At 57.9% G+C, this 66,742-nt stretch overlaps 3 protein-coding genes across 16 annotated transcripts; 2 read left to right on the top strand and 1 right to left on the bottom strand.

Annotated features, from left to right (window-relative positions):
* The first annotated feature begins 16,099 nt into the window (after positions 1-16,099).
* On the top strand, positions 16,100-22,000 carry LOC309602471 (uncharacterized protein). Of its 9 annotated transcripts, XR_014230665.1 has the most exons (11): positions 16,100-16,313; positions 17,581-17,709; positions 18,283-18,380; positions 18,640-18,766; positions 18,932-19,114; positions 19,791-19,988; positions 20,110-20,218; positions 20,624-20,670; positions 20,914-20,985; positions 21,124-21,317; positions 21,723-22,000. XR_014230665.1 is itself a non-coding variant. In XM_082336059.1 (9 exons), exons 5-9 carry the CDS (start codon positions 19,805-19,807, stop codon positions 21,192-21,194), a joined length of 483 nt encoding a protein of 160 aa, XP_082192185.1. In that variant the 5' UTR covers positions 16,100-16,313; positions 17,581-17,711; positions 18,283-18,380; positions 18,640-19,114; positions 19,791-19,804; the 3' UTR covers positions 21,195-22,000. The 9 variants fall into 8 exon arrangements, 4 of the variants coding, with proteins under 4 accessions (XP_082192185.1, XP_082192184.1, XP_082192183.1 ...); XR_014230666.1 differs by having other exon boundaries at positions 21,124-22,000; XR_014230667.1 differs by having other exon boundaries at positions 17,581-17,897; positions 21,124-22,000.
* A 1,250-nt stretch (positions 22,001-23,250) lies between these two features.
* LOC309602650 (uncharacterized protein) lies at positions 23,251-39,554 on the top strand. 4 transcript variants are annotated; one of them, XR_014230689.1, is made up of 14 exons: positions 23,251-23,464; positions 24,732-24,974; positions 25,438-25,680; positions 25,816-26,058; positions 33,344-33,634; positions 34,020-34,117; positions 35,469-35,661; positions 35,882-35,993; positions 36,118-36,364; positions 36,643-36,682; positions 36,967-37,072; positions 37,152-37,198; positions 37,778-37,992; positions 39,535-39,554. XR_014230689.1 is itself a non-coding variant. In XM_082336407.1 (13 exons), the coding sequence occupies exons 1-12, from the start codon at positions 23,353-23,355 to the stop codon at positions 37,192-37,194; spliced, it is 1,971 nt and encodes a 656-aa protein (XP_082192533.1). In that variant the 5' UTR covers positions 23,251-23,352; the 3' UTR covers positions 37,195-37,198; positions 37,778-38,290. The 4 variants fall into 4 exon arrangements, 3 of the variants coding, with proteins under 3 accessions (XP_082192533.1, XP_082192534.1, XP_082192535.1); XM_082336407.1 differs by lacking the exon at positions 39,535-39,554 and having other exon boundaries at positions 37,778-38,290; XM_082336408.1 differs by lacking the exons at positions 25,438-25,680; positions 25,816-26,058; positions 39,535-39,554 and adding an exon at positions 32,463-32,705 and having other exon boundaries at positions 37,778-38,290.
* LOC309602649 (receptor-type tyrosine-protein phosphatase U-like) lies at positions 38,405-64,343 on the bottom strand. 3 transcript variants are annotated; one of them, XM_082336405.1, is made up of 30 exons: positions 64,182-64,343; positions 55,875-56,057; positions 55,276-55,518; positions 53,999-54,241; positions 53,293-53,535; positions 52,584-52,826; positions 51,655-51,945; positions 51,307-51,404; positions 50,576-50,774; positions 50,244-50,355; positions 49,873-50,119; positions 49,555-49,594; positions 48,909-49,014; positions 48,659-48,726; positions 48,230-48,372; positions 48,002-48,089; positions 47,312-47,382; positions 46,850-46,886; positions 46,028-46,125; positions 45,722-45,838; positions 44,458-44,615; positions 44,243-44,378; positions 43,359-43,508; positions 43,083-43,182; positions 42,467-42,546; positions 41,922-42,056; positions 41,349-41,474; positions 40,616-40,773; positions 40,194-40,329; positions 38,405-38,653 (listed from the first exon to the last, which is right to left on the bottom strand). In XM_082336405.1, exons 1-30 carry the CDS (start codon positions 64,282-64,284, stop codon positions 38,648-38,650), a joined length of 4,158 nt encoding a protein of 1,385 aa, XP_082192531.1. In that variant the 5' UTR covers positions 64,285-64,343; the 3' UTR covers positions 38,405-38,647. The 3 variants fall into 3 exon arrangements, with proteins under 3 accessions (XP_082192531.1, XP_082192530.1, XP_082192532.1); XM_082336404.1 differs by lacking the exon at positions 38,405-38,653 and adding an exon at positions 38,756-39,590; XM_082336406.1 differs by lacking the exons at positions 38,405-38,653; positions 52,584-52,826 and adding an exon at positions 38,756-39,590.
* Between the last annotated feature and the right edge of the window lie 2,399 nt (positions 64,344-66,742).

Genomic DNA, 66,742 nt, shown 5'->3' with positions numbered 1-66,742 from the left:
TTCTGGGTAGCGGGGCACGGCAGGGGGGCACGCGCAGATGGGCTCAGAAAGGTGGGGAGATGCTGGCTGTGTAGAGCAGGCAGCAGGTCCTGCTCCCTCCCCTGCAAAGAGGTTGCTGTAGCAGTCAGAGCAGAGGGAAAGGAGGGATGGTTATCCAGCTCCCAGGGCCTGGCACAGCTCTGCCCAGCAAGCAGAAGTGCCCTCCTGGGACCCCTGCACCTTGCCAGGCTCTCCCCCGTCACTTCTCCGCTCTCAGTCCACCTGTCCTGAGGGAGGCCAGGCCATGGGCAGACCTGGCGGCCCCGTAAGCCACCTTGGGAGCAGAGATGGCAGCCTTGGGTGGGCAGTGCCATAAGAGGGAGTCCCTGCCCTGGCTGCTGCTGCCAACTGGGTGACGGCAAAGACGCCCCAATGCCACCCCTCTCCCAGGCCAGCACAGCTCCCTGCAGACCTTCCAGATGTTTTGCTGGGCCCAAGGCAGACTGTGATAACCCATCATGACCAGGCTGTCACCCTGGAGGGATGCCTCTGCACCCCACCGCTACTGGGGCTCCCCTTACCCTCCTTCTGCCCATAGGTCTGGGGTTCTCCTCCCTTGGGGAGTTGTGCTGTAGGGAACCGGGATGTCTGGGTTTTATCTTCACCCTGGGGAAGGGGCTGGAGAGTTCCTACGTTCAGAGTGGCACGGTGCACTGGCCTTTGTCCCCCTGATGGCACTGCAAGATCCCTGCGTGGAAGAAGGTTCAGGGCTGGTAGGGCTGGGCAAGTTGCTGAAGGAGTAACGAAGACCCCCCAGCAGGGCTCGGGGCTGGGCTCTAGCTGGGATCCCGTGGGCTTTTTCCAGCTCTCCCTGCCAGAATTACCTCTGGGCTCTGGCAGCGCAGGCTGCAGCCCTGACTGAGGCAGACGCTGCATCCTGGAGAGGAAGGAGCAGCATGTGGGGAGCCAGCCCCCCAGATCCCACAGGGTCATGCGCTAGTGCTGTGCAGGGAGGAGACCCCTGCCTGGCCATCCCGGGGCTGGATCTGACTGGGTTACCCTCCCCAGGCCTGATCCTGACCCACCACCTGCACAATAACCCTGCTCTCAGCCCACCTCCATCACCATGGCCGTGCCCGATGATTTGTAGGTATGCCCCACACTGGGGTCCCTCAAGGGAAGGTATAGGGTAGGGACAGGGATAAGCCCCAAATATATTTCTGTTATTTGTGAGGTCTGACATAGGAATGGACTTTACTGTAGGGGAATGTGGTGGGTATGTTAGCAGTGCTTTCCATAAGGCCTGATGCTCAAAAGCCACAGCTAGTTCTCCTTTCCTTGTGGTTTTGTGGATGGTTTTGAGCCCTCAATGTTCTTCTCTATTAGAAGTAAAACTGATTGTAAATTGCAGGTGATTTTGGTTTTTCTGTCTTCGGTTTGAAGGTCTGAGTCCTGTTAGTTCATTGATGATTGAACTGGACCTTCAGGAAACAGCCCATTAATCATGTTTACAGTGATCAAATGAACGGCCTTGGGGCCTCAGCCCCACTGAGAGGAAGGTATGTGGCTGGCTGGCTTTATTATGTGCAAAAATGTATACATCGGCTGTATGCTATAGCAGGAAATCTGTATTAGAAAGCACCTAAGATGCATTGAGACGGCTCTGTGAGACTTTGTCCTGCTGCAAAGGCTAGAGCAGCGTAGGCAGAATATGCACAGCCCCCACACGATGTGCTCTTGGAAGCGCCGTGAGTGGTTTCCCAGAGCTGTGTTATCCCAAAAGCAGGGTCGTTCGCCCGGTGTGCAGACGCCAATTAACACACAGAGCTGAGGTATTTTATTCCTTTCGTATTTGCGCAAAGATGGGTGCTAGGTGGCAGTTCCACAAATCTAGCACACCTTCGTACAACACTACAGCGCATTTATCCTGCTATGCGGTTAGTATAAACCTGCCCAAATTTACACTTATGGGTTAATGATTAACATTTCATACACTATTGGTTTACTGTATTTAAATCAGCCTCGCTTGCTGTGCAAATTAGCACGCACGCTCCTTTCAGGTGTGGGGGGACGAGTCTTTTTGGTCCTGAATTGAGTCGGTGGTCGCAATCTCCCCTCGCCGCATTTACCTTTCACCCAGTTACTGCAGTTTTATCAGACTTCATGTTTTTCTGGCCACCATCCAGTCTTTGGTGCCAAGATGTTCCCTTTTATCAGTCAAGTAGCTCTTCTTCAAGGGTATAGCTGTTAGTTTTCCCCAGTTCATTAATTAAACAAATACTTTTTTATCCTTTAGCTCCTTCCCAGATTCCTTTCTCAGAGCACAGGTGGTTCGTAGTATTGCTCAGTGGAAAATTTTCACTTTCTGCAGGATATCAGCTGGAGCTCATCACCTCCCGTTGATCATGCCATGCCGAGTTTGGATTCACGAGTTGCTGTGTGACTTGACAGTCCCTTGGAAACGTTCTCTCATTTGAACTCCGTTGTGTGGTTCCCAGTGAAGTAAGGCATCGTCAGTTGAACTAGCAGCGCTAATGTTAGGCTGTGTAAGAGCCTATAAGAGGCATATGCCTGAGGACGCTGGCTTTCAGTATTTCTTCAGCATTTTTCTAGTGCATGCTATACAGCAAGACAACAAATCTCAAAAAATGATGAATTTCTAAGGAGGAAAAGGCCAAACATAGGTTGCTAGGCTGGAGTGCATTTCAGGATAGGGAAAAAGAAAACAAATACATCAGCTGCAATAGGAAACCTCTTGCACTACATGGGCATTGTGGAAGCTTGGATGTTTTCTTTCACTGTTTTTGCTCCTTTCATATGGCAAAGAGAGGCAGTGAGAGTGTCTACATCTAACGCTGGGATTTTATGAGGACATTACCCAGTGAGTGCTGGCTGTGGCCATTCTCCTGGATGCTTGCAGCTTTGCTGGCTGCCCAGGGACAAAAAAGCCTGGTTCCCAAAGCCCAGGTAACTGCCAAGGAAACAGGGACAACATGATTTGTTGCTGCTGCTCCTCTTGCTGCAAGCTTGCTAGAAGGCTTTACCCCATTAATCTCACAGCAGCTGTATGTGAGACAGCTGGACTTCATGTGCTGATGCTCCTGAATGGATCTTAGGAGATACCTAGCTTCCAGAAACCCTTCAGTGTTGCTGCTCTACTGGGGTAATGCAGATACACCAAGCACTGTCCTGCGGTGCTGAGGATTGTGGTTCCTAAGAAAGGATCTGCCATGGAGCTCTGGGCCAACCGATCCCAGCTGAGTGGTGAAGAGCACCCTGGGTGACAGCACCCATTCCCAGAACACTGGTTGTGTTGGACCATAGAGCAACCATGCTCCTCTGTCCAGGGAAACAGAGAGAGAAAGGCTGTATAAACCACAGAGTTGAAAGAGGAGCTGCCCAGGAGAGCTGCAACAGCACAGGGAGCCAGGACTCATGGAAGCTTGAGGCCATGTAACAGTGTGTGAGCTGGAAAGGGGCTCAGAGAAGAGCTTGGTGGTGGTGTCTTCAGGGACAGGAGACTGGGGGAGCGTGAGGGAGTCAACCTTGGGGTTATGGCCCAAAACGATGAGTGCCCAGGGAATTCCCTCCCATACCCAAAGACCCCGTCTGGCCTAGCCAGGGACAGGAATAAGTCTTCTCCATCCAGTTCCAGGAAGACCCTTTCACCCCCAGTACTGTGTGTGCTGTCCATATCAAGGTGCTTCACATCCTAGAAGGCACCGAGAAAGTGGAGCTCAGAGCAGGGTAGGAGGAAAGGTTTGGAGGAGAAGGGAAACAAGCCTGATTCAGGAGCTTGTCAGATCTGGAAGGTCTATTGGTGGGGTTCAACAGCAAGATTGTTGCAGCTGGGTCGGTTCAAGGTAGTAAGTAGAGAGATTTCAAGGCAAAAGTGATGCATGATGAGAGCACCCTGGGATGGGCTTGGGAAGGTGAACCGGGCGTGTTTTCCTTAACATCCACCACTGGATCTGGAGGGAGAGAGGAGTGAGGCAGACCAGAGAAGGTTTTGGAGGTGTTTGTCGGAGCAGGGCTACGGGGGCCTGACGTTAGCCAGTGAAAAGGCTGGACCAAGGCACCCAGGAGACCCCATCGAGCCTGGGCCCACTGCCTGTGGGCAGATGGGTGAGGAGCAGCCCTGTGTCCGGTGGGATGCTCTCTTTGCATAGAGGAAGCTTTTTGCACCACATGTGATTTCCCTATGTGGCTGTTTCGTTTCTGTGTCTGCACCTCTCCTCCGCTGGGTTATACAGATACCTTTCGCGAGCAGCTCAGCCAGAGTCCTGCCTGGGGACTTTGTTCCAGCATGGCCCTGCGAGGGCTGGCTCAGGCCTTTCTGCCGGTCCTTGCCCCTCTGCTGCTTGCATGGGGACAGAAGCACCCTGGTCCAAAGAACCAGGGGGGAGCCAAGGAAGCAGGTAAGAGCAGGTTGCGCCTCTTACAGAAAAACTTTTGCTGCTCCTCTACCTGCATATTTGCTATGTGGCTTTACCCTGTTCAGCCCACAGCGGCTGTGATGGAGAGGGCTGAAGCTGGTGTCTGCATCAGTCCTGAGACACTCAGGCATCTGTTGGGTTGTGGTGGGGCAAAGCTCTGTTTGGGGCTGGAGGGCAGCAAGCCTTGGTGTGCTGGGAAAGCCTCCATGAGTGTGGGAGATGCAGTGTCCCTCCAGGGAATGGATAGTGTCCCTGGGAGCAGGAGGTGGCCGGTTGTTGTTGGACGGTGGACAGATGAAGCTGGGGCAATCAAAGCAGCGCTGGCCTTCCTGGGGCAATCTGGCCAGCATCCCTATCACACAGGAAGGCAGTGGTGGTGTTCAGCAAAGATGTGGGGAGCTGTGAGATAAATCCCTGTGTTAGCTGGGATGCCTGCTTTGTCCTGTAGTCCCCATGGTTGGGGGAGCTGTAGTTCAGTGGGATTGTTCTTTAACAGCATTGTTCTGTTCTTTCTCTGTGCCAGGGGGGCTAGGGGCACCTCCTGCGTCTCTGCTGGCCTCTTCCTACAGAGACTGCGGGCTTTCCTATGGAGACTGTGCTGTGCCCTGGTGTTGGCGGTACCTGTCAAGGTCCCCATGGGGCACAGCAGGACCCCGTGCTCTTTGCACCAGGGCCTAGGGGGCCTGAGGTGTGAGTCATTCTCTCTGTAGGGAAATGGGAGCAGAAGTGGCTTGCCAAGTCACCAGATGGGTCATGAGTCATGTTACCCATCGCTGGTGGCTGGAGGGATGCTGCCCTCCCAGCAATGGGCAGCCCTCAGCTATCCAGGGCAGGATGGACCCTGCTCCCCTTGACTCAGCAGCAGCTCCTGCCCCTTTCTCCTGTTGCCCACAGCCCGGACCTGAGAAGCCCTGTCAATAGTCATGGCTCTCCCCTCCTTGGCCTGAGGAGTCCCAGCTGGAGGAGGCTGTGATGGGCTCAGTAGAGGCATTGGCTCTGAGCAGCTGGGGGAGATTTCCTGGATCTGTGTCTGCAGAAGAGGCATGGGGCACCAAAGTGAGGTTCTGACCATTATCCTCTACTGTGCTGCTGGCATCTGCAGCACTGAAGGAGGCCATTGGAGTCTGGATTATGGGTATATCAGCAGAGCTGCAAGCAGGGGCAGAGCTTGCCTCCACCAGCTCTGAGAAGAAAACCGTGGTGCCAAGCCAAGTCCCCGCAAGGGCTTTTGCTGCAGTTGCTGCTCTTCAAGTGTCATCAAGGAATCATGTCTGCCATAGATGCGTGCTTTTTTCACTTTCTCTTTGTGTCCTGTGTCCTTCCTCTTCAGGGATAGCCATCAACATCTGAATGACGCACATGCATTTTCTAGACCAGACCTAGACGACAAAGGCTCGCGTTCCTTGCTGACAGTGCCTCTGGCCTAGTTTTGCTGACCTTCGCTTCCCCACTGAGGTCTGCACGAGACGGCCTTGTGCTCCCATTGCTCCCACTGCTACGTCTCCTCTTGTGCCTTGGCCTTGTCAGCTGTTTCCTCACCAGCTTTTCTTGTTGATTTCTACTCCCTTAGGAGTGTAACCTGCTTGTCACTGTGTCCTCTTGCATTGCAGGTCATCGTCAGCCTCCTGACTGAGCTAGGCTGTGCTCTTACTGCATCCCCCATTCTCCTGTGTAAGGGTGTTTCTGCCTAGCCTTTCAGATTGTAGAGCACCTCGGGGACAGCCAGCTTTCGGGACCTGTTTCCTAATGAGTACCAATGGGGAAAAAATGTTCCTCCCCACAGGTGGAAATCTGCTCTTTGAAGCATGGTTCATTTTCCTGCAGCAGAATTCCTCCCTGCTGGCTGGTGTCCCTGGTCAAATGCTTGGTGCTGGGCAGGTAGCCCGGGCTCTGCTGGGGTGGGAAGGATCCTGGATGTCACCCTGGGGCAGGAGTGTGAGGGCGTGTGTGCTGCTTCAGGGGGGATTTAATGACAGGAGGGGGGAAGGTGCATGCCAGGGATGCCTAACTAGGTTTGGCCTGAGTCAAGGGTTTCAGGTCTGTCAAGGCTTTTGGCTGCTGCAGTGAAGTGTGCGATCTGAGGGCGCTGGGAGGAATCCACCTGCAGGGGGAAGAAGTTTCCTATCTAGACAACACATGTGGGCTCAAAGGATGGATGTGGTGGCCACTGTCCTTTGCGGTGGTGGGCCAGGATGCAGGGTTGAGATGATGGCGTGAAAACCTGCTACCAGATAAGGGAAGTGTGGTGATGCCTCTGTTCCAGTGTAAGGGAGTGCAGCCCCACGAGTGCTGGCTGGCAGGAAGCGGGCAGTGGTAGAGACGCATGTAGCTGAAGAGAGGTGTTTCATCCTAATTTAGGGGAGGCCACCTCCTACCGGATGCCTCCTCACAGGCTCAGTTTGCACTGGGTGAGCAAGTCTGGGTGACACATCTTCTAGTGCAGGACAAGGCAGGCTTATTTTGGGTGAAGTGGCCGGAAAAGGCTGGGTGCATGGAGTGGGGTGTGAGCTTTGTGGCCAGCGCTGTGAACGTAGATGTGGAGGTCTGAGGGCAGGCTGCCAGGGCTGGCGGCTGCCTCATGGGGGAAAGTCAGGAGGGTGTGCAATGGCAGCAGAGGCCCACTCGGTCTGGTGCACTCCCACAGCCTCTGTCTTTGGGGGAGAGAGCGCAGGAGAGAGCAGCATCCACTGGGCTGCTGGATCCCTCTGTCTGGGATCCCTCCGCAGCACGTGGGTGGGCAGGAGGGCCTGCGGGTAACGCTCCTGCACTGCACCTGAGGGTGCAAGGGGGGTTAATGCACCTGGGGTCTGGGGCCTCATCCTGGGAGGTGCTCATCTCTGCCATCCCTCTGAAGCGAGGGGGACCAGCAGCCCGCTGGACGGGCCCTCCTCACCCCCGAGGACGCTGCTGGAGCCCAGTGATCCTCAAGGCTCTTCTGCATGGCCTTTGCACACAGGAAGATGTAAAGCTCCCTCCAACTGGGACCCCAAGCTGCAGTTTACCCCGAACCAGAGCAGCTATGCCTTGAATGATTTGGTGCACCTGAGCTGTGCTGGGGAGTATGTGCCGTCGGTCCCCCAGATCAGATGCATTTCCAGCGGGACCCAGACCTTGTGGAACGAGACTGCCACCTGCAAGGGTAAGCACAGCCCCGCACCACCCTGACCCTGGGGTCCCAAGCTGGCGTTAGACAGGGTGACAGTCCAGGAACCAGGGACCTGGATTCCTCAGCTTTCCCCTCCTGTCCTGGCAGTGCCAGGGCACCTTTCATCTCAGCACCCTGCTGTGGGCAGATGCCAGGGGTCTGTGCTCCTGGGGAGGGGTTCAAAGGCAGGAACCCTTCCTGGCCAGCGTCTCCTGCCTCCTCATGGAGAGCTGCAGCTGTGAAGCTGGGAGGAGGAGGAATTGCTGGAGGGGTTCAGCTTCAGGCTTTGGCACTTTGCGCTGCTTCTTTCCCTGGGAAGTTCTCTGGGATTTGGGTGAAATCCGGTGGGAGAGGCTGTCACTGCTGCACTGCTCACCTGGATGTGAGGGGGGCCAAGAGAATGGGATCTCAAGGACCCCATGGGTGGGTGGAACACAGGGGAGGCTTGGGAGTCCTGGAGATAGGGGTGATGATAAGCCCTGTGCCCCTGAGCAGTGCCTGGGCACATGGTGGGAGTAGAGGGAGTGATGTGTGTGTCAGGGTGAGCGGTCAGAGTCATGGGGAGGAGAGACCTGTCCAAACCCTCCTCCCGTCACCTCCCAAAAATACTCCTCACTCAATTTTTCCTCTGACAGAAACATGCCAAAGGCCTGTTTGGTGGGACCCAAGACTCCAGATGGCACCAGACCATGGGAAGTACAAAAAGAATGAAGAAGTGACTCTGAGCTGCAACAACGGTTTCCAGCCATCCTTCACCCATGTCAAATGTGCAGGGGGAGTTCAGCCATTGAATTATTCTGGATCTCTAGACAGACGTGTGTGGCTGGGGAGGAAAAGCAGTGATGCTTGGATCCACATTGAGGAGAACATAGTGTGCATGGGTAAGCAGGATGTCAGGAGGTGTCTCTTACGGAGCTCTGTGGCCAAATCCTGTCCCATTCATCCATCTCTGAGCTTCCACTGTCACCACCGTGGCCAGGGATGCACTTCTGATGCCTGATTGGGGCCACTCAGATCTCCCTGTTTTCGATGCCTGAGACCATTCCCACATTGAATTCTGGCACATCCTTGTCCATCACCTGCCTGGGCAGGCCCCAGCCCTGGCTGACACTCACCCGCAAGGAGAGACCCATCCCAACAAGCCTTGTTGAGGGGTCACATCCTGGCAGACGGATGTGCCACCTTCCCTCTCCCTTCAGGGACTGGAGGGATTGCTGGGGATTGCTGATATCCCATCACATACGCCTGCCCCTCCTTGAAATGTCCCACCCCAACTAACACCCACTTTCACCTCTGCCAGCAACGTGCCAAAGGCCTCGCTGGGGACGGGGACTCCAGCTGGCACCAGTCCGGGACAATTACAAGGAGAACGAAGAAGTGATGTTGAGCTGCCCTGCAGGTTTTCAGCCGTCCTTCACCCATGTCAAATGTACAGGAAAAGTCCTGTCCATCAGCAACAGGAAACCTGTATACATAGATGCTTGGAGTGGAAGGGACAGCAGAGGCAGATGGATCAACATTCAGCCCACGTTCAGCATGGCGTGCATCGGTAAGGGAGGCATCAGGAGCTCTCCTGGCTGCCCCGCTCTGCCCTTGCTGAGCAGCAACGGGGGAAGGCAGGCTGTGTGTGCACAGGAGGTTTCAGTGCTGAGGAGGTTGCAGGCTCTCTGCCTGCCTGGGGAAATGGGAGGTGCTGCTGAAGGCCGTGTGGAGGCAGCCCCTGAGCCTGGCCTGTGCTTGCCTGAGGGTCCCGGCAGGAGGGGGCTGTGGGATCGGGGGCGGGGGGGGCGGTGACCAACGCTGCCCGTGCCAGGCCAGGGCAGAGCGCAGGGTGTGCAGGGCTCCAGCCTGCGATCCACGGGTGGGTGGGAGGTTCCTGGTGGAGATGCGGTCATGTCCCACCTGGGGAGGAGTGGGGAGGAGTGACTAAGGTTCGCAAATCCTCTCAGTGTGGATTAAGGTGGGCCAACACTCAAGGTCCGTACACAAACACCAGCTTCAGTAGGAAGCTTTTATAGAGACAGAGAGGGAGTACAACTGTTCGATACCCACCAACCCTCTCATGATTATATCTACCCCAGCTATGCGGCTAAGCTATGCGGCCTTATGGAAAATCAAGGAAGGCTGTGCAGTACTCTTAACTACAATTTCTCAACCTTGATGACTTAATTACCTTAGGGGAAGTGAAAAAGAGAGAGAGGGAGAGAGAGAAAGAGGGAAAAAGAGGAAAATCACCAGTCCTGGATCCAGCGGTGGACCTGTCAATGGGGGTATTCGGTGGAGAGAGCCCCCGAGAGAGAGCCAGAGTCCCCATTTACAGATTTCAGCCTCTGGACTTCTGGAACCTTCTCTCGTCGCAGTTCCAGGAGTGGTAGAGATACCAGTCGAATTAAGAGGGGTGACCAGTCAAACCAAGAGAAGCGATGCCAGGACTTTCCCCCAGGCAGTGGGTGTGTGGGGGGAATAAAAGGCTTCACAGCCTGCGGGGGCAAGGCCTCCCTGTCTCCACAGGGCTCCCTCCCTCACCCTCACTCTAAGGCACCATCCGGTCCTGTGTTCCAGTGACTGTCGCTCTGCATCGTGGTTTTAGCACCAAGGCTGTTTGAGACATCTCGTTGTTTTGCACTAGCTACAGGTGCGTGGGTGATATTGGTCTCCCTGAAGGCTTCTGGTAAGAGCATGTGCAGAGAAGACAGGGGCTATGGTGCTGTAGGTCTGACAGGCATTTGTGGCACAAGTGGCCATAAGCATTGAGTCAGGGTCTGGGGGATCACAGGACTCTGCTCCCTGTGTCCTCTCGGCCCGTGCAGGCAGGTCCAAGACCTGGCCACCTCCTCGTGTGCTGGTCTCCCCTCCCAGTCTCTGCTGCGTGCCATCACTGCAACTGCCAGCTTTTGGGCTCAGGCTTTACTGCCTTCTCAGGAGGACTCCAAGTGTTGTCCTCCGTGGAGGATGAACAAGGCACCAGGGTCAAATGCTGGTCCCTCAGTCTCTGTGCAAGGCTTTGTGCATAGTGTGAGCCCCTTGTGCATGCCCCCAGTCCCTGGAGCTCCAGCTCCTCCTTGCCTTTCCCAGGAGGCCCGGGGAAAGCAGCGCAGGGTCCTTCTTGTCCTCTGCCCCTTGCCGAGGACACAGTGCGGGAGGGCTGCTCTATATGGTGTCCTGGAGCTCCATCCCTTGCCCTGCTGTGCCAGGGAAGGGGATCCCCTGCTCCACCCCCTGGCATGCCCTGAGGAGCCACCCTGTGCCCTGCTAATGCCTTCCCATCTTGTTGGTGCAGAGAAATGCCAGAAGCCCCAGTGGGACCCCAGGTTTATCTTTGACCAAGAACGGGGAACCTTCAACCCAAATGAAGTGGTAAAGATGAGATGCCCTGAGGGGTACTGGCCTCCCCCCATGGAGATCAAATGTGTGAAGCTGAACTCAAGGGAAGGCTCCACAATTCCTCGCAGCAGCTGGATTGTGAGGAACAGCACAGGCCACTGGCACCCTGTGGAGGGGAACATAACCTGTGTGGGTAAGTGAGTGAACTAGCCACTCTCCCAGTGCTCTCAGTCTGTTCTCCCCAGGCAGGGAGTGCAGTGCTGCATGTGTCCCACAGCATCAGTGCCCTGTGCTCGGGGTGGTCAGGGCATGGCGTGGGCATTCACTCCAGAGAAAACTGCTGCTGATGTATCCCAGGTTTCTGTCCACAGTGTTGGCAGTTGGGACACCCAGCACAGCGCCGAGGGGGACAAGTCCTCGCCGCTGCATGTAGGGCACCAGGCAGTGTGCCCAGACCAGCCAGATGGGTCTGCCTGGAGAAGAGCACGATAGCTTGGGAGCAGGAGGGCAGGGCTGTGCTCTGGCAGCTGGATTTGTTGGCTAAGTCATTGCTGGTATGAAAGAGACCGGTCATCAGGTCAGTTGCTAGCCCCAGGGTGGCAGGTGCAGAGAGGCCACAGGTACTGGCTCTTATGCTCCCACAGTCACTGCAGCACCCAGCACCTGGGAATGGTCCAGGGCAGGAGGAAGGTGCAGGCAGTTCCTGAGTGTAGTCCGGGAGAAGGTGGGATGACCTCATCCACACTGTGCTGGGGACAGGCTAGTGAGGGAACGGTGTGGATGATGGAGGCCGGCTGCAAGGCTGGGAGGGGAAGGGAAGGAAGTGACCCTCTTGCAATGTTTCTTTCACAGATGTCCTCCAGGTTGTCCCTGGGACCTTGGACATTTCCAGCACCAGCATCAAACTGAACTGGACCTGCAGGCTTCCTGACGCCTGCCAGAACATTTGGGCCAGGTGCCGGCTGGAAGAGCATTCGTCCCCTCCCTGTGAGGCTGAAGAGGTGAAGGGAGAGGAGATGCTACACGGCCAGGAGGGAACATTCACCTGTCCCCCTCTGCAGCCCTTCACTGTCTACAGTGTCACCATCTCACTGCCGCCCAACACGATCTTGTACACACGGCTCCTCAGGACAAAGGAAACAGGTATGTTTACATGAAATGTAAAGGCGCCCTTTGCCGGGCAGCTAAGCCGGAGCATCCGCTCCCTACAGTGATGGTCCTGGGATCGAGTCCATTTGGAGCCTGTGGGGCTCAGGGGAAGGGGCTGTGCAGGGCCCTGGAGCACAGCACTTCCGCTCCTCACTCTCCCTCACCACACCGTTGCTGCTGCTGCAGCACATGCAGCCTTTGTGGGGGACAAATCCTCGCTGGCCTCATGTGTGACCCATCCTCCTGTGCTTCCAGTGCCGGACAAACCGGAGCAGCTGTGGTTGGATCCCAGCACAGGGTCCCTCAGGTGGAAGGCGCTGCCCTCCTGCAAAGGGGAGATCATCGGATACCAGGTACCAGGGCACCACAGACTCCCCGCAGTCCCCCTCACCTTGCCAGGCGCCTCCCTGCCTGGAGCTCTGTGTGCGCAGGCGAGGAGAGGCGTGAGCCCCCCTGGGCCAGGCCCCACCAGCTCTCCACTGCTGGTGTTTCTGGTGGGGTCGGCTCCCCTCCTCTCCCCAGCCAGCAGTAGCAGCCCCTCTGCGCAGAGCTGCCCAGCGCAGGAGCGGAAGCTTGGAGCTGCTCCCCACCAGCTCCCTGTCCTCCCTCTAGCTGAACGTCACGGCCAGGAGAGCGCAGGATGGCAGCTTCCTTGAGTTCAAGCAGGTGTCGCTGAACCAGTCTGTCACTCAGTACACGCCACCTCATCAGGCGCCTGGAAGCACATACACGGTGACAGTGCAGGGCCTCACGGCGGCTGGTGCTGGGGCTGCGTCGCTGCTGGAATTTCAAAGCTACGTCTCGGGTAATGGTTGTTGTGCCCTGTGTCTGGCTGAGGTGGCCTCCCTGGGAGCGACAGCGCCAAGGTCGGGGCCATTGCTGGTGCACGGTCCAGGCTGCGGCACCCACTCCTGGCTGTGCATTAGTTGCAGGGCAGCCGCTGGGTCCGTGGCCTGGGTCGGCGGTCGCGGTGGTGGTTGCGCTGTCGCTGCTGGTCCCCCTGTCTGCGGGGATCCTGTGGTTTGTGCTGTCCAGGTGAGTAGTGTGGAGACTTGGAGTCGCTGCTGTGCCTCAGGCCATGCTGTGCTGTGGGGTGGCTGGGGATGGAGAGGGGGTTCCCCCAGCTGCTGCCACCCTTCTGCAGGCGCGGAGGATGCAGCTGGCTGGTCCTACCATAGGTCAGCCGTAGGGCTGCCGGCTGGGGCTCACAAGCATGTTCCTCGGGGCTGGGGCAGGGACCGTGGGTGCTAAGAGACCCCCTCCCTTGTTGCTGCCGCTGCCGCTGCCGTCCCCTGGGGTGTTGATGGGCAATGCCTGCCAGCTTGCGAGGGCCCAGAGGGAGGGTGTGCGGAGCCCTCCATGCCTCTGCCGCTGGGTTCAGCAGGGCCCTGGGCCACGTCAGCCTCTCCCCCGACTCAGGACTGCCCTTTGCCTTCCCAGGAAAAGGAAGGCCTTGGCCAGCAAAGCCGAGGAGGATCATTACACAGGTAGGGTCCCCATCGCAGAGATGGCTGTAGGGCTGGGGCTGGAGCTGGGAGGGGAGCAGGCCTCTTGCAGGAGAGCCCGTTGGCATCCTGCGGTGGCGGCAGGCAGCCCAGCTGGCTCTGGCCGACCTGCCAGAGCAGCGTGTCCCACAGCTGCTATCCCCAGCCCAGAGCCTCCTCCGCGTGCCCCTTCCAGCAGCTGCTGGCTGGGTCCCTCAGGCTGTTTCTGTCGTGTTGTCCTCCCAGAGCTCCAGCCCTATGAGAACTCGGATAAGTACTGCGTGATCAAGAAGACTCATCTGGCAGAAGAAGATGCAGGTAGGAGATGGATCACCCCGCCTCTGTTCCCACACCTGGCAGGGAGAGGGTGGAGAGTGGCAGCAGTGATGGCGTGAGCTCCTCACGCTGCCGAGGACACGCAGCAGCCTCTGCCCTGCGTGCCCTTGGTCTCCACAGGGAAAGGTGGCCAGGCTGGAGAGCCGTTTGCCCCAGCCCTTGCCTGTCCTGGAGTCCCCAGGAGACAGTGAGAGCAGTGAGGGAGAGGAGAAGATGGGCTGGACGTCCGAGGCTCAGTGCTGATGGCACTTCCCACAGCCCCTTCTTGAGGCTCAGTCCTGCGCCACTGGAAGCAGGACCTCATCTAGCTTGTGGTGGGTTATGGCTCCCCCTCAAATTTGCTCCCTCATCAAGCTCCAGCTTCCTCTTTCGCATCCTTGGGAGCAGCCCAAGGCCTGGGACGACCTGCTTGTGCCAGCAAGGACGTGTCCTGGTAGTCCTCCAGTGCTGGTGCAAAGCCATCTCACCCGCGTCCTGGTGCCTGCAACTGTCCTGTGAGACCGAATGCAGCTTGCTGGGCCCCAGCTCCTTTTTCCCCGCGCCATGTCCCCAAATCCACCTAAAACCCTGGCCTCTGCTTGAGTTAGGCCCACCGGCGCTGCCCTCGCAGCTGTGCTGCTGCGTCCAACCAACCAATAAATTGTTGTGGTTTGCAGGGGCTGCCTGCCCCGCGACAGCTCCCACCTTGTCATGCTTCCTCCCTCTTTTGTGTGTGAAAGGCCTGTCCCCATGAATCTTCACGGAGGAGATTGGACTAGGCTTTTCCAGCCCCCGGCAGCCCCGGGGAAGCACACCTGAGAAGCTGCGTGCTGCCAGCACAACGCTTCGGCTTCCTACTTTCTCTCCTCTGCGTCCTACAAGTACCACGGTGTTCACTAGGCCTAGCGGGACCTCTGCGTTGGTCTGTGACCCCCTCTGTGGGTGTTGGTGCTCGGCTCCCATTTTGTGAGCTGCAGTTGTCCCTGGCCCTCTTGGGAAGTCCCCATCCTGCAGCCTTTGGGGTCTGCTCGACCTTGGCTGCTGCTGCTGCCCCGGCGCAGCCTCCAGCAGCCGCTGCCTCTCCCGCACTGTGGGATGCCGGTGCCCGGTGCAGCCTGGAGCTTGAGGGGCAGCCCGAAGGCTCTCCTGGCTGAGGAATCATAGAATCGTAGAATGTCCTGCGTTGGAAGGGACCCACAAGGATCATCAAGTCCAACTCCCGTCCCTGCACAGGACAACTCCAAAACCCCTCTCTGTTAGGAAGCAGCAGGTCGAGGAGCACACTGCTGGAAGAGAGGGCAATCAACCAGTCTCTTGCCAGGCTTTTTTTTCAGTCTGGGATGACGTGCACGTGCCAGCAAAGACACGTCTTGACAGTCCTTCATATGAGCTGTGTGAGCATCATCGTGGTACCTGCCAGTGGCCCCTGGCACCCTGGGTGGGGTGTGTGTTGCGAACCAGTGAGCGGTGGTGCTCCCCACAACACATCCCGGGCAGGAGTGTGTCCTGGGCGTGTGCCGCGGGCAAAGCTGAGGGCCTTTGCACGGTCTTTGCTCCTCCGCGGTCCCTGTGGGTGATCCCGCAGCCCTCTGGGATCTGAGCCATCCCAGGCGGGCCCACGGGAGGTTCTGGAGGAAGAGGAAAGCAGGAGCTGCTGAGGAGTAAGGCGGGTGGTTTCGTAGCTCGGAGGGTTTCCTCGGGCACTCAGCTGGCACTGGAGGACAGGGTGGTCTGTGCCCTTGGGGACAGAGGAGAGTGCTGCCAGGCTGAGGGGGAGGAGGAGGAGGCAGGTGGGGATGGAGGAGCAGGGAAGGAGGAGAGAGGGTGTGGGCTGAGTGTGTCTTTCAGAAGGGCCAAGGACTCTTTCAGGCCTTGAGCTACTCCTTTGCTTGAGGAGCTTCACACCCCCATTCCTATCGCTGCTCCTCGGCAGCTCTTTACGTGCTTTCTCAACGGTCCTCCATCTCCTGGCATCATGGAGGGGAAGCGCAGTGACTCAGCCCAGCTCTAAAACCCATGCAGTGGCGGTGGGAAGCAGGTGAACATTGCCTCAGAAATGGGAGCGGTGCTTCTGGAATGCACCCCGGTCACTAGCAGGGGTTTTGGAGGAAGCCCTGGGATCCTGGTGGCAGGGGTGCTTCTGTTAAGTACCAGAGCCTGGGGAAAAAAGGCAGCCAAAGGCAGCAGCGCTGCCACTGCTGGGAGGTTCCCTCCTGAAAGGGGAAGCCTCCTCCTGTATCTCATGAGATGTCCTCATGTGTCTCTTTCCTTCCTGTGGTTGCAAGTCTTGCAGTCAGCTACAGATGCCTGGGCTCAGAGGCAGCGAGTGGGGCTGAGATTTCAGTCCTGCCTGGGGACGTCACGGTAGCATGGCCCTGCAGTTGGTGGCTCTGAGCTTTCTCCTGGTGCTTGTATCTCTGCTGGCAGCAGAGGTCCAGAAAGAACCTGATCCCACGGTCCAAGGAGTGCCCCGGGAAACAGGTAAGATGCGGTTCCTCCTCTGCCCTGGGGAGATTGTGCTGCGGTCGGTCGGGGATGGGTCATGCCCTGCAGCGAGCCGGGTTGCCAGTGGCTCCCCGGCGGCTGCAGGCATGAATCAGGCGTGAATGAACGCATGCACCGTGAATCAGGGGAAGGGTCTTCAGGGAGCAGGGCTGCCCCTTTCTGGACGTGTCCTGTGCCCAGGCGTGCCCGAGGGACGCTGTGCCTGCTGAGAGCAGAGCAGCCAGGAACTTGCTGCCGCTTTGGCAGCTGGATGGGCCTGGGCGTGGGGAGCGCCTGGGTGCCTGGGCGTGGGGTGGGTGGTGGCTGTGTGTCAGTGGGACAGAGCTGCTGGTTGCGGTGCTCAGCTGGGCATCTCTTGCCTTCTGCAACCAGGGTTGTTTGAGAGCAAAGCCTGCCCGTAAGTGGCTGGTTGCCCAGCACGCCTGTGCTCCTTCATGGCTGTTCAGAAGATGGTCTGAACCTTGTCAGATCCCTTCTCTGCCCCTTTGGGAGAAGCAAGTTTGCCGTTGAAGCACTCGGGGGCCTCCCAGAGCCTCTTGCAGAGGCTGGAAGAGGGAAGTGCTCCTTCCCAGGTGCCAGCGTCCCTGCCTGCAGGAATGGTTGCCACAAAGCCTCCCCTCACAGCGCTCAGCAAACTGCTGGGACAGGCGGTGCCTGCTCAGCCCAGGGGACGGTGAATGTGGTGAGGAGGGGATGTGCCCGGGAAAAGGGGCAGGGGCTGTGGTAAAGCAGGGGGCGTGAATTGCATTGCTCATCCCCATGTCCCGCTGCACGGTGGCGTGGGGAAGGAGGAGAGTGGCTGAGGGGCTGACTGAGCCACGGCAGGGACCCCAGAAGTGTAAGAGGGGCATCTGTGATCCCGGTGGGAGGGATGAGCCATGGCTGGAGGGACATGCACCCCAGCAGGGCTGGTGGACGGTGGCTGGAGGGGGTCTCGTGGTGCAGGGTTGATTGTCCTGGACAACTCCCTGCTGCGGGCTGTGGAGGAGGGAATACACAAGGATGGGGGAGGTTCACGGAGGAGTGTTCCTTCACGCTTCAGGTACACAAGGAGAGCCTCCTACCAACGAGCCCTGCCTGCAGGTCACATCCTGGCAGACGGATGTGTCACCTCCATCCCCGTGTCCCTCTCCCCTCAGGGGCTGGAGGGATCGCTGGGGATTGCTGGTACCCCACCACCTACCCCTGACCCACCTCCTCATCACCTCCCACCCCAACTAACACCCACTTTCACCTCTGCCAGCAACGTGCCAAAGGCCCCAGTGGGACTCGAGACTCCGGCTGGCACCAGAGCAGGACAATTACAAGGAGAACGAAGAAGTGATGCTGAGCTGTCCTGAGGGTTTTCAGCCATCCTTCACCCACGTCAAATGTGTGAGAGAAGTCCCGTCCATCAGTTATGGGAAACCTGTATACAGAGTAGTCTGGCGTGGAAGGGACAGCAGAGGTGGCTGGGTCCGCGTTCGGTCCCTCTGCAGCCCTTTACCAACTACAGTGTCACCATCTCCCTGCCCCCCAGCACGATCCTTTTCTCATGGTTGGTTAGGACTGAGGAAACAGGTATGTGCGCACCAGTATAGGTGTGAAGGGACAGTCCTGGGTTGTGTCACAGGTAGGACAGGTGCATAACTGTGCCTTTCGCGCAGCAGCTCAGCCTGCAGTGATGGTTCTGGGATCGGGGCTGTTTGGAGCCTGTGGGGCTCAGGGGAAGGGGCTGTGCAGGACCCTGGAGCACAGCACATCCCCTCCTCACTCTCCCCTTCCTCACCATACTGTTGCTGCTCCTGCTGCTGCTGCTGTGACACATGCAGCCTTTGTCAGGGACAAACCCTTTGTGGCCAGTCCCTTTGAGCCTGTGCCCTGGGCCCAGAGCTGCCTGCACCTTGTGCTGGGCTCAGCCCCTCCTCGCCAGCCCCAGGCGTGACCCGTCCTCCTGTGCTTCCAGTGCCGGACAAACCGGAGCAGCTGTGGTTGGATCCCAGCACAGGGTCCCTCAGGTGGAAGGCGCTGCCCTCCTGCAAAGGGGAGATCGTCGGATACCAGGTACCAGGGCACCACAGACTCCCCGCAGTCCCCCTCACCTTGCCAGGCGCCTCCCTGCCTGGAGCTCTGTGTGCGCAGGCGAGGAGAGGCGTGAGCCCCCCTGGGCCAGGCCCCACCAGCTCTCCACTGCTGGTGTTTCTGGTGGGGTCGGCTCCCCTCCTCTCCCCAGCCAGCAGCAGCAGCCCCTCTGCGCAGAGCTGCCCAGCGCAGGAGCGGGAACTCGGTGCTGCTCCCCACCAGCTCCCTGTCCTGCCTCTAGCTGAACATCACGGTGGAGAGAACTGCTAGTGTAAAACAACAAGATGTCTCAAACAGCCTGCTGCTAAAACCACACTGCAGAGCGACGGTCGCTAGGACCCAGGACCGGACGGTACCCAGGAGTGAGGGTGAGGGAGGGAGTCCTGTGGAGACAGGACCAGGACGGCCTTGCCTCGGCCCCATTTCCCATGGTCTGTGAAGCGTCTTATTCCCCCCCACACCCACTGCCTGGGGGACAGTCCTGGTATGGCTCCTCTTGGCTTGACTGGTCACTGATGTAATTTTCCAATTAGCAAAACTACTAACTACTGGAGCCTTGGGAAAGGAATTTGGGAGGGAGCTAAAAGATAACAAACTGTGGAAAACTAACGGCTCTAACCTTGAAGAAGAGCTAACAAGGCGACAAAAGTGAACATCTTGGCACCAAAGACTGGACAGTGGCCAGAGAAGATAAAACTGCAGAAAGTAGGTGAAAGGTAAATGTGGCGAGGGGAGATCATGACCACCCACTCAATTCAGGACCAGAAAGACTTGCCCCCCCACACCTGAAAGGAGCATGTGTGCTAATTTACATAGCAAGCGAGGCTAATTTAAATACAGTAAACCAACAGTGTAATCATGTAGCCTGATAAATGTGCTGTAGTTTGTGTGTGTTGGTGCTCATGTGTGTACCGGTACTTATGTTTACGTTCATGCTCATGCTCGTGCGTGCGTGATTTGTGGAATTATTGTCACTGAGCACCCTGTGCAGAATCAACATCTCTATAAGAACCTTCACTTCTCCTCACTCTTCTTCTTCCCTCACCAATACCCTTTTTGGCAGGACCAACGCTGGATCCAGGACTAGTGATTCTCTTTTCTCTCTCTCTCTCTCTTTCTCTCTCACTTTTCCTAAGGTGATTAAGTTGTTAAAGTTGTTAAATAGAAGTCAAGTACTGCATAGCCTACCTTGATTTTGTGTAAAACTGCATAGCTGGGGTGAATATAACTGTGAGAGGGTTGGCAGGTATCAAAAATTTGTACTCAATATTTGTCACTGTAGAAGCTTTCTATTAAAGCTGGTGTTTGTGTACGGACCTTGAGTGTTGGCCCACCTTAATCCACACCGAGAGGATTTGTGAATCTTTGTCACTCCTCCCGCCTCCTCCTCAGGTGGGATGTGACACATGGCCAGGAGAGCGCAGGATGGCAGCTTCCTTGAGTTCAAGCAGGTGTCGCTGAACCAGTCTGTCACTCAGTACACGCCACCTCATCAGGCGCCTGGAAGCACATACACGGTGACAGTGCAGGGCCTCACGGCGGCTGGTGCTGGGGCTGCGTCGCTGCTGGAATTTCAAAGCTGCGTCTCGGGTAATGGTTGTTGTGCCCTGTGTCTGGCTGAGGTGGCCTCCCTGGGAGCGACAGCGCCAAGGTCGGGGCCATTGCTGGTGCACGGTCCAGGCTGCGGCACCCACTCCTGGCTGTGCATTAGTTGCAGGGCAGCCGCTGGGTCCGTGGCCTGGGTCGGCGGTCGCGGTGGTGGTTGCGCTGTCGCTGCTGGTCCCCCTGTCTGCGGGGATCCTGTGGTTTGTGCTGTCCAGGTGAGTAGTGTGGAGACTTGGAGTCGCTGCTGTGCCTCAGGCCATGCTGTGCTGTGGGGTGGCTGGGGATGGAGAGGGGGTTCCCCCAGCTGCTGCCACCCTTCTGCAGGCGCGGAGGATGCAGCTGGCTGGTCCTACCATAGGTCAGCCGTAGGGCTGCCGGCTGGGGCTCACAAGCATGTTCCTCGGGGCTGGGGCAGGGACCGTGGGTGCTAAGAGACCCCCTCCCTTGTTGCTGCCGCTGCCGCTGCCGTCCCCTGGGGTGTTGATGGGCAATGCCTGCCAGCTCGCGAGGGCCCAGAGGGAGGGTGTGCGGAGCCCTCCATGCCTCTGCCGCTGGGTTCAGCAGGGCCCTGGGCCACGTCAGCCTCTCCCCCGACTCAGGACTGCCCTTTGCCTTCCCAGGAAAAGGAAGGCCTTGGCCAGCAAAGCCGAGGAGGATCATTACACAGGTAGGGTCCCCATCGCAGAGACGGCTGTAGGGCTCGGGCTGGAGCTGGGAGGGGAGCAGGCCTCTTGCAGGAGAGCCCGTTGGCATCCTGCGGTGGCGGCAGGCAGCCCAGCTGGCTCTGGCCGACCTACCAGAGCAGCGTGTCCCACAGCTGCTATCCCCAGCCCGGAGCCTCCTCCGCGTGCCTCTTCCAGCAGCTGCTGGCTGGGTCCCTCAGGCTGTTTCTGTCGTGTTGTCCTCCCAGAGCTCCAGCCCTATGAGAACTCGGATAAGTACTGCGTGATCAAGAAGACTCATCTGGCAGAAGAAGATGCAGGTAGGAGATGGATCACCCCGCCTCTGTTCCCACACCTGGCAGGGAGAGGGTGGAGAGTGGCAGCAGTGATGGCGTGAGCTCCTCACGCTGCCGAGGACACGCAGCAGCCTCTGCCCTGCGTGCCCTTGGTCTCCACAGGGAAAGGTGGCCAGGCTGGAGAGCCGTTTGCCCCAGCCCTTGCCTGTCCTGGAGTCCCCAGGAGACAGTGAGAGCAGTGAGGGAGAGGAGAAGATGGGCTGGACGTCCGAGGCTCAGTGCTGATGGCACTTCCCACAGCCCCTTCTTGAGGCTCAGTCCTGCGCCACTGGAAGCAGGACCTCATCTAGCTTGTGGTGGGTTATGGCTCCCCCTCAAATTTGCTCCCTCATCAAGCTCCAGCTTCCTCTTTCGCATCCTTGGGAGCAGCCCAAGGCCTGGGACGACCTGCTTGTGCCAGCAAGGACGTGTCCTGGTAGTCCTCCAGTGCTGGTGCAAAGCCATCTCACCCGCGTCCTGGTGCCTGCAACTGTCCTGTGAGACCGAATGCAGCTTGCTGGGCCCCAGCTCCTTTTTCCCCGCGCCATGTCCCCAAATCCACCTAAAACCCTGGCCTCTGCTTGAGTTAGGCCCACCGGCGCTGCCCTCGCAGCTGTGCTGCTGCGTCCAACCAACCAATAAATTGTTGTGGTTTGCAGGGGCTGCCTGCCCCGCGACAGCTCCCACCTTGTCATGCTTCCTCCCTCTTTTGTGTGTGAAAGGCCTGTCCCCATGAATCTTCACGGAGGAGATTGGACTAGGCTTTTCCAGCCCCCGGCAGCCCCGGGGAAGCACACCTGAGAAGCTGCGTGCTGCCAGCACAACGCTTCGGCTTCCTACTTTCTCTCCTCTGCGTCCTACAAGTACCACGGTGTTCACTAGGCCTAGCGGGACCTCTGCGTTGGTCTGTGACCCCCTCTGTGGGTGTTGGTGCTCGGCTCCCATTTTGTGAGCTGCAGTTGTCCCTGGCCCTCTTGGGAAGTCCCCATCCTGCAGCCTTTGGGGTCTGCTCGACCTCGGCTGCTGCTGCTGCCCCGGCGCAGCCTCCAGTCAGCCGCTGCCTCTCCCGCACTGTGGGATGCCGGTGCCCGGTGCAGCCTGGAGCTTGAGGGGCAGCCCGAAGGCTCTCCTGGCTGAGGAATCATAGAATCGTAGAATGTCCTGCGTTGGAAGGGACCCACAAGGATCATCAAGTCCAACTCCCGTCCCTGCACAGGACAACTCCAAAACCCCTCTCTGTTAGGAAGCAGCAGGTCGAGGAGCACACTGCTGGAAGAGAGGGCAATCAACCAGTCTCTTGCCAGGCTTTTTTTTCAGTCTGGGATGACGTGCACGTGCCAGCAAAGACACGTCTTGACAGTCCTTCATATGAGCTGTGTGAGCATCATCGTGGTACCTGCCAGTGGCCCCTGGCACCCTGGGTGGGGTGTGTGTTGCGAACCAGTGAGCGGTGGTGCTCCCCACAACACATCCCGGGCAGGAGTGTGTCCTGGGCGTGTGCCGCGGGCAAAGCTGAGGGCCTTTGCACGGTCTTTGCTCCTCCGCGGTCCCTGTGGGTGATCCCGCAGCCCTCTGGGATCTGAGCCATCCCAGGCGGGCGCACGGGGGGTTCTGGAGGAAGAGGAAAGCAGGAGCTGCTGAGGAGCAAGGCGGGTGGTTTCGTAGCTCGGAGGGTTTCCTCAGGCACTCAGCTGGCACTGGAGGACAGGGTGGTCTGTGCCCTTGGGGACAGAGGAGAGTGCTGCCAGGCTGAGGGGGAGGAGGAGGAGGCAGGTGGGGATGGAGGAGCAGGGAAGGAGGAGAGAGGGTGTGGGCTGAGTGTGTCTTTCAGAAGGGCCAAGGACTCTTTCAGGCCTTGAGCTACTCCTTTGCTTGAGGAGCTTCACACCCCCATTCCTATCGCTGCTCCTCGGCAGCTCTTTACGTGCTTTCTCAACGGTCCTCCATCTCCTGGCATCATGGAGGGGAAGCGCAGTGACTCAGCCCAGCTCTAAAACCCATGCAGTGGCGGTGGGAAGCAGGTGAACATTGCCTCAGAAATGGGAGCGGTGCTTCTGGAATGCACCCCGGTCACTAGCAGGGGTTTTGGAGGAAGCCCTGGGATCCTGGTGGCAGGGGTGCTTCTGTTAAGTACCAGAGCCTGGGGAAAAAAGGCAGCCAAAGGCAGCAGCGCTGCCACTGCTGGGAGGTTCCCTCCTGAAAGGGGAAGCCTCCTCCTGTATCTCATGAGATGTCCTCATGTGTCTCTTTCCTTCCTGTGGTTGCAAGTCTTGCAGTCAGCTACAGATGCCTGGGCTCAGAGGCAGCGAGTGGGGCTGAGATTTCAGTCCTGCCTGGGGACGTCACGGTAGCATGGCCCTGCAGTTGGTGGCTCTGAGCTTTCTCCTGGTGCTTGTATCTCTGCTGGCAGCAGAGGTCCAGAAAGAACCTGATCCCACGGTCCAAGGAGTGCCCCGGGAAACAGGTAAGATGCGGTTCCTCCTCTGCCCTGGGGAGATTGTGCTGCGGTCGGTCGGGGATGGGTCATGCCCTGCAGCGAGCCGGGTTGCCAGTGGCTCCCCGGCGGCTGCAGGCATGAATCAGGCGTGAATGAACGCATGCACCGTGAATCAGGGGAAGGGTCTTCAGGGAGCAGGGCTGCCCCTTTCTGGACGTGTCCTGTGCCCAGGCGTGCCCGAGGGACGCTGTGCCTGCTGAGAGCAGAGCAGCCAGGAACTTGCTGCCGCTTTGGCAGCTGGATGGGCCTGGGCGTGGGGAGCGCCTGGGTGCCTGGGCGTGGGGTGGGTGGTGGCTGTGTGTCAGTGGGACAGAGCTGCTGGTTGCGGTGCTCAGCTGGGCATCTCTTGCCTTCTGCAACCAGGGTTGTTTGAGAGCAAAGCCTGCCCGTAAGTGGCTGGTTGCCCAGCACGCCTGTGCTCCTTCATGGCTGTTCAGAAGATGGTCTGAACCTTGTCAGATCCCTTCTCTGCCCCTTTGGGAGAAGCAAGTTTGCCGTTGAAGCACTCGGGGGCCTCCCAGAGCCTCTTGCAGAGGCTGGAAGAGGGAAGTGCTCCTTCCCAGGTGCCAGCGTCCCTGCCTGCAGGAATGGTTGCCACAAAGCCTCCCCTCACAGCGCTCAGCAAACTGCTGGGACAGGCGGTGCCTGCTCAGCCCAGGGGACGGTGAATGTGGTGAGGAGGGGATGTGCCCGGGAAAAGGGGCAGGGGCTGTGGTAAAGCAGGGGGCGTGAATTGCATTGCTCATCCCCATGTCCCGCTGCACGGTGGCGTGGGGAAGGAGGAGAGTGGCTGAGGGGCTGACTGAGCCACGGCAGGGACCCCAGAAGTGTAAGAGGGGCATCTGTGATCCCGGTGGGAGGGATGAGCCATGGCTGGAGGGACATGCACCCCAGCAGGGCTGGTGGACGGTGGCTGGAGGGGGTCTCGTGGTGCAGGGTTGATTGTCCTGGACAACTCCCTGCTGCGGGCTGTGGAGGAGGGAATACACAAGGATGAGGGAGGTTCACGGAGGAGTGATCCTTCACGCTTCAGGTACACAAGGAGAGCCTCCTACCAACGAGCCCTGCCTGCAGGTCACATCCTGGCAGACGGATGTGTCACCTCCATCCCCGTGTCCCTCTCCCCTCAGGGGCTGGAGGGATCGCTGGGGATTGCTGGTACCCCACCACCTACCCCTGACCCACCTCCTCATCACCTCCCACCCCAACTAACACCCACTTTCACCTCTGCCAGCAACGTGCCAAAGGCCCCAGTGGGACTCGAGACTCCGGCTGGCACCAGAGCAGGACAATTACAAGGAGAATGAAGAAGTGATGCTGAGTTGCATCAATGGTTTCAAGGTGTCCTTCACCCACGTCAAATGTGTGAGGGAAGACCAGTCCACCCCTTTTGGGACACCTGTATATAGAGAAGTCTGGCATGGAAGGGGCAGCGGAGGCGGCTGGGTCCGCATTCAGTCCTACGTGGCGTGTGTCGGTAAGGGAGGCATCAGGAGCTCTCCTGGCTGCCCCGCTCTGCCCTTGCTGAGCAGCAACGGGGGAAGGCAGGCTGTGTGTGCACAGGAGGTTTCAGTGCTGAGGAGGTTGCAGGCTCTCTGCCTGCCTGGGGAAATGGGAGGTGCTGCTGAAGGCCGTGTGGAGGCAGCCCCTGAGCCTGGCCTGTGCTTGCCTGAGGGTCCCGGCAGGAGGGGGCTGTGGGATCGGGGTGGGGGGCAGTGTCCAGAGCTGCCTGTGCCAGGCCAGGGCAGAGCGCAGGGTGTGCAGGGCTCCAGCCTGCGATCCACGGGTGGGTGGGAGGTTCCTGGTGGAGGTGGAAGCGTGGGGCCCTGCAGATGGGGGCCAGGGCCTGGGGCAGGACTGATTGCTGATACCCTACCACCCAACCCTGACCCACCTCCTCACCTCCCACCCCAACTAACACCCACTTTCACCTCTGCCAGCAACGTGCCAAAGGCCCCAGTGGGACTCGAGACTCCGGCTGGCACCAGAGCAGGACAACTACAAGAAGAACGAAGAAGTGATGCTGAGCTGCCCTGGAGGTTTCCAGCCATCCTTCACCCATGTGAAATGTTTGTCAGAAGACCAGCTCATCAGACGCTGGCATCCTGTACAGAAAGACCTATGGCTGGGAAGGGACAGCAGAGGTGCCTGGTCCCACATTCAGTCCAATGTGGTGTGCATTGGTAAGGAAGGCATCAGGAGCTCTCCTGGCTGCCCCACTCTACCACAAACTGAATGATTGCTCATACGCCACCATCTACCCCTGCCCTACCTTTTCACCTCCTACCCCAATTAACATCCACTTTTACTTGTGCTAGAAACATGCCAAAAGCCCCGGTGGGACTCAAGACTCCGGCTGGCACCAGACCACGATGATTACAAGAAGAATGAAGAAGTGATGCTAAGCTGCCCTGAAGGTTTCCAGCCATCCTTCTCCCATGTCAAATGTTTGTCAGAAGACCAGCTCATCAGACGCTGGCATCCTGTACACAAAGACCTATGGCTGGGAAGGGACAGCAGAGGTGTCTGGTACCGCATTCAGGTCAGCGTGGAGTGCATTGGTAAGGGAGGCATCAGGAGCAGGATGGTATGTTGCAGGGGTGGGATGCTGGGAATATGTCTATGTGAGAGGAAGCACAGCGAGGTCGTGGTTTTCCCTTGGTCCCAGTGCTGTGTGGTTTGATGACCGTGGAAGCAGCTCCTGCAAGGCCAGGATGAAATGTGTCCCATTGTGCTCTCCCATGGCACCAAAAGATGACTCCAACCACACAACTCAGAGGCTGTGAGGGCAGAAGGACCCCTTTGTTGCTCCCTGCGAGCTGTGATGTAGCCCAGCTGCGGACACACCGTTCTGCGCTTCCCCCTGTTCCCCCCACCATATCCTGATATTTGACCGAATGGGGGCAGTTGCCTTATGGGAGGAATTCTCCCAAAACGTCATGTCCAGCTTCTGAGCACACCGTGACCCCTAACGCCTCCTGATCCCCTCCCAGAGCTGGAGTGACCAGTTTCAGCCTCTCACTCTCCCTCCCTCCCGGCTGGGTGGGCAGCAGGGCTGTCTGAGTGCAGCACCCTTGCAGGGCTGGGAAGGGAAGGGAAGGAAGTGACCCTCTTGCAATGTTTCCTTCACAGAGGTCCTCCAGGTTGTCCCTGGGACCTTGGACATTTCCAGCACCAGCATCAAACTGAACTGGACCTGCAGGCTCCCTGACGCCTGCCAGCACATGCGGGCCACATGCCGGCTGGCAGTGCCTTCCTCCCCTCCCTGTGAGGCTGAAGAGGTGAAAGGAGAGGAGATGCTACACGGCCAGGAGGGAACATTCACCTGTCCCCCTCTGCAGCCCTTCACTGACTACAGTGTCACCATCTCCCTGCCTCCTAGCACGATCCTGTACACGTGGCTCCTCAGGACGAAGGAAACGGGTACGTGTCCTCCTACATGAAGTGTGAAGCTGCCCTTCGCCCGGCAGCTCAGCCTGATCATCCGCTCCCTGCAGTGATGGTCCTGGGATGAGGGCTGCTCGCACCCTGTGGGGCTCAGGGGAAGGGGCTGTGCAGGGCCCTGGAGCACAGCACTCTCACTCTCCCCTGGGCCCGGAGCTGCCTGCACCCTGTGCTGGGCTCAGCCCCTCCTCGTCAGCCCCAGGCGTGACCCGTCCTCCTGTGCTTCCAGTGCCGGACAAACCGGAGCAGCTGTGGTTGGATCCCAGCACAGGGTCCCTCAGGTGGAAGGCGCTGCCCTCCTGCAAAGGGGAGATCGTCGGATACCAGGTACCAGGGCACCACAGACTCCCCGCAGTCCCCCTCACCTTGCCAGGCGCCTCCCTGCCTGGAGCTCTGTGTGCGCAGGCGAGGAGAGGCGTGAGCCCCCCTGGGCCAGGCCCCACCAGCTCTCCACTGCTGGTGTTTCTGGTGGGGTCGGCTCCCCTCCTCTCCCCAGCCAGCAGCAGCAGCCCCTCTGCGCAGAGCTGCCCAGCGCAGGAGCGGAAGCTTGGAGCTGCTCCCCACCAGCTCCCTGTCCTCCCTCTAGCTGAATGTCACGGCCAGGAGAGCGCAGGATGGCAGCTTCCTTGAGTTCAAGCAGGTGTCGCTGAACCAGTCTGTCACTCAGTACACGCCACCTCATCAGGCGCCTGGAAGCACATACACGGTGACAGTGCAGGGCCTCACGGCGGCTGGTGCTGGGGCTGCGTCGCTGCTGGAATTTCAAAGCTGCGTCTCGGGTAATGGTTGTTGTGCCCTGTGTCTGGCTGAGGTGGCCTCCCTGGGAGCGACAGCGCCAAGGTCGGGGCCATTGCTGGTGCACGGTCCAGGCTGCGGCACCCACTCCTGGCTGTGCATTAGTTGCAGGGCAGCCGCTGGGTCCGTGGCCTGGGTCGGCGGTCGCGGTGGTGGTTGCGCTGTCGCTGCTGGTCCCCCTGTCTGCGGGGATCCTGTGGTTTGTGCTGTCCAGGTGAGTAGTGTGGAGACTTGGAGTCGCTGCTGTGCCTCAGGCCATGCTGTGCTGTGGGGTGGCTGGGGATGGAGAGGGGGTTCCCCCAGCTGCTGCCACCCTTCTGCAGGCGCGGAGGATGCAGCTGGCTGGTCCTACCATAGGTCAGCCGTAGGGCTGCCGGCTGGGGCTCACAAGCATGTTCCTCGGGGCTGGGGCAGGGACCGTGGGTGCTAAGAGACCCCCTCCCTTGTTGCTGCCGCTGCCGCTGCCGTCCCCTGGGGTGTTGATGGGCAATGCCTGCCAGCTCGCGAGGGCCCAGAGGGAGGGTGTGCGGAGCCCTCCATGCCTCTGCCGCTGGGTTCAGCAGGGCCCTGGGCCACGTTAGCCTCTCCCCCGACTCAGGACTGCCCTTTGCCTTCCCAGGAAAAGGAAGGCCTTGGCCAGCAAAGCCGAGGAGGATCATTACACAGGTAGGGTCCCCATCGCAGAGACGGCTGTAGGGCTCGGGCTGGAGCTGGGAGGGGAGCAGGCCTCTTGCAGGAGAGCCCGTCGGCATCCTGCGGTGGCGGCAGGCAGCCCAGCTGGCTCTGGCCGACCTACCAGAGCAGCGTGTCCCACAGCTGCTATCCCCAGCCCGGAGCCTCCTCCGCGTGCCTCTTCCAGCAGCTGCTGGCTGGGTCCCTCAGGCTGTTTCTGTCGTGTTGTCCTCCCAGAGCTCCAGCCCTATGAGAACTCGGATAAGTACTGCGTGATCAAGAAGACTCATCTGGCAGAAGAAGATGCAGGTAGGAGATGGATCACCCCGCCTCTGTTCCCACACCTGGCAGGGAGAGGGTGGAGAGTGGCAGCAGTGATGGCGTGAGCTCCTCACGCTGCCGAGGACACGCAGCAGCCTCTGCCCTGCGTGCCCTTGGTCTCCACAGGGAAAGATGGCCAGGCTGGAGAGCCGTTTGCCCCAGCCCTTGCCTGTCCTGGAGTCCCCAGGAGACAGTGAGAGCAGTGAGGGAGAGGAGAAGATGGGCTGGACGTCCGAGGCTCAGTGCTGATGGCACTTCCCACAGCCCCTTCTTGAGGCTCAGTCCTGCGCCACTGGAAGCAGGACCTCATCTAGCTTGTGGTGGGTTATGGCTCCCCCTCAAATTTGCTCCCTCATCAAGCTCCAGCTTCCTCTTTCGCATCCTTGGGAGCAGCCCAAGGCCTGGGACGACCTGCTTGTGCCAGCAAGGACGTGTCCTGGTAGTCCTCCAGTGCTGGTGCAAAGCCATCTCACCCGCGTCCTGGTGCCTGCAACTGTCCTGTGAGACCGAATGCAGCTTGCTGGGCCCCAGCTCCTTTTTCCCCGCGCCATGTCCCCAAATCCACCTAAAACCCTGGCCTCTGCTTGAGTTAGGCCCACCGGCGCTGCCCTCGCAGCTGTGCTGCTGCGTCCAACCAACCAATAAATTGTTGTGGTTTGCAGGGGCTGCCTGCCCCGCGACAGCTCCCACCTTGTCATGCTTCCTCCCTCTTTTGTGTGTGAAAGGCCTGTCCCCATGAATCTTCACGGAGGAGATTGGACTAGGCTTTTCCAGCCCCCGGCAGCCCCGGGGAAGCACACCTGAGAAGCTGCGTGCTGCCAGCACAACGCTTCGGCTTCCTACTTTCTCTCCTCTGCGTCCTACAAGTACCACGGTGTTCACTAGGCCTAGCGGGACCTCTGCGTTGGTCTGTGACCCCCTCTGTGGGTGTTGGTGCTCGGCTCCCATTTTGTGAGCTGCAGTTGTCCCTGGCCCTCTTGGGAAGTCCCCATCCTGCAGCCTTTGGGGTCTGCTCGACCTCGGCTGCTGCTGCTGCCCCGGCGCAGCCTCCAGCAGCCGCTGCCTCTCCCGCACTGTGGGATGCCGGTGCCCGGTGCAGCCTGGAGCTTGAGGGGCAGCCCGAAGGCTCTCCTGGCTGAGGAATCATAGAATCGTAGAATGTCCTGCGTTGGAAGGGACCCACAAGGATCATCAAGTCCAACTCCCGTCCCTGCACAGGACAACTCCAAAACCCCTCTCTGTTAGGAAGCAGCAGGTCGAGGAGCACACTGCTGGAAGAGAGGGCAATCAACCAGTCTCTTGCCAGGCTTTTTTTTCAGTCTGGGATGACGTGCACGTGCCAGCAAAGACACGTCTTGACAGTCCTTCATATGAGCTGTGTGAGCATCATCGTGGTACCTGCCAGTGGCCCCTGGCACCCTGGGTGGGGTGTGTGTTGCGAACCAGTGAGCGGTGGTGCTCCCCACAACACATCCCGGGCAGGAGTGTGTCCTGGGCGTGTGCCGCGGGCAAAGCTGAGGGCCTTTGCACGGTCTTTGCTCCTCCGCGGTCCCTGTGGGTGATCCCGCAGCCCTCTGGGATCTGAGCCATCCCAGGCGGGCCCACGGGGGGTTCTGGAGGAAGAAGAAAGCAGGAGCTGCTGAGGAGCAAGGCGGGTGGTTTCGTAGCTCGGAGGGTTTCCTCAGGCACTCAGCTGGCACTGGAGGACAGGGTGGTCTGTGCCCTTGGGGACAGAGGAGAGTGCTGCCAGGCTGAGGGGGAGGAGGAGGAGGCAGGTGGGGATGGAGGAGCAGGGAAGGAGGAGAGAGGGTGTGGGCTGAGTGTGTCTTTCAGAAGGGCCAAGGACTCTTTCAGGCCTTGAGCTACTCCTTTGCTTGAGGAGCTTCACACCCCCATTCCTATCGCTGCTCCTCGGCAGCTCTTTACGTGCTTTCTCAACGGTCCTCCATCTCCTGGCATCATGGAGGGGAAGCGCAGTGACTCAGCCCAGCTCTAAAACCCATGCAGTGGCGGTGGGAAGCAGGTGAACATTGCCTCAGAAATGGGAGCGGTGCTTCTGGAATGCACCCCGGTCACTAGCAGGGGTTTTGGAGGAAGCCCTGGGATCCTGGTGGCAGGGGTGCTTCTGTTAAGTACCAGAGCCTGGGGAAAAAAGGCAGCCAAAGGCAGCAGCGCTGCCACTGCTGGGAGGTTCCCTCCTGAAAGGGGAAGCCTCCTCCTGTATCTCATGAGATTTCTTCATGTGTCTCTTTCCTTCCTGTGGTTGCAAGTCTTGCAGTCAGCTACAGATGCCTGGGCTCAGAGGCAGCGAGTGGGGCTGAGATTTCAGTCCTGCCTGGGGACGTCACGGTAGCATGGCCCTGCAGTTGGTGGCTCTGAGCTTTCTCCTGGTGCTTGTATCTCTGCTGGCAGCAGAGGTCCAGAAAGAACCTGATCCCACGGTCCAAGGAGTGCCCCGGGAAACAGGTAAGATGCGGTTCCTCCTCTGCCCTGGGGAGATTGTGCTGCGGTCGGTCGGGGATGGGTCATGCCCTGCAGCGAGCCGGGTTGCCAGTGGCTCCCCGGCGGCTGCAGGCATGAATCAGGCGTGAATGAACGCATGCACCGTGAATCAGGGGAAGGGTCTTCAGGGAGCAGGGCTGCCCCTTTCTGGACGTGTCCTGTGCCCAGGCGTGCCCGAGGGACGCTGTGCCTGCTGAGAGCAGAGCAGCCAGGAACTTGCTGCCGCTTTGGCAGCTGGATGGGCCTGGGCGTGGGGAGCGCCTGGGTGCCTGGGCGTGGGGTGGGTGGTGGCTGTGTGTCAGTGGGACAGAGCTGCTGGTTGCGGTGCTCAGCTGGGCATCTCTTGCCTTCTGCAACCAGGGTTGTTTGAGAGCAAAGCCTGCCCGTAAGTGGCTGGTTGCCCAGCACGCCTGTGCTCCTTCATGGCTGTTCAGAAGATGGTCTGAACCTTGTCAGATCCCTTCTCTGCCCCTTTGGGAGAAGCAAGTTTGCCGTTGAAGCACTCGGGGGCCTCCCAGAGCCTCTTGCAGAGGCTGGAAGAGGGAAGTGCTCCTTCCCAGGTGCCAGCGTCCCTGCCTGCAGGAATGGTTGCCACAAAGCCTCCCCTCACAGCGCTCAGCAAACTGCTGGGACAGGCGGTGCCTGCTCAGCCCAGGGGACGGTGAATGTGGTGAGGAGGGGATGTGCCCGGGAAAAGGGGCAGGGGCTGTGGTAAAGCAGGGGGCGTGAATTGCATTGCTCATCCCCATGTCCCGCTGCACGGTGGCGTGGGGAAGGAGGAGAGTGGCTGAGGGGCTGACTGAGCCACGGCAGGGACCCCAGAAGTGTAAGAGGGGCATCTGTGATCCCGGTGGGAGGGATGAGCCATGGCTGGAGGGACATGCACCCCAGCAGGGCTGGTGGACGGTGGCTGGAGGGGGTCTCGTGGTGCAGGGTTGATTGTCCTGGACAACTCCCTGCTGCGGGCTGTGGAGGAGGGAATACACAAGGATGGGGGAGGTTCACGGAGGAGTGATCCTTCACGCTTCAGGTACACAAGGAGAGCCTCCTACCAACGAGCCCTGCCTGCAGGTCACATCCTGGCAGACGGATGTGTCACCTCCATCCCCGTGTCCCTCTCCCCTCAGGGGCTGGAGGGATCGCTGGGGATTGCTGGTACCCCACCACCTACCCCTGACCCACCTCCTCATCACCTCCCACCCCAACTAACACCCACTTTCACCTCTGCCAGCAACGTGCCAAAGGCCCCAGTGGGACTCAAGACTCCGGCTGGCACCAGACCGGGACAATTACAAGGAGAACGAAGAAGTGATGCTGAGCTGTCCTGAGGGTTTTCAGCCATCCTTCACCCACGTCAAATGTGTGAGAGAAGTCCAGTCCATCAGTTATGGGAAACCTGTATACAGAGAAGTCTGGCGTGGAAGGGACAGCAGAGGTGGCTGGGTCCGCATTCGGTCCAACGTGGTGTGCATCGGTAAGGGAGGCATCAGGAGCTCTCCTGGCTGCCCCGCTCTGCCCTTGCTGAGCAGCAACGGGGGAAGGCAGGCTGTGTGTGCACAGGAGGTTTCAGTGCTGAGGAGGTTTCAGGCTCTCTGCCTGCCTGGGGAAATGGGAGGTGCTGCTGAAGGCCGTGTGGAGGCAGCCCCTGAGTCCAGCCTGCAGTTCTCCAGTGGGTGGCAGATTCTTGCTGAAGGTGTGGGTGACAAGGGTGTCCCTGAGGGCTTCTGGCAGCAGCTTGTGCACAAAGGAGAGAAGCGTGGGAGAGCTTTGTGTGGTGGTTTGTGGTCTGCGTGGCATCCCAGTCGGGGCAGGGGGATCAGAGGGCTCTGCTGCCTGTGTCCTCTCAGACTGTGCAGCTGTGAGTATCACAGCTTGCTTCCTGTAGGCTGGTCCCCTGCAGGCTCTGTGTCATGGTGGGCACAGGCTTGGCACCATCTCCTCAGCGCTTGGGACACTGAGGCCCACCAGCTCTACCAGACCTGGAGTGACCAGTTTCAGCCTCTCACTCTCCCTCCCGGCTGGGTGGGCAGCAGGGCTGTCTGAGTGCAGCACCCTTGCAGGGCTGGGAAGGGAAGGGAAGGAAGTGACCCTCTTGCAATGTTTCCTTCACAGAGGTCCTCCAGGTTGTCCCCGGGACCTTGGACATTTCCAGCACCAGCATCAAACTGAACTGGACCTGCAGGCTCCCTGACGCCTGCCAGCACATGCGGGCCACATGCCGGCTGGCAGTGCCTTCCTCCCCTCCCTGTGAGGCTGAAGAGGTGAAAGGAGAGGAGATGCTACACGGCCAGGAGGGAACATTCACCTGTCCCCCTCTGCAGCCCTTCACTGACTACAGTGTCACCATCTCACTGCCTCCCAGCACGATCCTTTTCTCATGGTTGGTTAGGACTGAGGAAACAGGTATGTGCGCACCAGTATAGGTGTGAAGGGACAGTCCTGGGTTGTGTCACAGGTAGGACAGGTGCATAACTGTGCCTTTCGCGCAGCAGCTCAGCCTGCAGTGATGGTTCTGGGATCGGGGCTGTTTGGAGCCTGTGGGGCTCAGGGGAAGGGGCTGTGCAGGACCCTGGAGCACAGCACATCCCCTCCTCACTCTCCCCTTCCTCACCATACTGTTGCTGCTCCTGCTGCTGCTGCTGTGACACATGCAGCCTTTGTCAGGGACAAACCCTTTGTGGCCAGTCCCTTTGAGCCTGTGCCCTGGGCCCAGAGCTGCCTGCACCTTGTGCTGGGCTCAGCCCCTCCTCGTCAGCCCCAGGCGTGACCCGTCCTCCTGTGCTTCCAGTGCCGGACAAACCGGAGCAGCTGTGGTTGGATCCCAGCACAGGGTCCCTCAGGTGGAAGGCGCTGCCCTCCTGCAAAGGGGAGATCGTCGGATACCAGGTACCAGGGCACCACAGACTCCCCGCAGTCCCCCTCACCTTGCCAGGCGCCTCCCTGCCTGGAGCTCTGTGTGCGCAGGCGAGGAGAGTGGGGAAGGGAAACCCGTGATGACCAGCAGTTCGCAGTCAGTCCAGGTGAATATCTGGCTGTGATGAGCATGAGCAGTTTCTGTCTCACCCTCAACATTCCTCGTACTGTGGTGCTGCCCAGAGAGGTGGTGGGTGCTCCCTCCCCGCTGGGCTTCCGCCCTAGGTCTGCTCAGCCTGGGGTTTGGCAGAGTTTGCGGCTTGGTGTGCAGCATTTGGTGACGTGCCTGCTGGGGTGGCCTCCCACGGTTTCCTGTGCCTCTTGCATGTTTGTTTCTTGTTCCTGCCACAGGGAAGCCTGTGGTTTGAAAAACCCTCTTCTTCTGCGACAGTTGCACTGTTCCTTTGAGTTTTCCTCAGTGCATGGCTAGAAACACCTGCTCTGTCTGTGGGTTTGGGGGTCTTCCCACAATGCAGCCCTGCTTTCTAGCACTGAGTGGGAGTGAGACCCTTACCAGTGTGTCCTATGCCTTCTTTGAGGACAGACCTCTCTGTGGGGTGACAGGGACCCAGTCATGCTGGTTCTTCGTGCCCCTCTTAGCTCTTTCCTGCAGAAACCATCCCTGACGGCATTCCTTGTTGGCCTGTTCCAGCTGGTTCCCTGCTCCCAGATAGCTCTGCTTGTGAAAAGAACACTTTTTTCTGGTTTCAGTTCGGTCCTTTTTTGCATATTCCTACAATGCTATTTCCTTAAAGACTCTGACAGCAGTAAGGATGACCCAGGATCTCAGGAAAAATTCAGACGATGCTTTGGCAAAAGGGGAGCCTGTACCTCTATCCCTTGTGGTAACTCTCTTTTCCACTTTTCATGTAGTCAAAGCCTTCAGAGTCCAACCTTGCAGAGGAGAAAAGAGAAGTTCAGGGCTCCTCTTGTGGGGGATGTCACCACAGTGCCTGCGGTATTGCAATACCATACCGGTGACCTGGCCTCGGCCTCATTATACGTATATACACCTCTTCAAAGGAACCGCCTCCATCCTGCCCTCAGCTCTTCACAGAGGCTTGGTCCTTTGCTCACCGAGGCAGCCGCTCTGACATCTTGAGCGTTGGCTCCAAATTCCTCCTCTCCTTCTCTTGTCTGCTTTGAGGTCCATGCATGCGGCCAAGGCTCCTGCTGGTTCCTCTCTGGGAGCCTTCCAGAACTGCGGCAGTCACAGGGCAGGGGAGGCTTGCAGGGGTGCTTTGCTCTCTCTCGGTGTGCGGTGGGCAGGTTCCCAGAGGGCAGGTGGGAGCTGCTGCCCTCCAGCTCTGTCTCTTGTCCCCAGCTGAACATCACGACAAGGAGCACGCAGGACGGCGGCTTCCTGGAGATAGAGCGGCTGCGGCTGAGCAGCTCCGTCACTGAGCACCCACTGCCCAAGTACAGCCCTGGCAGCAGCTACGTGGTGACGATGCAGGGACTCACAGCCGCTGGAGCCGGGGCTGCGTCACTGTGGGAGTTTCAGACCAACAGCTCACGTAAGGCTTGTCGTGCCCCAGTCCCTCCAGGGTGGCCGCAGCGTGCGCCCCGGCTGAGGCAGCTCTGTCCCCAGCCCTGTGGCCTCCTGGCCGGCGTGGAGGAGCCTGGGCACAGAGGAGCTGTGCTCCGCGGCCTGCACTGCCCGGGGCTGCCTCTGCTCCCTGCACAGCCCCTGCCATGCTGCCTGCTGGTGCTCATCCCCCGGGTCTTCCCCTCCAGACACCCCACACCCTCTCGGCAGCAGCTGCCGCGGTGCCCGTGACGTCTCTCCATCCCAAGGGACAGCCGTGCTTCACCTCCACCCCATCGCCCGTCCTCACGAGGCGGTGAGGTGAGTGCAGCCCCCAGCAGCTCTGCTCTCCGCAGCCCCGAGATGGGTTTCCCTACTGGCAGCACTTGCTCGCAGCGGCCTCCGTCCCTCTGTCCCGCGGCCCTCTCACCGCCCTGCCTTGCAGGGAGCACCAGCTCATCGTGGCCGCAACGCACAACGGCACGGGGGTGGAAGGCACCTGCTTGGGGCAACCACAGCCCTTCAACGCCAGCCAGCAGCGCGGCGCCTACGTGGCCGCTGCGTTCAACCTCACCGCCCCCACGGACTTTGTGCTGGGCGACGGGACCCGCGGGCAGGGTTACCACAACGTTGCCCTCCAGCTGGGCTCGAACTACACGGCCCTTCTCCGCCTCATCCGCCGCTCGCAGCAGGTACCCGTCGCGGGGGGCTCCTGCTCCCCCGGGACGCTGCCAGCCAGGGCCGGGCCCCTCAGCAGGATCTGGGCCGGCCACCGACGGTGAGCGGCAGTGCTGCAGAGGCTCCGCTCCCGGCCCCTGTGCTGAGAGCCCAGGCACCTTGGCAGGACAGTGTCCCCGGGGTCCTTGGCCACAGCTGGGCCCTTTGCTGGCTGTGGGTGGGAGGCCTTTGCCCCCAGGGTGGGCAGTGGGGCAGGAGTGGCCTGAGCTCTCCCTCCCGTCTCCTCCAACAGGCAGAGAAGTTCACCTGCGTGTGCTACAGCTTCTCTGTTGGTAAGTGGGCTCCTCGCTCCCTGTGCCCAACCCTCTCTCCCACATCTTCCCTTTTCCCAGTCTGGCCGCGTCCTGTAGAGAGGAGCTGGCCGAGCGCAGGAGCAGTGGGGTCTCACGGTGGGCAGAGGAAACCTTTCATTTCCCAGACATGGGGTGATCCTCCATCACAGAAGAAACCTAAGCCAAGACACACACCTACACCTTTGCACACACCCTTTGCTCTCGTTGGGGCCATTGCCAGCATGTGGCCCAGGTTGTGGCACCCACTCCTGGCTGTGTGTTAGTTGCAGGGCAGCCTCCGGGCTCGTGGCGTGGGACTGTGATTGGGGTGGTTGTGCTCTTGGCGATCCTCCTCCTGTCTGCAGGGATCCTGTGGCTGGTGCTTTCCAGGTGAGTAGGAAGGGGACAGGTTCAGCAGGGCCATGGATAACGCTAGTCTTTTATTCATGACTCGCTTTTGCCTTTCCAGGAAAAGGAAGTCTTTGCCCAGCAAAGCTAAGGAGGATAATTAAAAAGGTAGGAAAATGCCATTTTCTGGACCATCATCACAAAAAGGGCTGTAGGTCTGGTTGGCAGCTGGAAGGAGAACAGAGATCTCCCAGAAGAGCCTGGCCCTCAGGAGAAACATCTTCTCATCCCCTTCCCTGACACGCCTCCCCATTTGGGCCAGCCCCTGTGGTGATGGTCAGGATGGCTCTGCCTGCTAAGCCTCATGTGGCAGCAAAGCGTGGCTCCAGGCATTGCTCCCAGCCTGGAGCAGGGGCAGGGGCGAGCAAAGATGGGCATCCCAAAGGGTGGCTCAGGCCTTTGAGGGACCCATGGCCACGTCATCCCCCCCAGGGGAGAGATCTGCTGGGAGGTGTCTCAGGAGGGTCAGGCTGAGGGACTGCTGCTCTCACCTGGGCACCAGCGGGCACCCTGGGAGACCTGTGGTTGGGCACAGCTGGGACGAAGGGGTCGGGCTGTGACAGGCACTGCCCTGTGCTCCAGCCTGTCTCAGACACTCCTGTGTGCAGGTAGCTGTGGTGGCGTGACCTCCCCATGCAGCCGAGGGCATGCAGCAGCCTCTGCCCTGGGTGTTCTTGGTCTCCACAGGTAGAGGTGGCCAGGCTGGAGATCAGTCACTCCAGCCCCTGCCCAGGACCACAGGAGACATTCAGAGCAGTGAGGGAGCAGAGAAGATGCGGAGGATGACCCCAGCTCACTGCTGATGGCTGCCGGGCCCCCTGGATCTCCTGTGACTGTGACCAGCACTGGGGGTCCCATCCAGTTCATCAGAGCAAGAGGAAAACAGGAGGCCAAGGAGGGTTGTGAGCTTTTTCTTTCCTCACCCCCTTCACCTCCCAGCTTTCGCTTACTGCTGTTTTAAGGCCTTTGAATGTGACTTGCTGTAGTTCCTTTTTTTAGTCTTTGCTTTCATTTTTGCTTTCCTGGAAGCACCAACTGTATGCCAGAGGCTGAGGGATGTTCCATGTTCCCGCCATGTCCTGGGTTCCCAACCCCTCTCCCTCCTCTGCCTGCTGATACTCAGCCAAACGCAGGGTTCTGCTGGAGCTTGGCCTGGCTGGGCTGCCTTCGTGACTCTGCCTGCTCTGTCTGGACAACGAATAAAGGCTTGTGGTTTGGAGGGTGCTGCCTGCCCCACTACAGCTCCTGCCTGGTCCCCTCATTGCCCTTATGGGGTCACATCCCCCTGCAGGGAGCTAATTGCGCCTTCCTTGTTGAGGGGAGGTCATGAGCAGGGCTGCTGTGACCCCGTGTCCCCACGTGGTGCCTGGCAGCCTTTCCGACCTCCAGGGCTGTGCTGGGCAGCTCTCACGTGAGTTTGGATGGGGTGCGTGGTGGGAATCAGTGAAGGGTGATGTCCCCCAACGCACATCTTGGGCAGGAGTGTTCTGTGCCCATGCTGCCGCCAGAGCTGATGGATCTGTGTGCTCTCAGCTGCTTTGCAGCCCCTGTGCCAGGTCAAACCTGGAAGAAAAGTGAAGATCAGAGGTCACCACTACCATGGCAAGCACAGAATCTTTATTGGTAAGACACAGAACAGAACCATGGGGCCAGTCCTGGCTCTGAGGCCCCTTGCCCTTGAATAGCAAAGGCAGAACCAGCCTCCATGGTGCAGCACCTCCTGCCGGAACCACATCCAGGATATCTAAGTTGAGCCGCTACAACCTGGGATTGCCATGGTGGAGCCAGACAGGCTGGTGAGGGAGCCTCTCTGGAGCTGGCAGGGCTGTGGCACCTGGATCAACATCAAGCAGATGGAGCTCCAGGAAGGGATTGTGCAGGGTGGGAAGGACCAGGCTAGCCCCATAGGACTGTGGATTGTCCCTCCCTTGGCTTTTGTTGGCCTTGGGCTTCATGCTTCTCCCAAAGTGGGACAGATAGCCTGTGCTCCTGAGCCCTTGTGGTTGTTGATCCTCCATGGCAAAACACGGTTTGGGTGTTGATGGAGCTACCCCACTTTCCCTGGGGCTGCCTGAAGGGACAAGGGAGCCTGGACGGGACAGCTGGTTCTTCTTCATCCCTGGCACAGACAGGTCAAGTCCTAGTGCCTCTGCTCTGGTTTGCATACTTGGGCTGTGATTCCAGGTAAGTTCCTGTGCAAACTCTGGGCAAAGGGTTAGGTTCCCACTTCAAAGCCTGACCACAGTTTGGAGACAGTCCAGCCTGTGCTCTCCAGCTGCAGAGGACACTTGGGGTGGCTTTTCAGGGGAGTAAAGCAACTTGGGGCTGTGCACACCCCTCTCGTCTCCTCTGGTTTCCATTGTTACTGATGGAAGGTTGTCAAAAGAGTCAAAGGCCTGGCCAGAGATGGGCTGTGGCCATGCCTCTACTTGAAATTCCCATAGGTTTCAAATGAATTCAAGTAACTGAGGGCTAGTTCATAGCAGAGCCCATACTGCTCCTGTGGACAGAAGGATGCACATGAGAACCTGGTACACCAACACCTGCAGTGGAAGGCCAGCCTTGGTTGCCAACAGCTTCCTGAGCAAGCCAAGTGCAGGTACAGCCCACTCTCCTCCTCCCAGTTGGAGCCCACCTCCCCCCACTGAGGAATCACACGCTGAGAGCTGGGCTACCCCAAAGCTGATGCCAGCTGGTCTTGGGAGGAGAGCCAGCATCCATGGCATGAAGCATCTGCTGCTCAGTCCCATCCAGGGTGCTCATCCTATGATGGCCTCTAGCACCCAGACCAGGTGGTGAGGTGGGTGCAGGACAAGCACCTCAGCACCCACCAGTGCAGCGCACCGCTCAACAGGCCAGGTGGACCAGAAAGGGGCAACTCAGCCCACAGGATGCTTCAGTGCCCATCTGGTTCTGCAGAACCTCCCCCTGAGTGAGTGGGTATGTCCCAGCAGCAGAAAAGGTTTTCAGAGGTCTCATCTGCCCCTGCTCCCCCCCCAGGATCATCTGAGTACATAGGTGCTAGGACAGCTGCTGGGACAGTCCAGGCTATGGCTCTTGCTCCAGTGTTGCCATCCTGGCTGGGTTTGAAGCCAGCACCTACCACATCTTTAATTATCTGTCTCCGCCGCCTCTTCAGCATCCTCACAGCCTGGGATACATCCACCAGCCCCTCGCTTTGGATCTGCTCACACAGGAAACTAGCAGCACAGAAGATTCCGCTCCGACTGGCACCATCCCTGCGGAGGAGAGCAAGGGGAGGGTCACTTGCCCTGGGATCACCTAGCAGTGCTGAGCCTCAGAGGTGTCCCACCAGCCATGCAGGCTCTCAGGATGGTCATGTCCACAGATCCTGCGCACAGCCAGCCTCCACAGGGAAGCGTTCCTCCCTGAACACAGCTGAATTCATGGCCATATGTTCACCTTTCACCTGAGCTGAGGACGTTGCTGTGACCCAGGTTCAATGATGCAGCCTGGGCTAAGCAACTCTGTGCCACGGCTGCTCCTCCAAGAGACATCACTCACCAGCAGGTGACAAGGATATGTCTGTCTTGGCTTTGCCGCTGGTATGTCTCCACCTTCCCTAGCAGGCTGATGATGGTGGCAGGGTGTGGTGGAAGATGCTGCTGCATGGGCCAGTCCTTCAGCTGCCAGAACAGGACTTCCAGAGCAGACTTCTTGGGCTAGCAGGGAGGAAAGACAGTGGGTTGGGCAGAGAAGAAACCCATTGGCTTGATAGAGGGAAGGGAGAGACAGCGTGTGTCAGTCCTGGCTCAGCCATGCACACCGGATCAAGGGAGCAGCTCCACAGTGGGATGTCCCAGTCCCAGACTCTGCCCTTCTCCATTGAGTGCTCTGAGACTGGCAGACGCGCAGAGCACAAGATAAGAGCTGACCACCAAGTGCAGCTCAGACTGATGCCAGTCCCCATCCATGAACCACCACCAAGGCACACAGACTCTGTCCATGGCTGCTGTTCTCCAAGTTAGAAAGGTATACAAATGCACCTCTGCCATGTACCTCTGTCTGCAGACTCACCCTCTTGGGACTAACCTCTCTCCCAAGGTGAAAGGACCTGCTCTGGCTAGTGCCCTTCCAGGACCCCATCAGATCCCGCTGACTGTTGTGGCCTCTGCCACCCCTAGCTGTGACTTTGACTGCAAATCAAAGCCTGCTGATGCTGAAGCCCAGCTGGTCCTCCCAGGTCTTGCAAAAGCTGTTCTCAAAGGTCTTCGCCATCTCTGTGCAAAAAGCCCACCTGCTGCCTGTTGGTGAGTGAAAGTTTCCAGGTTGTGAAGCCAACTCCGGGCTCCTCTGAGATCAGGCAGACATGGAAACGGCCGTAGACAGCTTCGCCCTGGGTGGGCCAGAACTGCACATATGTCTGGGGGGGAGACACGTGCGTGATTACACACAGCCCTGACGTGCAAGTGTGGCAGAGCTCAGCACCTTGCATGGGTGTGCTCATGCCAACCCCTCGCCCATAAGCCACAGTGTCCACGTAGGTGCTCTGCCTGCCATTTGCTGAGAACCAACCCGCAGTGCTACAGCCAGGAAAATAACACTCCAGCAGAGAGGACACCTGGGCAGGGGTAAGCAAAACCCAAGGGATGCTCCCTTGCTGTGAGACTGGGGACACCCCACCGCTGCAGTGCCATGGTGCTGGGACTGTCCTTATGGTTCTCCAGGTGGAGTCCACAAGCTTGCAGTGGGCGCCTGCAGCAAGCAGGCTCTCATGAGAAGAGCTGTGTGAGGGCAAAGGCAGAAAGCATGCTGCTGGGCCTCAGAGGGAGCCAGGAGAGGGGAGGAAGGCTGTGCATGGGCTGCTGACCTTGTCCAGCTCCTGGATCTGGTTCAGCACAACCACTGATGTGCAGGTGTAATCCCAGACCAGAGACCAGAAATCCACCAGCGTGGTGGGGAAAGGCAGCTGGGTGATGATGAGTTTGTCCTCCTTCGTGTATGTCTGCAAAACAAAGAGACCGGGGTGTTGGGGGAAGAGGTCACGCAATCCGCCTCCCGAGAGCCCCTCCGACAGCGGGAACAGCTCTCTGCCTCCCTCCAGCCAGGGCTCTGGAGGCCCAGGAGATGCAGAGCACTCCAGCCCTGCTCAGAGCAGGCTTGCCACCCCGCTGGCTCCCAGCAGGCAAACGCCAGCAGCTGTGCGGCAGCCTGCTGAGCTGTCTGTGCAGAAAGGGCTTAGGCTGATCACGGGGGCCATCTCCTGGCAGCAGGTCCCCAGCCGCTGGGAATTAGTCACTGTGAAGAAGCCCCAGGGCCGGGACACTTCAAACCAGGGTGGCATGGTCTACCCCTGCCCCGAGCAGTGGTGCCTGGGGGGGGTGTCTGCTGCTCCCGCTGCGGCTGGAGCCTTACGTTTACAAACACAGCGTTGATGTAACCTGGTGAGCCGTCTGCGTTCAGCGAGGACATCAGGATGGGCCGGTAGGAATCCGCTGCAGAAGCAAGGACAAGAGAGAGAAATGATGAGCCATCCTCTCCCTGCACAGAGGCATGGGACTTTCCCTGCAAGCAGTGGGGTCAGCGCGGCTCCCTGCGGCATGGCCTGGAGAGGCTTGGATGAACAGGCACCACTAGCCCCGTGGCCATGACAGCTCAGGGCTGCCTGACACGGGATGTCCAAAACGCCATGTGCAGAGGCATAGAGGCACAGCAGGTCCACCCTCCTTATTTCTCCCTGATGCCTCATCTGGGTTCCTCCTCTGGGACAGATTAGACCCAGGGACACGTCTATCCCAGGTGTACCCCATGAATGTATGCCTCCAGCAAGACCAGAAGGAAGCAGGGACGGGGTCTTGCTCCCATAGAGGGACCAACTTAATCTATTTATTACCAACCAGAAAATGATGATTGGACCTTGGGCAGAACCTGCCAGTGGCATGGTGCTGGGGAGGGAAGCAGCAGGGCAGCATCATCCCCTCATGCTGCTCCCAGGTGCTGGGTCACAGAGCAAGGGGCTACCCAGCCCTACCTGGTAACATCCCTGGGCTGCGGTTCTTGGGCTGGTTGCTGGGTTTCTCTGCTTCTCTGTGTGGCAAGAGCTGGAACAACTCAGAAAACTTCTGCAGGGCCTGTAGGGATGATTCAGCCAAGCAAGTCCTGCCTGTCAGCTCCTCCCCTTCTTCAGCCACCCCAGAGAAATGCTCCCCTGTCTCCAGCCCACAGCTAGGGAGGGGAGCAGTAGCAGGGAGGCACCACAGACCAGCCCCCGAAGCACCAGACCCAGTGCACCAGATCCTGGTGGTACCTTGAACTCCTTCTCCAGGACATTGTTGTGCCTTGAGGTCTCAGCTTCTCGAAGGCAGCGGACATGGCTGGCGATGCTCTCCACTGGGACCCCGGTGCTACCGCAGAGCAAGCCTTCGAGCAGCACCTCGTACAGAAAGGTGTACTGCTCCTACATGAGGACACGGGTCAGCTGCATAGTCTGGAGCAGCTCCATGAGGAGCCCTGGGACTCCACCAGCACACTGGCATTGACCTGAGCCAGGAATGAGCCAGGTCCACCCTTCACCTTCCTGCTGTGGGGCCCTGAGGCCAGACACCTCTCAGTGCAGGCACCCCTGCCCTGAGAAACAGCCAGGAACCGCAAAAACACATACAAGACCATCTTCCTGCAGATTAATGCTCCCTCTCAGACCACACTCCTGCTCTGGGGAAGGAAACCCAGAAAACCAGTGAACTAGTTAGTCCTACAAGCAGCTGGATGGTCCTGCCCAACCTATTTCCTCCAAAGGGTCCCAAGCACTGAGCAGACTATGGGGACGTAGTCCCTCGGCCAGGACATTGCTGCCCAGAAGATGCCATAGGGGCAGACATCCTGAAAGCCTGAAGGACATGTGAATTCACGTTCATGCTCCTTGCCTACAAGACAGCCCTTTTATACCAGGATGACTGGTGCAAATGAATGCTGCTGGCACCTCAGAGGGTCTCAGGGGAACATGGATCCTGACTAGGTTTGGACACAGCACTGAAAACAAGATCCTGCAGTCTCCATCACCTGGCAGCTCCAGTCCCCGTGGCTAGATCACGAATGGCATGGTGAGTGTGGCTTTGCATGCCACGTCCCTGGGAAGGGCGGGAAGCAGATCTGCAGCCTGACGGTGTGCAGGGAGCAGGTAACACTCCTCACCTGGGTCTGCACCATGCTGACCCGCTGCTCCCGCAGCCTCTGCACGCAGTGAAACACATCCACCTTCCCCTCGGCCTTCCCCATCTTCAGGAGGAAGTCCAGGGCGATGAAGGTACCTGTCCGCCCGATCCCTGCACTGAGAACACATAAAATTGGGGGTCAGTGCTGCCCCAGCCAGCCTAGCCCCAGCACCCAAGCATTTCCAGCCCCAGTACCTGCAGTGCACCAGCACAGGTCCAGCAGGAGCTTCCAACGCCCTCTTGTTCACCACCTCCACTAAGCACAGGAGCTGGGTAGGGTTTCTGGGGACCCCATGGTCTGGCCACAGCAGGTAGTGAAACTGCTCCACCACTCTTGGGAGAGCACAGCCTGCCTGCAAAGAGGGAGACACAGCTGGGAGCTGGGGGCAGGAACCAACCTGGAAACTTGTGTGAAGTAATTGCGTGCCAAGAAGTAGGGAGTAGGGGAAAAAAACACTTCAAGGGGGCACCAGCACACCGTGTTTCCCCCAGCACCCCCACCACAATGGCTGCTCCACTATAGCTCATCAGACAGCAAAGGGCAAATTCACCCAGCACACAGCTACACAATTCACTTTGTTCTCTGCTTCCCCATGCTGCAAACACTGAACTCAGAGCAGTAAATGCAGCTTGTGCCCCAGGAAAAAAAAAAAGAAATCACAGTGTAGAGTGTTTCCATAGCCGTTGAAAAGCTCTGGCTTTCCCAAATAAGGTATTTCCTAAGGCTGGTACTGTGCTGAAGTGAATGTAGTCACTTTTGTTACCAGCCCATCATGTATTTTTCCCTAAACATCACATTCACTTGGCCTGAACTAATGAACTGCTATGTCCCATCATCACGTGCTCTTGCAGCTTTACCTTTCAGCTAGACTTTGCTCTGGGCAAGACAAGAAAAGACAAGAATATGCATAACTGCAATTTCTTTATATTGTACCTGTTTTCCCCTCCTTGCAGCTCCTTCAGGTTCTGCTTATTATCTGAGGTATAACTTCAGCAGAAGTACTTGTCTTGAGAAATGGCGTTATGTAAGTTATCTTAAACCATAAACTATCTCTTCAGGTTTAGGAGCTGTAAGTGACCATGGACTTTCAATGTGGACCCTCTGCAGATTGGCCCAGGTGACAGGCAGGCACCTGTCCCATCATCCTGGATGTACAGAGATGCCATTTTATACCCTTTGTAATCACCTCATCCAGCCCCTCAAGGATGCACGATCTGCCAACATGCATGATCAGTCCAGACTCAGCTGGGGTGACCACTAGAGCTGACCAATTGCCTTTGCCTGGCATAGAAACCTGGGGCCGATGCCCTGGCATGGCATCCAGTGACAGCAATGCTGACCTGTCAGCACTGGAGAACAGGCAGGGCTCCCCACAGAGTCTCTTGGCTGACAGCTCCCACCAGCTGCTGAAACCCAAAAGCATCCTGTATCCCCATCTCAGCTACATGCCAGGCTTACCTTCTGCAGGCAGAAGATGCGTGTGACAAGGCCCGTGGTGGTCCTGGTGTTGTTGAGTGTCACTGTGAAGTCCCCGTAGACCTGCTCCTGCTCTGGCCAGTACTGCTCACACTTGGTCTGTCAACAGCAGCGAGACCACTAAGCATGAGCATACTCATGAGGGGAGCGTTGCAAGCCAGCAGTGGTGTGGAGCTGCTCTCTGTGCTCATTGACAGCTGCACTGGGAGCAAAGCAAAGCAAAGCAAGCAAGGAAGCCTGGTCTCTGTGGAGGCCCAAGCTGAGCACAGGCTGAGATGGTTTCTCTACCTTGTTCTGCTCTACTAAGCCCGTCAGCATCACAATGACCGAGGTCTTCTCCTGCCAGACCATCTGCCAGAAATCCACCACCGTCCCAGGCAAGGGGCCTTGGGGAGGAAGAGGAGATCCCTGTGCCAGTGTCCAAGCCATGGGGGTGTAGCTGCTCCTGGGCATGGCTCAGACATTCCCAGGCTACGAGCAGCACTGGGCTTAACCTCTGCCCGGGGACTAACACTGCACATCACCCGTGGCTTCAGCACCCATGTTAGAAATTGGTACAAGGAAATGGGAGGGCAGGTGAGCCCAGGGTACATCAGGGATTCACTGCTGCTTCAGGGGCTTCCCCATCTCAAGATGGCCATGAGCTGCTCCCACATTTAGGGTGCTATTTGCTGAAGAGCATTTCTGCAGCTTTGCAAGGAGCCTGAGACCTCCTCACCACATGCTGCACAAAGGACTCACCCATCTCGGCTTTGCACCATCGGAAGGAGCCTGCCTCCAAGTGCACTGAGTGCACACATGTCAGACATTTGCAGGTGTGCCCCTGTCATGCCAGCCACCAAAGGGAACAAACCAGGCTTGTGGGTGGAAGGACCATGTCCTCAGCCTGGGCCGTGCAAGGACCACCTCCAGCTGGCCACTGCCAAACTGCCACTAGGTCTTCCATGCTCTGCAGCAGCTGTAACCACTGTCCAAGACAGAGGCCCAGGAGATACAGGGCCTTGGACTGAGCCATTAACAGCTCCTAGGCTGCTGTCCCAGTTCCCCACTCCCCGAAGTGCTCAGAGCAGGGACTGGCATCTCCTGAGCATGAAGGCTGGGAGCACCCACCTTGAGCTGCAATGAAGAAGCGTGGACTCCGGTAGCTCTGTGGGGGAAAGGTTCAAACAGTGCTGATCACATGGGTTAATCGTTTAACAGGGAATGAAATAAAGAACCCACCTCCCCAGGCATCAGAGCCCAAAGCCCTCAGGAGAGTGTGTCCCACAGCAACACTCCTGGCCAGCACGGAAAGTGGGTACCCAGGGGCTGCATCTCAGCTCCTGTCCCCTCACACAGGTCCCTTTTTGTTAGGGATGAGAACTGCACACAAACCCAGAGTACAGTGGGCAGCTCAGAGAGGACGCAAGGAATGCAACATTCCAAGATCTGCCAGCACCTGAGGGCAACAAGTGCCAGACCTTGGGACCACCCATGTGAGCAGGACCATCCTCATCCAGCGCAGCCAGGGACCTCTCCTACCCTGCCCAGGTGTCTCTACCCTGCCCAGGGCAGCAATTCCTCGCTACCTACATCCACATAGCTGGCATTGATGTAGCCATTCCCCATGTCAGAGGGCTGCAGCACCACACGGCAGTGATCGTCTGAAAGAGAAGGGAGGTGGGAGTCAGTGGACTGTCTCTTCGGGGCAGCAGCGAAGTGACTGTTTAAGGAGCGGGGTATAATTTAGGAAAGCCTGCGACTGTTCACTCCCTCCTCAGCAGCACTCCATGCCTCAGGACATGTTGAGAGGTAAAGAACAGCTAATGAGACGAAAGGTGACATGGCACAGCAGGAAAGGCAACATGGTTTTGGGGAAGACTGTTAACGCAATGGCCAAATGTCCACACCATGTGAGGCCCAGAGGAGCTTTAAGTTTTGACAGACATTGGGTCATTCCCTGTGCTTTGCCACAAATAGCCACCTCTGGATGGGACACAGCGGTGTTCAGCAATGACTAACAGCAGGAACAGGAATACAAGGGTGAATGATTAAGCTTGCAGGGAGATTTGAGGAGCAGAACAAGGATTTTCCAACTGGATATAAATCAGTGGGGCCAACATGACAATTTTGGAAAATCCCTCTGGGTTTCAGTGGCCACAGAGGATGAGACAAGGAGCTCAGCATTGCTGAATAAATGGAGGGGCACCTACAACAGCCCAGCACCCTGTACTGTCCAACCATCTCCAGGTGCCTGTGCCAACCCCTGAGAGCTCTGCTTACATGGGATGATGCTCTTGTAGCGGTTCTTGCTCTGGTTGCACGGCTCCTTCCCGGCGTCGCAGGGATGCAACAAAGTGGAGGACAGTTGCTGCAGAGGAAGAAGACAAGCCCACTCTGCATTGGCACGTGTTCTGGGGCTGGCCAAGGCCAACTGCATGGCACACCCAAGGAAGGGGTGAGCACTGCGTGGACAGTGCAGCCAGCTGGAAAAGCAAAGCTAAACCAGACCTGGTACTCTCCCAGCCGCCCAGCGCCATGCCTGTCGACTGACTCATCCTCTGTCTGCTCTGCCTCTACTTCTGCCCTCTTAAACCTCTTCAGTGCCTCCAGCAGTTCCTCCACCGGGATCTGTGTGTTCAGCTTGCACACACCTATGGAGACCATGAGGCCAGGAGTTTAGCATGCACCTGATGGTTAGCCCTGGAGCTCTGCAGCTGGGATTGAGCTGGCATTGCAGTGGTCAGGACCCCACCAAACCCTAGATTGTCCTTTGCCACACAAGTCCCTTTCTCCTGGGAGGTGCCCCTTTCCCGATGCCAGCCAGCTCGGATCCCCTTGTTCCTGTAAGGACCTTACAGAGCCTGTAAGCACCCTGCCTGTGCTTTTAACAGACAGCCTGTCCAGACAAGGCATGCAGGGCCTCTGGTCATACTGCACCTCCTTGACATCTTTGCAGGGGGATAGTGCTGTTGTTCTCCGATGTTTTTGAACTGTTGTACTTCCGCCTGCAAAACAGCAAGTTAGGCCCATAGACCAGCAGAAGAGAGAGAGAGAGAGGAAAGGCTGTTGCCCATGTAACAGCCCTGCCTTCCACCTTGCTTCATCTCAGGGTCCACTTGGACATTCCCAGGCAGTGCAAGGCGCTGGATGCCTCACAGAGAGCAGAAGAGGTTAGGGGCACACTGACCTGAAGAGCACAATGAGCAGCAAAATCCCCAGTGCCAGGAGTGCAACGACTAGTGCTATTGCCATAACCATGGAAATCCTGCCCAGCGGAGGCACCGGCTCCTGCCCTGCAAGCAGCACAGCCCAGGCTCAGGCTCCCACACACCCTGAACCAGGCACTGGGAGATCCCACAGGGGCATGGGGTGAAAAGCAGCTTCCCTCATCTCCAACCACAGGGTTTGCATTGGAGAATAGCTAAGCTTGTGCAGAAAGAGTGCTTGCTTGGTGTGATACCCTTCAGCATGGGCCCTGTCTCCCTGACTGCCCCAGGTACGGCCAGAGCCTGGCGAGGGGTTTGCATCTCTGGGGTTGCACATGCACCAGGGGAGCACTAGAACTAAGATGTAATATGTGATGATGGCAGGGATGACGCACGGTGTCCAGCTGCCATCCATGCCACACCTGCCCAAGTGGCCTGAGGTTGCTCAAAGCCCATCTACCATAGATAGCCTCAAGATCAAGAGAAATTCCACGAAGACGGAGGTAGGAGAACGAGACAACACTGCTCCTGCGCTCGGCCAGCTCCTCTCTACAGGACGCGGCCAGACTGGGAAAAGGGAAGATGTGGGAGAGAGGGTTGGGCACAGGGAGCGAGGAGCCCACTTACCAACAGAGAAGCTGTAGCACACGCAGGTGAACTTCTCTGCCTGTTGGAGGAGACGGGAGGGAGAGCTCAGGCCACTCCTGCCCCACTGCCCACCCTGGGGGCAAAGGCCTCCCACCCACAGCCAGCAAAGGGCCCAGCTGTGGCCAAGGACCCCGGGGACACTGTCCTGCCAAGGTGCCTGGGCTCTCAGCACAGGGGCCGGGAGCGGAGCCTCTGCAGCACTGCCGCTCACCGTCGGTGGCCGGCCCAGATCCTGCTGAGGGGCCCGGCCCTGGCTGGCAGCGTCCCGGGGGAGCAGGAGCCCCCCGCGACGGGTACCTGCTGCGAGCGGCGGATGAGGCGGAGAAGGGCCGTGTAGTTCGAGCCCAGCTGGAGGGCAACGTTGTGGTAACCCTGCCCGCGGGTCCCGTCGCCCAGCACAAAGTCCGTGGGGGCGGTGAGGTTGAACGCAGCGGCCACGTAGGCGCCGCGCTGCTGGCTGGCGTTGAAGGGCTGTGGTTGCCCCAAGCAGGTGCCTTCCACCCCCGTGCCGTTGTGCGTTGCGGCCACGATGAGCTGGTGCTCCCTGCAAGGCAGGGCGGTGAGAGGGCCGCGGGACAGAGGGACGGAGGCCGCTGCGAGCAAGTGCTGCCAGTAGGGAAACCCATCTCGGGGCTGCGGAGAGCAGAGCTGCTGGGGGCTGCACTCACCTCACCGCCTCGTGAGGACGGGCGATGGGGTGGAGGTGAAGCACGGCTGTCCCTTGGGATGGAGAGACGTCACGGGCACCGCGGCAGCTGCTGCCGAGAGGGTGTGGGGTGTCTGGAGGGGAAGACCCGGGGGATGAGCACCAGCAGGCAGCATGGCAGGGGCTGTGCAGGGAGCAGAGGCAGCCCCGGGCAGTGCAGGCCGCGGAGCACAGTTCCTCTGTGCCCAGGCTCCTCCACGCCGGCCAGGAGGCCACAGGGCTGGGGACAGAGCTGCCTCAGCCGGGGCGCACGCTGCGGCCACCCTGGAGGGACTGGGGCACGACAAGCCTTACGTGAGCTGTTGGTCTGAAACTCCCACAGTGACGCAGCCCCGGCTCCAGCGGCTGTGAGTCCCTGCATCGTCACCACGTAGCTGCTGCCAGGGCTGTACTTGGGCAGTGGGTGCTCAGTGACGGAGCTGCTCAGCCGCAGCTGCAGCCGCTCTATCTCCAGGAAGCCGCCGTCCTGCGTGCTCCTTGTCGTGATGTTCAGCTGGGGACAAGAGACAGAGCTGGCAGCTCCCACCTGCCCTCTGGGAACCTGCCCACCGCACACCGAGAGAGAGCAAAGCACCCCTGCAAGCCTCCCCTGCCCTGTGACTGCCGCAGTTCTGGAAGGCTCCCAGAGAGGAACCAGCAGGAGCCTTGGCCGCATGCATGGACCTCAAAGCAGACAAGAGAAGGAGAGGAGGAATTTGGAGCCAACGCTCAAGATGTCAGAGCGGCTGCCTCGGTGAGCAAAGGACCAAGCCTCTGTGAAGAGCTGAGGGCAGGAGGGAGGCAGTTCCTTTGAAGAGGTGTATATATGTATAATGAGGCCGAGGCCAGGTCACTGGTATGGTATTGCAATACCGCAGGCACTGTGGTGACATCTCCCACAAGAGGAGCCCTGAACTTCTCTTTTCACCTTCAGGTCATCACGGGTTGCCCTTCCCCACTCTCCTCGCCTGCACGCACAGAGCTCCAGGCAGGGAGGCGCCTGGCAAGGTGAGGGGGACTGCGGGGAGTCTGTGGTGCCCTGGTACCTGGTATCCGATGATCTCCCCTTTGCAGGAGGGCAGCGCCTTCCACCTGAGGGACCCTGTGCTGGGATCCAACCACAGCTGCTCCGGTTTGTCCGGCACTGGAAGCACAGGAGGACGGGTCACGCCTGGGGCTGGCGAGGAGGGGCTGAGCCCAGCACAAGGTGCAGGCAGCTCCGGGCCCAGGGGAGAGTGAGAGTGCTGTGCTCCAGGGCCCTGCACAGCCCCTTCCCCTGAGCCCCACAGGGTGCGAGCAGCCCTCATCCCGGGACCATCGCTGCAGGGAGCGGATGATCAGGATGAGCTGCCGGGCGAAGGGCACCTTCACACTTCATGTAGGAGGACACGTACCCGTTTCCTTCGTCCTGAGGAGCCGCGTGTACAGGATCGTGCTTGGAGGCAGTGAGATGGTGACACTGTAGTCAGTGAAGGGCTGCAGAGGGGGACAGGTGAATGTTCCCTCCTGGCCGTGTAGCATCTCCTCTCCTTTCACCTCTTCAGCCTCACAGGGAGGGGAGGAAGGCACTGCCAGCCGGCATGTGGCCCGCATGTGCTGGCAGGCGTCAGGGAGCCTGCAGGTCCAGTTCAGTTTGATGCTGGTGCTGGAAATGTCCAAGGTCCCGGGGACAACCTGGAGGACCTCTGTGAAGGAAACATTGCAAGAGGGTCACTTCCTTCCCTTCCCTTCCCAGCCTTGCAAGGGTGCTGCACTCAGACAGCCCTGCTGCCCACCCAGCCGGGAGGGAGAGTGAGAGGCTGAAACTGGTCACTCCAGGTCTGGTAGAGCTGGTGGGCCTCAGTGTCCCAAGCGCTGAGGAGATGGTGCCAAGCCTGTGCCCACCATGACACAGAGCCTGCAGGGGACCAGCCTACAGGGAGCAAGCTGTGATACTCACAGCTGCACAGTCTGAGAGGACACAGGCAGCAGAGCCCTCTGATCCCCCTGCCCCGACTGGGATGCCACGCAGACCACAAACCACCACACAAAGCTCTCCCACGCTTCTCTCCTTTGTGCACAAGCTGCTGCCAGAAGCCCTCAGGGACACCCTTGTCACCCACACCTTCAGCAAGAATCTGCCACCCACTGGAGAACTGCAGGCTGGACTCAGGGGCTGCCTCCACACGGCCTTCAGCAGCACCTCCCATTTCCCCAGGCAGGCAGAGAGCCTGAAACCTCCTCAGCACTGAAACCTCCTGTGCACACACAGCCTGCCTTCCCCCGTTGCTGCTCAGCAAGGGCAGAGCGGGGCAGCCAGGAGAGCTCCTGATGCCTCCCTTACCAACACACGCCACGTTGGACTGAATGCGGACCCAGCCACCTCCTCTGCCCCTTCCATGCCAGACTTCTCTATATACAGGTTTCCCATAACTGATGGACTGGTCTTCCCTCACACATTTGACATAGGTGAAGGACAGCTTGAAACCATTGATGCAACTCAGCATCACTTCTTCGTTCTCCTTGTAATTGTCCCGGTCTGGTGCCAGCCGGAGTCTCGAGTCCCACTGGGGCCTTTGGCACGTTGCTGGCAGAGGTGAAAGTGGGTGTTAGTTGGGGTGGGAGGTGAGGAGGAGGTGGGTCAGGGTTGGGTGGTGGGGTATCAGCAATCAGTCCTGCCCCAGGCCCTGGCCCCCATCTGCAGGGCCCCACGCTTCCACCTCCACCAGGAACCTCCCACCCACCCGTGGATCGCAGGCTGGAGCCCTGCACACCCTGCGCTCTGCCCTGGCCTGGCACGGGCAGCTCTGGACACTGCCCCCCGCCCCGATCCCACAGCCCCCTCCTGCCGGGACCCTCAGGCAAGCACAGGCCAGGCTCAGGGGCTGCCTCCACACGGCCTTCAGCAGCACCTCCCATTTCCCCAGGCAGGCAGAGAGCCTGCAACCTCCTCAGCACTGAAACCTCCTGTGCACACACAGCCTGCCTTCCCCCGTTGCTGCTCAGCAAGGGCAGAGTGGGGCAGCCAGGAGAGCTCCTGATGCCTCCCTTACCGATGCACACCACGTTGGACCGAATGCGGACCCAGCCACCTCCGCTGCCCCTGCCATGCCAGACTTCTCTGTGTACAGGTTTCCCATAACTGATGGACTGGACTTCTCTCACACATTTGACGTGGGTGAAGGATGGCTGAAAACCCTCAGGACAGCTCAGCATCACTTCTTCGTTCTTCTTGTAGTTGTCCTGGTCTGGTGCCAGCCAGAGTCTCGAGTCCCACTGGGGCCTTTGGCACGTTGCTGGCAGAGGTGAAAGTGGGTGTTAGTTGGGGTGGGAGGTGAGGAGGTGGGTCAGGGTTGGGTGGTGGGGTATCAGCAATCAGTCCTGCCCCAGGCCCTGGCCCCCATCTGCAGGGCCCCACGCTTCCACCTCCACCAGGAACCTCCCACCCACCCGTGGATCGCAGGCTGGAGCCCTGCACACCCTGCGCTCTGCCCTGGCCTGGCACGGGCAGCTCTGGACACTGCCCCCCGCCCCGATCCCACAGCCCCCTCCTGCCGGGACCCTCAGGCAAGCACAGGCCAGGCTCAGGGGCTGCCTCCACACGGCCTTCAGCAGCACCTCCCATTTCCCCAGGCAGGCAGAGAGCCTGAAACCTCCTCAGCACTGAAACCTCCTGTGCACACACAGCCTGCCTTCCCCCGTTGCTGCTCAGCAAGGGCAGAGCGGGGCAGCCAGGAGAGCTCCTGATGCCTCCCTTACCGATGCACACCACGTTGGACCGAATGCGGACCCAGCCGCCTCCGCTGCCCCTTCCATGCCAGACTTCTCTATATACAGGTGTCCCATAAGTGGTGTACTGGAGTTCCCTCACACATTTGACGTGGGTGAAGGACAGCTTGAAACCATTGATGCAACTCAGCATCACTTCTTCGTTCTCCTTGTAATTGTCCTGCTCTGGTGCCAGCCGGAGTCTTGAGTCCCACTGGGGCCTTTGGCACGTTGCTGGCAGAGGTGAAAGTGGGTGTTAGTTGGGGTGGGAGGTGATGAGGAGGTGGGTCAGGGGTAGGTGGTGGGGTACCAGCAATCCCCAGCGATCCCTCCAACCACTGAAGGGAGAGGGAAGGTGGCATGTCCATGTTCCATGACATAACACCTCAGCAAGGCTCATTGGGAGGGGGCTCTCCTTGTGCACTCAAAGAGTGAAGGATCACTCATCCTTGAACCTCCCCCATCCAGCCACCTCTGTCCATGGACACTCTTAGCCGTCCACCACAGCCCACAGCAGGGAGTTTCCCACCTCATCTGCCGGCCCACCTCCCCTGCGCACTGGGCTGCCCACACACGGCCATCCCCACACTCAGCACAGCTCTGTCCCTGCCCGGGGCAGCCCCACATGCCCATCGCGTGAGGGAGGGCATCGCTCTTCCCCCAGCTGCCTCCCCCACAGCCTCCAGCCCCGATGCCAAGGGCTGACCCAGCCCTGGGCACTCGGGGCTCCCTTCAGTCCCCTCCACTCCCATTCCTGGGGCTGCAGCAGAGGCGCCCAGGCTCCCTCACCTCCATGGGCAGGCAGGGGGACAAGCAGGCCTATGCACTCACCTGGAGGCACACCAAGGATCATGGCACCTCTGTGGGCACCTCAGTGCTGGCCCCAGATCCTGCCCCAGGCCCTGGCACCCATCTGCAGGGCCCCACGCTTCCACCTCCACCAGGAACCTCCCACCCACCCGTGGATCGCAGGCTGGAGCCCTGCCCACCCTGCGCTCTGCCCTGGCCTGGCACAGGCAGCTCTGGACACTGCCCCCCGCCCCGATCCCACAGCCCCCTCCTGCCGGGACCCTCAGGCAAGCACAGGCCAGGCTCAGGGGCTGCCTCCACACGGCCTTCAGCAGCACCTCCCATTTCCCCAGGCAGGCAGAGAGCCTGAAACCTCCTCAGCACTGAAACCTCCTGTGCACACACAGCCTGCCTTCCCCCGTTGCTGCTCAGCAAGGGCAGAGCGGGGCAGCCAGGAGAGCTCCTGATGCCTCCCTTACCGATGCACACCACGTTGGACCGAATGCGGACCCAGCCGCCTCCGCTGCCCCTTCCATGCCAGACTTCTCTGTATTCAGGTGTCCCATAAGTGGTGTACTGGAGTTCCCTCACACATTTGACGTGGGTGAAGGACAGCTTGAAACCATTGATGCAACTCAGCATCACTTCTTCGTTCTCCTTGTAATTGTCCTGCTCTGGTGCCAGCCGGAGTCTTGAGTCCCACTGGGGCCTTTGGCACGTTGCTGGCAGAGGTGAAAGTGGGTGTTAGTTGGGGTGGGAGGTGATGAGGAGGTGGGTCAGGGGTAGGTGGTGGGGTACCAGCAATCCCCAGCGATCCCTCCAGCCGCTGAAGGGAGAGGGAAGGTGGCATGTCCATCTTCCATGACATGACCACTCAGCAAGGCTCGTTGGGAGGGGGGTCTCCTTCTGCACTGCTCAGGAAACTCTGCAGGAGTTGCTAGCTTGCTCGGATGGCACTACCATATCTTTTGTCTCCTCCCTTGGCTCCGAGGGATCCGGGTCCCTGGTTCCTGGACTGTCACCCTGTCTAACGCCAGCTTGGGACCCCAGGGTCAGGGTGGTGTGGGGCTGTGCTTACCCTTGCAGGTGGCAGTCTCGTTCCACAAGGTCTGGGTCCCGCTGGAAATGCATCTGATCTGGGGGACCGACGGCATATACTCCCCAGCACAGCTCAGCTGCACCAAATCGTTCAAGGCATAGCTGCTCTGGTTCGGGGTAAACTGCAGCTTGGGGTCCCAGTCGGAGGGAGCTTTACATCTTCCTGTGTGCAAAGGCCATGCAGAAGAGCCTTGAGGATCACTGGGCTCCAGCAGCATCCTCGGGGGTGAGGAGGGCCCGTCCAGCGGGCTGCTGGTCCCCCTCGCTTCAGAGGGATGGCAGAGATGAGCACCTCCCAGGATGAGGCCCCAGACCCCAGATGCACCTTTGCACCCCCCTTGCACCCTCAGGTGCAGTGCAGGAGGGTTACCCGCAGGCCCTCCTGCCCACCCACGCGCTGCAGAGGGATCCCAGACAGAGGGATCCAGCAGCCCAGTGGATGCTGCTCTCTCCTGCGCTCTCTCCCCCAAAGACAGAGGCTGTGGGAGTGCACAAACCCCCGTGAGTCTCTGCTGGCACCACTCACCTGCATCCCGTCATCCTGCTGGGCACTACCTGCTCACACCCACATGCACACTGATTTGCAGCAAAAAGCCCACTGAAGTTGCCAATTCGCTTTTGCTCTGCAGGTTACTCTTGTAATTTTCTCCTCTCCATCCCTTGCCCAAAATACCCTCTGGCTCCTAGGACTGGATACCTCCTGTCCAATGTCCCTCCCATCCTCACCCAGGAGGGGTAACACCCCCACGTCTGGGTTGGCAGAAAGGACTCAGCAGGGACTGCAGGTATGTATTTAACCAGCTGCATGTTTAGTTGCATTTTGCAACATGTAGATTGGGCAATTGATGGAAGTAAGTCATAGAATCATAGAATCATTTAGGTTGGAAAAGACCTTTAAGATCATCGAGTCCAACCATTAGCGTAGCACTGCCAAATCCACCACTAAACCATGTCCCTAAGCACCACATCTAACCACCTTTTAAATACCTCTGGGGATGGGGACTCAACCACTTCCCTGGGCAGCCTGTTCCAATGCTTGACAACCCTTTTGGTGAAGAAATTTTTCCTAATATCCAACCTAAACCTCCCGTGGCGCAGCTTGAGGCCGTTTCCTCTCATCCTGTCACTCGTTACTAGGGAGAAGAGACCGACCCCCACCTCGCTACAGCCTCCTGTCAGGCAGTTGTAGAGAGCGATAAGGTTTCCCCTCAGCCTCCTCTTCTCCAGGTTAAACAACCCCAGCTCCCTCAGCCGCTCCTCACCAGACTTGTGCTCTAGACCAGCTTCGTTGCCCTTCTCTGGACACGCTCCAGCACCTCAATGTCCTTCTTGTAGGACACAGTACTCGAGGTGCGGCCTCACCAGTGTCCAGTACAGGGGGACGGTCATTTCCTTGGTCCTGCTGGCCACACTATTTCTGATACAAGCCAGGATGCTCTTGGCCTTCTTGGCCACCTGGGCACGCTGCTGGCTCATATTCAGCTGGCTGTCAACCAGCACCCCTAGGTCCTTTTCCACCGGTCAGGTCTCCAGCCACTCCTCCCCAAGCCTGTAGTGTTGCATGGGGTTGTTGTGACCCAAGTGCAGGACCTGGCACTCAGCCTTTTTGAACCTCATACAGTTGGCCTCAGCCCATCGATCCAGCCTGTCCAGATCCCTCTGCAGGGCCTTCCTACCCTCCAGTAGATCAACACTCCCGGCCAACTTGGTGTCATCTGCAAACTTACTGAGGGTGCACTCATTCGCCTTGTCCAGATCACTGATAAAGATATTGAACAGGACCGGCCCCAGTACTGAGTCCTCTGGAACACCACTTGTGACTGGATTTAACTCCATTCACCACAACTTTTTGTTGGTGCAGCCAGTTTTTTACCCAGTGAAGAGGATGCCCATCCAAGCCATAAGCAGCCAGTTTCTCCAGGAGAACGATGTGAGAAACAGTGTCAAAAGCTTTACTAAAGCCCAAGTAGACAAAATCCACAGCCTTTCCCTCATCCACCAAGCAGGTCACCTTGCAATAGAAGGAGTTTAGGTTAGTCAAGCAGGACCTGCCTTTCATAAACCCCTGCTGACTGGGCCTGATCCCCTGGTTGTCCCATACGTGCCGCGTAATGGCACTCAAGATGACCTTCCCCGGCACCAAGGTCAGGCTGACAGGCCTGTAGTTCCCTGGATCCTCCTTCCGACCCTTCCTGTAGATGGGTATCATGTTTGCTAACATCCAGTCAACCAGGACCTCCCCAGTTGGCCAGGACTGCTGATAGATGATGGAAAGTGGCTTGGTGAGCACCTCTGCCAAAATCTTCGTATTTGTTTTCTGTTAGTTTCTAGACAGGAGTGCTGCTGTCTCTCTGCATGGCACTAATTTAACTCTCTACCCTCTGACCAGATACCAATTTTAATATAACAAGAAATGTACCTCTATGTGAGCTTTCTTCATCCAACAAATTCAGTGGTGAGTACGCAAACATTGTCTGAAGTTACCAGGGTGCTGCCCAGCAGGCACAGCGAGTTCACACTGCCTCCCAACACACCCAAATGGCATTAGGACTCACCATGAAGGCTCTGCACACCTTGTGCTGCAGGCCAACAGACCACAACAGCTGCATCATCTCAGCCAGAATAAATCCTCTGCCAAATAAATGGAATAAAATCCCACCAGACTGGCAAATGGAGCAGCAATTATTTGAGGCAGCTGAAGGCTACTCGTGAAGGCATTTCCAGTGTTTCATTTTGCATTTCAGGGCCCAAAATCTTGCCTGTACAAAGTTTATTCATTGATGGGGTTCCTTCCAGCTTAGAGTCACAGCAGAAACGTGAACAATCATTGCTTGAAAAGAGGTTTGCGGGGCCTGACCTCAAGCAAGAAGTGGTTTGAGGGCATGAAACCCCTCCAGTGGAGACATCCCCAGGAGGCAAGGGGGCTGCCCAAGGGCTCATGGGCATGGCTGGCATGTCCCAGACTGTCCCAGTCCTGACCTTTGGTGCAAAGGGGGCTCGTTGCTTTTCCTCTTGTATGTGCTTCCATACCTCATGGTAGCTGTTACAGTCCCTGCAGTGACACAAAACCCACTGGTTTTTCACAGGACATGGCAACCTGCTGGGCAGGAAACGAGGAGGGGAAGAGAAATTCTCCTTTGCATGCAACCTGCTGACTTCAAGAGATTTCAATAGATATCTGGGACAGTGTCTTCCTACAAACACCGATGCTTTACTGGCAGGGCTGGTTGCAGCTGTACGCCAGAGCTCTGCCTTGCTCCCAGCCCTCCTTGAGCCTCGCACCAAAACTTTTAGTGCCCTTCACGTAGCAATGCATGTGCTGCTGATACAACCATGAAGGAACCTCTCTAGACGTTTTTGACCTTGTATGGTGCTTCCTTACAAAGGCCAGGGGTAATGCTATGTTTAAAAAGGCCACGTCTCATGGTTGCTGCTTTAGAGGTGTAATACAGTGCAGACTTTTTGTAGTACAAAGGAGAATTAGTCTTTGTTTAAAGTTCATGATTTTTTTTTTACAAAAACGTAAAAGGTTGAATGCGCCTAATTTCTGCACACTGAAATTAGGCATATTCAGCATTACGCTAACTATTGTTGACAGGCATTTAGAATTGATTCAGCCTTTCTCTTAGTTACGGGCGGTTCACTAAACTACAAGTAAATAGGTGCTATGTAAGGCTCCCAGGCTGGAAGCGGGTGTGAAGGGATCCCTTGGACTGAGCTGGCACAACAGCCACACATTTCTGACTAGGCTGGCCACCTTCATCAGGATTCCAGTGAATCGCTTTTCTTAAACCTGGGAATTTATCAGCCCTAATCCTTTGCCAGAGACGCGGCATCTTTTCCCTTTTATTTTTTTTTTTTTTCAGGTGAAAAGGGCCTGGCAGAGGCGCAGTTTCACTCCAGGCCTTCCTCAGCCCTCCTGTTGGTGCCTGCTAGGAGTAGGGTGGTGGGATGCTGCTGTGATCCGGCACGGTTTCCAGTGTGGCACTGGGCAAGAGCACGTGCTTCTGCAAAGACCGCATGTGTGCCAGCAGTGCGTCAGTGGCCACATCTGCCCTTTGGGCGCAAGGACTCCATCGCTGAGCAGTCCGGCAGGCAAACCCTCTTGTTCCCTCTTGGACATGGCTGTGCCCACAGAGCTCCTTGCAAGCACTGTTGGGGTGCCCATCCTCTGCAAATCGTCCTTTCCTTTCTGAGCCCTCTGAGCTGTGCGGGTAAGCATTCAGCCCCTTTTTGATTCCCCGCAGGCTCCCCAGAGCACTTTGGCCTGGCAGATGTGGCCCTATCGTGATCACGCTTGAGGCAGGCAGGGGTTGATGCAGCACCCAGACCCAGGCTGGGCATGGACCACGCAGGGCAGAGCCCAAGGGCTGGGTGGGAGAGATCAGAAAAGGCAGGCAGAGCTCACAGCTTATCCCCCCGCTCAGAGGAGCCAGAGCCTGAAGAGTGCTGCTGCAGGGGAGTGCACCAGCCTCAGAAATTAGCCTGGGAATTAACACGGTCTCACAGAGGGCTGGGTATGACAAAATGAGCTTGCTTGCCTTGCAAAGGGGTAGTGTACACCAGCGAGACAGCCTGGGAGGGTGCCAGAGCCTATTTACCTCCTGTACGCAGAGCATCCTTCTGTGCCGCCACACACCCTCCAGGGCTTGCCTCCTACCCGCACCCCTGCTGCTGCAGAGGAGCTGAAGAGATGCAGGGTGTCACAGCACAAACACCATCTGCATTCAGGCACCTGCAGCCGCTCAGAGCCCTTCCTGGTGGCATTTCTGATGACTGTTTGAGGGTAAAGCCTAGAAGTCTCTGCTTCCCCACAGAAGGGGGAAGAGACGACACTTTCAGGCCACATCTGGTGTTGCCTCAAGAACATTGCTGAATACAACCCAGTTCAACCTCACTTCTCCACAAGCCCAAGCCTGTCAGGCATGTGATTACCACTAGAAACTCACTGGGAGAAGCTAATCCATGACTGCTGGGTGCAGTAGAGACGCACAGGTTAGGGGGGACACCTCTGTCCTCCCTCACTTTCTTACATGCTGTCTCCAACCACTCCGTAATATTTGCTGCGGGAAAAGAGCTCCTTGGAGCAAAGAAGCCTTTGCTCTAACCTGGGGTTGCTGTTTGTGTGCTTTGGTGGCAGCCATGGGAAGCTGCATGGCACATGTGAGTCAGAGGGTATCAGATCGGCCCCAGTCTCACCAGGCTGGAGCTCACCATTTGTGCGAAGGAGACAGATGCACACGCCTGTGCACGGGGGGACGAGGCACTGAGGAAGGGAGGGTGCTCAGAGAGAAAGGGGAAAATAACAATCAGCTTCTAGCCTTGTAGGGACTAACAGCATCCGGGAGAATAAAGAAACAGTCATCAGACACTGTTTTTCACCCTGCACTGTGGTATGCAGACAGCCGCCCACAGGGCCTCTGCCCCCAACCATAGGAAAGAGGCTGAGACAAGTGAAATTTCAGCATGGAAAATATGGTGTAGACGTGACCAAACAGGCACCTCTTGTAATGTGCAATGCATGCTCACTGCAAAATGGAGAATGCTGAATGTCTAGGCAGGAGTGGTAACAAAAGGGTAGTCTATCTATCTGTCTCATATAGTCAGAGATTAACTGTTAGGTTTTTCTTCAGTTGATGCTACTGAATATGAAATACCCTCCTTGTTAATATTGTTTAATATCCATGAATATAGTAAGTATTTTACAGAAATATCTGGACTGCCTGTCCCTGCTGCAAAGGAGTTATGAGTCTGGCAGGCAAAACAAAGCCCCAGCATGCCCTAGAAGCAGATGTGGTGAAGGATCAGGAGAAAGGAGAAATAGCTATGCTGGTAGTTCAGGTCAGGCTCCTGGGTTCAGTCCTTTGCTTACCAGCAAAAGGCATACTTTCTTACACTGTGTTATCCCATACACGAAGAATAAAAGACAAGGTGAAATCTAAGGAGCAGCAGGCAAAGTTCAACCCTTTTCCCATGGCAGCTCAGCAGCTAACTGAGGTGACAGCAAAGTGTGCTGGAGTCTTGCTGTATTTGATGCCATGTGCTTGCTGAGAGGAGCTAAGAAAAGCAACCACTGTTTCCACCAGTGGAGAGAGGTATTGCAAGGCACCAAGAAGACACGCACAGGTTTTAAAGCATCTCTGTACTCATCGCTAGCAACCAAAGCTGCCAAATGGGTCTTTAAGGGCGATGGGCAGTGTGAGGGTGAGGAAGGGGCAGAGAGACCTCGGGGCTGCTCTGCTTGGGAGCAGTGCCAGGGAAAGGGGGTGGCGAAGCAGGTCACTGACAAGGCACCGTGGGAAGAGCAGGGAAATGGCAGCACTTTAACCTGTACTGCAGTGCCATGCAAAACGGCCTATGACAGGATTTTAAGAACAGGAGGTGAACTTCTTGTTTCCTGAATCTGTACTCTGGTAATGGGAAGTGGAAGCATGGTGGAGCATACAGTTCACAGCCCCAAGGGTGTCCAGCCCCAAGGCGCTCCTCTGCAAAGTCTCTTAGCATTTGTGTTCCCCACAGGATTTACTCTAGGCACTGTTTGAAATTCGAGTCCCACTGACACAAAACCTTTTGGATTGAGCGTGGCGTTATTTTTCCTAGCACTATCCCACCCACCGGGCATTGCAGCTACACTCCTAGTTAGGGCTCCTTGTCAGCTGCTACTAAATCCCTGTGAAATGTCAAGCCAGGCTGACGAGAAAGGGGCCAGGGCCAGCCTGGATCACAGACCCTGCCTCTGCATGGAAAACATCCCCTAGAAGCTTCTCCACCTGCCTCCGAGGCACGCTGGGACTGTAAGGGGATGAGGCTTTTGTACAGGTGCTGCATCTCAGGGGGGAGAAAAACCCTGTAAGAACAGCACAGCAAGACAATAAGGTAACAACAGGACAATGAGACAATGCAGCCTGCTCAGTGCACCGTGGCCCCGTGACGGGATGAGCAGAGCAGCAGTGCTGCGCTGGCTCATGCCTGTACCACACACACCGACCACATCCTCTGCCTGCAGCTGCTCTGCTCTTCCCTGGGCTCCCAGCTGCACCGTTGTGTGCCCTCAGTGCCTGCCCAGTGCTGGGACACGGCTCTGCCATCTGGCCTCATTCCCTCGGCAAGTGCTGGGCCTGTGGCCCACGGCCCTTCCCCAAAATTATTGCCATGCCTGCGGCTCATCAGGAACCGGTGCTGCAGGTGCTCAGTGCTGGGGGACAGGGTGTGTGGGGGGGAAGCTGGCCCAGTGATTTTGGTGTGCAGGAGCCTCGCTGAAAGGGGATAGCCCCACGCTGCCTGCCACCCTGGTCCCCGCAGCACGGGGAAGCTTTGTGGGTGCTCGGAAGGGGACAGCAATGTGCAGCGGGAGCAGCTTGTTCACTGTCTCCACTGGGCTGCTCCCCCTCCCCAGTCGTACCCTACATCTGCCAGGGTCACGGGAGATGCTCAAGGACCCCTGGGAAAGTGGACCCTTGTCCTGGTCCCATTCCAGGGCCTCTATCATAGCCAGGGTCCAGGTTTCTTTAGCCTACGTCAGCCCAGACATGTCCCTGCAGTGGGTCGAGACAACAAGAGTAGATGGTAGTGTAATGATTTTCATCACCTAGATCTGGCAAGATTAGTTTAGAGAAATGGTCCAATTCAGACAGATGCAGAGCGACGCAAAGTCACGGCCCCTGGACCGCAGCTCAAACCCCAGACAGCGCCATGCTGGACTGATTCACTCCTGGGAAGTCAGATAACATGTGAGCCTGATGATACTCACTAAATGACTCTGCTGGTTTGGAAGCGTGCAGCCTGTGTAGGAAGAGCCCAGCAAAGCTCTGGGGGTGCCCTGCCCCTCTGGCACCAAGAAGCCCGTTAAAGAGCAATCCCAGCACACCGTAACTCCTGCCCTTCAGAGTCTCCTAGAGACACAGGGGCTCAGCTCACAGCTCCCCAGATCTCTGCTGGGCACCAAAACGTATCTGCGCTGCAGTGAGGACATGGCATCTGCACACAGTGCAAAGAGAGATGGCTACCTGCGGCTCGCAGGGACACGGCCCACTTCATGGAGGAATGCTAAGGCCCCTGTGGAGGCTTTCCCAGCACACGGGGGTTTGCTGCCCTCCATCCCCAAATAGAGCTTCACCCCACCACAACCTGACTGATGCCTGAGTATCTTGGGCCCTGGTGTGGACATCGTCTCCAGTCCTCTCTGATACAGCTACTGCATCCTGCACATGGTAAAGATATACAGCAAATTTGCAGTAGGAGAGCAGCAAAACCTTCTCTTGTGGGGAGAGGAGTGAGCACTTCTTACCCGTTTCCTCGGGTTCTCCGGAGATGTTGAGGTCCGGCTCTTCCTGCTTGTGCGCTGCCAGCAGAGGTGTGAGGAGCAGAAGAAATGTCCATCGCAGGGCCATGTTTGCTTATGCTCCCAGGGCAGGACTGAGGTCTCAGACCTGCTCTCTGCCTCACAACACACCCGTCTGACTGCAAGAGGTGCAAGCACAGAAAGGAAACAGCCACGCAGAGAAATCACATATGGTGCAAGAGGCTTCCTCATTGGAGAGGGAACCTCCGCCAGTGTCAGCACCGCTTTCATTCTTCTCTTCTGTGCACCAGGGCAGCTTCACGCCCCTTTTGCGATGTGGCTGTTCTCTGATCATTTGTCTCAGAACCACAGTTCTCAGGCTTTCTGGCAGGAGCAACCACTAGCCACAACAGCTGGATTGCCTCCTCTCCTGGCGCCGATCTCAGCAGTCCCAGAAGGACTTGTGAGCTGTGCTGGTTCGTGACAGGGGTTTTGTAGGGAGATGTAGCTTCCGTATTCACATGATAAAGTCAAGCAGAGTCAGGACAACCCTCACCTTGTTACTGCCTGATAAGGACTGTGATAACAAGGACTTCTGAAGTGCACTGATGATCTTAATTACTTGGCAGTGCATGCCATGGGTAGGAAAGCCATGGTTTTGGCAGAAGTGGCTGGGTGCTGAAGACTGGGCTGGGATGCTCGTGAGCAAGCTGATGAGAGCCCTGGGGACCTGGAGCCCAAGTGTTGTGTCGCCAACACATGCTGGGACTGGGAATGACCATAAAGGGGTGAGAAGGTGGCACAGGCACAGCAGTGGGCAGGGAAGGGGCTGCCGGTAAGTCTGTCTGTGCAGCTCAAGGCTGGTGGCACTGGCCACGACAGCAGACCCGACCATCAGAGGTGACCCAGGGCAGGAGTCGATGAATTTGTGCTCTCGCTTCCCCAGCTGCCCAGCAGCCTTTGCTGGATGTGCCTGGCCCGCGTCCCAGCTGAAACACATAGCTGGGAGAAAAACAAGCCCTGAAACCTTTTCTGAGGCTTTGCTGCAGGGCTGCAGACCCTTGTGATGGCCTTCCTCTTTATTGTACTCTTCAGCAAGGCTGGGTAGTCCCAAGCCTGGGGTCAGGCTCCGCTTTCTGCTGATGCAGAAATGTGCAAATCTGCTTGATTTGCACACCCTGCAACACCTTTATTCAGCAGCATCGAGCAGGCCAGTGTGGGTGGCCCTCTCCAAATACATTCTCCCCAGCTACCCCAAAAATCTGACCCTGAGCAAAATGTGGTAGAAGTCTTGTTTTATTTTTTTTCTGCAATGATGGTGCTTGAGTTTTGCAAAAGCAAACTCTATCAGTAGGAATAGGTTCCTCATTTGGATGATCTTTGGAAAATGAGTAGGGAAATTCCATAAATTAAAGAAGACTTAAAAAAAAAGACTTAAAAAAAAAGACTTAAAAAAAAAAATCACATCCACAGTCCCTCTGTGCACCACTCCCAGCACAAGGGCTGTCAGATCCTATACTAACAGCTTATGGCATCTCCAAAAGCCCTTCATTACCCCATCTGAAACCTCAAAAGCCATGGAGGAAGTATGGCCCAAGCAGCTGCCAGGAAGCCATCTCATTCTCTCGCTCTTTACACTTCCCCTTACTCCACATCGGAAAAATCCAGCCTTGAGCACAACCTGGGCTCTTGCACAGAGGACAGAGGGATGTTGCAAGCCAGCGCCACCTTCTGCAGCGGGTCCAGCAGCTATATGCTTCGGTCACGCACGGCAAACCTGAAGCAACAAAGACAGCTTTGGCTTGTTTGCAACAAGACAGGACACAAGTGTCCCTGGGCTTCTTGGTTTGGCAAGTCCCACTGCCTCCCCCATGTCACCCCGTTGCAGAGCACACCTGGCAGATGAGGCACAGCTGGGAGGATGGGCAGGGTGTATTTCAGCAGGGTGTAGGCAGGGAGCCACATCCTGCTGCGATGCCAGGGTCCAGGTGCGCTGACATGCACGTGTCCCATTTTGCCACAAAACTTTCAGTGCGCTGGCATTTGAGCCACGTTTCACAATGATCTTGCCACTCTGGGGGACGTCACTCCTCCGCTGCGAGGACATGCTCTCCTATTGACCCTACAGACTTTGTGGTGGATTTGAAGCACTTGAAGTGTTTGCAAAAAGGACTGCTGGCTGCTTCTACAGGCTGTTATTTGCTCTCTTTTTTGTTTGTCTTACCGAGCTTTTACATCTTACCTGCCTGATAGTATTTTTTGCCATCTGGACATGCGTTTGACTCTTTGAAGGAGCCTCTCTGTTTCGAATAACCTCTGGCCCTAGTGTTGGCCCTCCTAGTTTCTCTCTGCCTTTTGATACAAGGAACCCTGAAAGGCTGCATTAGATCTTTGCAAGCTTTCTGGACACTGTGTGACCATGTTTCTTCTTTTAGCTTGGTTTTATCCAAGTTTCCTCATTTCACACATTTCCCCTTTCTGAAGCTGAACAAAATGCCACTGGACTTTTCAATCTTTGATGAGTACACAGGGTCATGGAAACAAAGCATGTTGTGGCTGTCACTGGC

Source organism: Platalea leucorodia (genome assembly GCF_965183815.1).
Source record: "Platalea leucorodia genome assembly, chromosome: Z".
Classification (NCBI taxonomy): Eukaryota; Metazoa; Chordata; class Aves; order Pelecaniformes; family Threskiornithidae; genus Platalea; species Platalea leucorodia.
The sequence above is the reverse complement of the archived record's forward strand: the minus strand, read 5'-3'. Positions and strand labels throughout refer to the sequence as shown.

Excerpts from the sequence above, each read along its gene's own strand:
- LOC309602471 (XM_082336057.1), top strand. The coding sequence starts at position 16,202 with ATGGCCCTGCAGTTGGTGGCTCTGAGCTTTCTCCTGGTGCTTGTATCT. Across the intron at positions 16,314-17,580 it reads AGGAGTGCCCCGGGAAACAG|CAACGTGCCAAAGGCCCCAG; the intron begins GTAAGATGCGGT and ends CACCTCTGCCAG. Across the intron at positions 17,710-18,282 it reads ATCCTTCACCCACGTCAAAT|TGCCGGACAAACCGGAGCAG; the intron begins GTGTGAGAGAAG and ends CTGTGCTTCCAG.
- LOC309602650 (XM_082336407.1), top strand. The coding sequence starts at position 23,353 with ATGGCCCTGCAGTTGGTGGCTCTGAGCTTTCTCCTGGTGCTTGTATCT. Across the intron at positions 25,681-25,815 it reads GTCCAATGTGGTGTGCATTG|AAACATGCCAAAAGCCCCGG; the intron begins GTAAGGAAGGCA and ends TACTTGTGCTAG. Across the intron at positions 36,683-36,966 it reads GTGCTACAGCTTCTCTGTTG|TTGCAGGGCAGCCTCCGGGC; the intron begins GTAAGTGGGCTC and ends GCTGTGTGTTAG.
- LOC309602649 (XM_082336404.1), bottom strand. The coding sequence starts at position 64,284 with ATGGCCCTGCGATGGACATTTCTTCTGCTCCTCACACCTCTGCTGGCA. Across the intron at positions 45,839-46,027 it reads GCTTAGTAGAGCAGAACAAG|ACCAAGTGTGAGCAGTACTG; the intron begins GTAGAGAAACCA and ends TGCTGTTGACAG. Across the intron at positions 43,509-44,242 it reads TCAGCATGGTGCAGACCCAG|GAGCAGTACACCTTTCTGTA; the intron begins GTGAGGAGTGTT and ends GTCCTCATGTAG.